Source organism: Cibotium barometz, chromosome 18 (genome assembly GCF_041138505.1).
Source record: "Cibotium barometz isolate CiBa-2024 chromosome 18, ASM4113850v1, whole genome shotgun sequence".
NCBI lineage: Eukaryota > Viridiplantae > Streptophyta > Polypodiopsida > Cyatheales > Cibotiaceae > Cibotium > Cibotium barometz.
In genome coordinates, this window is record NC_141063.1 from 33,018,827 (window position 1) to 33,090,915 (window position 72,089).

Consider the following 72,089-nt stretch of genomic DNA (forward strand, 5'->3'; position numbering starts at 1 on the left):
TTTAGAAACACTAGTGACTCCATTGTAACACAACTACCCCTGCCTACATATTAAATAGAATGTGGGGGAAAGGGAGAGCTTAAGATCCTTGTTGCAAGAAAACACACACACAAGAGAGAGATGAATGGATCAATTTTCCTCTATCTTCTTCTCTTCTTTACAACCATAACTAAAGAGATAAGAATACATAGTGTAAGGGAAAGTACTCTCCTACTAAAACATAGAAGGTCGATCCATAGTGTGAACTCGAGTATATGAGTTGGCACTATAACTATGCCATACTCTAGTAATCCAAATCTAGTTGTCAAATAGCTTGTCATCAGTGGTGGCATAAGTGTGGAAGCTATCACCACCAAGGTGAGTCATCAATGTCCATAGTAGGATTAGTTAAGTTTGATACCTCGAGCTCAACTCCATGCACTACACTCCAAGTAAGCTCCTAAACTTGTGGAGTTTCTCTATACCCAATGCCTTCATGAAGATGTCAACCACCACTTGATCCTCTGTGCTGACAAATACAAGATCTACATTACCTACTAGAACCTTCTCCCTCATAAAGTGATAATGTGCCTCAATGTGCTTTGCCCTAGCATGATAGACTAGGTTATTTGGCCAATTGTATGCTACGTATATTGTCACAATAAGTGAAAATAGCCCTATCCATAGGCTCACCCATATCATCGCCTCGCCAAGTAGCTTTGGAAACTAACCTACCTCATAAGTTACCATAGTAACACCCCTATACTCTTCCTCTATACTCAACAAGGTAGCTTGTTTCTTGCTACTCTAACTCACACATCAACACTCCCAAAAGAAAACATAAAGCGACTGATAGACCTCGTTTCTAATCTTGTGTCTACGACACTACCAATCCAATCAACATCTGTGTACCCATGTAGCTATATCTTTATGCTAGCTTCATTGAAAAACCTAATTATCACTTATTTACCCTGAAAAGATGTAGGGGAGAAGAGATTTTGAGCTCTTGCAAGCACACACACACACACACACTCACATAAACCCTAGAAGAAGAGAACACACAAGGTAAGAGGTTGGAAATTCTTCTTCTTCTTCACACAACAAAAGAGGTATACAAAAGAAGCTAAAGTGACTAACACACATAATAGAGTATATACAAGCGGTCCGTAATGTGAACACGCTAAGTGGAGTGGCTAGGTGTGGACTAGTCAGTGTAGTCAGTTGTAGAGTCTCTGGTGAAGATATGTCAGTGCCAGCTACCAAACCCACCAGTGATGTAAATGTTGAACGGTCATGTAGGCACCTCGTGAGTGTCAACTCATGTTGAGTTGACATCTCAACACTCCCACTCAAGCTCAACTCTAGCTCATGAACTCTAAGCATATCTCAAAGTCTATGGAGCTTCTCAGCTCTCCCAAGGCCTTCGTGAAAATGCCAGTGACCTGATCCTGTGTGGTGACATAGGCCAAGTCGATGTCACCTGCTGCAAAGACTCTCTCCCTGATAAAGTGGTAATGTACCTCAATGTGTTTCATCGGTGCATGGAAAATTGGGTTTCTGGCCAATTGTATATTGCTAAGATTGTCATAATATTTGACAACCTTTTTCTCCACATGCACCCAAATTAGCAAGTAGCTTGCATAACCAAGCTACCTCACACACTACACTGTAGCTCCTCTGTACTCGACAAGGCAACTGTTGCCATATATATAGGCAGTGATGTGTGTGAACACACTTAGGACCGCCGGGGCACTTTTTCCCTCTTTAGGAGGTTTTTTCCCCCGGCTTGTATATACGCCCATCCTTCTAGGGCTAACTGATCTTTTGTACATTGACACAATCTAACACTTTGTGTTGTGTGCATTCTTGCTTCTTCTTCTCCAAGCTTTGTGTGCTTTCCTGCAACCCTAATTCCAACAATTGGTATCAGAGCAGGCATCGGCTCCCAGGGCTACGTCGCCAGCACCCTCCGACTCACGTTCTCCGATTGAGGTGAGCTTTCACGATAGCTTCCAGGTCCCTATACTCCGCAAATTAGCCCATAGGGCATTGCGTTCTCAGAATTCGCATCTGAGGTCGTTTCGGGCTCCGTTTTTGCATTTCAAGTTCTGCACAGGTGTTTTCGTCATTTTCTGCAGAAATTTCGACAGTGCAGTTTTCTGCAAAACAGGCATACGTATTCTATTGTGGACCGTGCTACATAGCACGAGTTGTTTTTTGTTCAATCTTTGCTTCATTACAGGCAGCTTTTGCATCAATTTCAGTCAGTGGCCATGGCTGATAACAGCAATGATGTATTTCGCATGTTGTCTGCTGAAGACAAACTGGATGGAGATAGCAACTACCCACTTTGGGCATACATGATGCAGCATGTTTTGGTTGCAAAAGGAGTGTGGAACATTGTGCAGGGTACGGATGTACGTCCAGGTTCTGTGGATGTAGGATCTGTTGAGGATGTTGCAGGTTCTAGCAGCTCTACTGTTGCTGCTGTTTTACCCACTGCTGAACAAGCTCGTTGGGATGGTAAAGATGCGCAGGCTCATGCCTTGATTGCACTTTCTGTCAAACATAACATCACCCCACATATTCGTTCAGCTAAAACAGCAAAACAGGCTTGGGATATTCTAGCTGGTTTGTATGCAGGTCGTAATGAGGCAAAAATCGCTTACCTGCGTAAAGAGCTAGAATTGAAGATTATGCAGGAAGATGATGACATGAATGTTTTTCTTGCTGAGATTAAAGATCTCAAAGAACAGTTGATTTCTGCAGGTGAGATTATTCCTGATCATTCTCTTGTGCAGACTGTTCTTGATGCTTTACCTGAGACATATCAGACTTTTGCTTCCACGTGGAGACTTCTTAATGAGGACAGACCTGATGCTGTCAAGTATGATACTTTAGTCAACAAGCTCTTGCAAGAAGCGCAGTCCAGGCAAAACAGGGCCAGGCAGCGTGCAGTTGATCAAGCATTTATTGCTGCCCAGCAGCAGAGAAGAAGTGGTAAGGCAGCCCCTTCCACTATTTCTTCTCCTATTAGTAGGTCTGCAACTTCTTCTCCTTCCACAGGTAGCAACAATAAGAATGAGAAGGCTCTTGATAAAGGCAAGAAAAAGACCAGGTGCAACTATTGTAAGGCAAATGATCATGTCATTAAGAATTGCCCTAAGCTAAAGGCTAAAGAGGCAAAGAAGAAAGAGTCAAATGCAGCCACAATAGCGGATGCTTCTACAAATGCAGATTCTGCAAATGTTGTGCAAGATACAGAATGGGCGTTTAGCGTGTATTGCCAGTATGACCCATCTGTACATGATGCATGTTTGGCAATTTCTGTTGACTCTCATGTTTGGTATTTTGACAGTGGTGCTACAAAGCACATTACCTCGCATCGTGATATGTTCACTTCTCTTGAGGCTGTCCCTAATGGGAATACTGTCACATGTGCCAACAATGCTTCTTACCCAGTGAAGGGCATTGGTAAAATTATGCTTACTGCTGCAAATGGCAGCGCTTTCACACTTTCAGATGCTTTGTATGTGCCAGGGATAAAGAAGAATCTATTGTCTGTCTCTGCACTTGCTAGACTTGGACTTGTAGTCAAATTTGTGGATGACAGATGTACTGTTCATGATTTGACTTTTGGTGATACGATTATTGTATCTGGCACCTTGTTTCGTGGGCTGTATAGGCTCAATTCTTATGACAAGTGTGTGAAAGATTCAGCAAATGCAGTTTCTGATGAAAAGGCAGTTTCAGATGCAAAACTATGGCATGCTCGTTTTGGTCATCTGAACTTTGCTAGTTTGCTGCGTTTGCAGAAATTTGATATGGTTGCTTCATTGCCCCCTCTTGAGGCACCATTGAAACATGTTTGTGAAGGCTATATTTTGGGCAAAATGCAGCGTTCTGCATTTCCAAAGGATGGTTCTGTGCAGGCCACTCGCAAATTGCAGCTTGTACATAGTGATGTATGTGGGCCTATGCAAACTCCGTCATTTGGTAAACACTTGTACTTCGTGACTTTCATTGATGATTACTCAAGGCATGCATGGGTATATCCACTGAAGGCAAAGTCCGAAGTGTTTTTGTGCTTCAAACAGTTTTTTCTTATGGTTGATGTATCCAATTGTACTGTGGGCACCCTCCGTACTGATCGAGGGGGGGGGAGTACATGTCTAAAGAGTTTGATGCATTTCTGGCTAGTCGTGGGATAAAACACCAATGTACAGTGCCGTATACCCCTCAGCAAAATGGTGTTGCTGAGAGGAAGAACAGGTCACTTATGGAGATGGCACGATGTATGGTCAAGAGCCAAGCTTTGCCACATGCGTTTTGGCTTGAGGCTGTCATGTGTGCTGCATATGTACTCAACAGGTGTCCCACTAAGGCCTTGCAGTCTATTACTCCATACGAAGCTTGGCATGGCAAGAAGCCTTCTATTGGTCACTTGCGTGTCTTTGGTTGCTTGGCCTATGCTTTAGTGCCTGTGCAACAACGCAGAAAATTGGATGATAAGGCTGTCAAATGCATTTTTGTTGGTTACAGTGCTGAGAGCAAGGGTTACAGATTGTATCATCCGCAATCAAAGCGCATCTTGATTAGTCGAGATGTTGTTTTTGTGGAAGATGCTGTGCAGCCCTTGTTATCATGTACCAAAGAGACAGGTGTAAGCTCACGGGATGTATTTGATACGTTGTTGCCTCTCTTTACAGGTGGGAATTCAAATGTAAGTCCTAATGAGGCAAATATTCAGCCTATGCAGATTTCAAACGACATCATAGATCAGCCTATTTCTGATGCAGATTTACAGGATGTAATTCATGAGGATAGGGATGAAAATGAGCAGGCTAGAGGTATGCCTAAATGGTTGGTGCAAACCTTGCATGATAGTAAGATTGATGCACCTATGACTAGTCGTACTCGTTCAGGTTTTCAGCATACAAGTCAATTTTAGGTAATTTGGGAAAAATCTCACATTTTGGGAATCAATTACTCCATATAGTTTTGGACATATCTTAAACATACTAACTCCAAATTTGTCGGAGATCATAGATTTAGATTCTACACTTCAAGATCTTTCCGATGATATGTCACATGAGGGGGTTTTGACAAACTTTTGGACAAGTTCACCATGCTCCCATTTTTCAAATGGGAATGGGATTTTTCCCAAATTATCTAATATGGTGTTATGCCTCTTATGCATCAGATTGTTATGCTTTGGCTATGTCTAGTATGTGTGAAGAGGAAGAACCTCTTTCATTTGATGAGGCACAAAATTCAGAAAATTGGTTGGCTGCAATGCAAAGTGAATATGATGCTATAATGAAGAATGGTACATGGTCTTTGTGTGATTTGCCTATTGGTAAAAAGGCCATTGGATGTAAGTGGGTTTTTAAATTGAAACGAAAGCCAGATGGTAGTGTTGATCGCTATAAGGCTAGACTTGTTGCAAAGGGTTATGCTCAAGAAAAGGGCATTGATTTTGATGAGACCTTTGCTCCCACTTGTCGTATGACTACCATTCGTAGCATTTGTGCATTGGCAGCTCATAATGGTTGGAATGTACATCAGTTGGACATAAAGACTGCGTTCTTGAATGGAGATTTGCATGAGGAGGTGTATGTATCGCAGCCTCGTGGTTTTGTTCAAAGAGGGCAGGAAAACAAAGTGTGCAGGTTGAAAAAGGCTTTATATGGTTTAAAGCAAGCTCCACGAGCTTGGTATGAAAAGATACATGCATATTTGACTACACATGGGTTTCAAAATAGTCCAACAGAAAGCACTTTGTATGTTAAACGTGTGGATGGTGTACATCTAATCATTGCTCTCTATGTCGATGACATGCTGCTCACAGGACCAAATGAAAGTCATATTGCTGATTTTAAGGCTGATTTGAATGCCTCTTTTGAGATGTCAGATTTGGGGCATTTGCATCATTATTTAGGGATACAATTTAAGCAGTGTGATGGAGGTATTGCTTTGTGTCAGACAAAGTATATTGAGACATTGTTGCGGAGATTTGGCCTTGAAGACTGCAAGCCTATTGCTACTCCAATGGAGACAGGTTTGAAGTTGAGTCTTCATGATGCTGGAGATCACTTTGATGTCACACTCTATCAGACAGCTGTTGGTTGCCTCATTTATGTATGCATTACGAGGCCGGACATTCAGTTTGCAGTCTCACAGGTGAGTAGGTTTATGCATAGCCCAGGGTCTCAGCATTGGAAGGCAGTTAAACGCATCTTTCGCTACTTGAGTGGCACCATACATCTTGGGTTGTTTTATCCCAAGGAGGGATCGTTGCCGCCAGATTTACATGCTTTTTCGGACTCAGATTGGGCTGGTTGCTATGACACAAGAGTGTCCACAAGTGGTTTTTGTTTCATGCTCGGTAGCTCATGCATATCTTGGTTGAGCAAGAAGCAACCTACTGTGGCCACTTCTAGTTGTGAAGCTGAGTACAGGGCAGCTTTCACAGCTACGGTTGAGTGTGTGTGGCTCAGACGGCTTATGGCTGACTTGGGTGTTGGACAGGAGTCTGCCACCTCTATCTTCACTGATAGTTAGAGCGCACTGGCAGTTGCGAGAAACCCAGTTTTTCATGCTCGCACAAAGCACATTGAGGTGCATTATCACTATGTCAGGGAGAGACTCTCAGCAGGAGAGATCAGCTTGGCCTATGTGCCAACACCACAGGACAACCTCGCCGATCTTTTCACAAAGGCACTTCCTCGTGAGAAGTTCGAAGCTTTCCGCAAAGCTTTGGGCTTGCTCCCCTTTGTGGATTGATCTACTTCGGGCATGGCACTCCCCTATACATGAGTGCCAGCTCTCGTTCACACCATCACTCCCAGGGGGGATTTGTTGCCATATATATAGGCAGTGATGTGTGTGAACACACTTAGGACCGTCGGGGCACTTTTTCCCTCTTTAGGAGGTTTTTTCCCCGGCTTGTATATATGCCCATCCTTCTAGGGCTAACTGATCTTTTGTACATTGACACAATCTAACACTTTGTGTTGTGTGCATTCTTGCTTCTTCTTCTCCAAGCTTTGTGTGCTTTCCTGCAACCCTAATTCCAACAGCAACTATGGGTTTCTTCTTGATGCTCCATGTCACAGCAGCACTTCCTAATGAAAACATAAATCCACTGGTAGATCTCCTGTTTGAGATGCTACCTACCCAATCTGCATTTGTGTACCCATATAGCTCCAATGATACACCTACTGCATAAAAAAATGCATAATCAACAGTGGCCCTCAAATAACAAAGTGTGCATCGCACACTGTCAAGATGTGGTTTGTGCGGAGCTTGCAGAAACTGGCTCTCTAAGCCAAGAGTGTAACTCAAATTTGGCCTACTAATCGTGACATAGATAAAACTCTCCAAATCTTTCTGTACATAGTGGGATCCTCCAACACATAACCTGCATCTGCACTAAGCTTGCCATTTTGATCTAATGGCACCGATATTGACTTACAATCAACCATCCCATACTTGGACAACATGTCCAATACATACTATCTCTGTGATAGCCAAATACCATCAGGTGTGCGAATGACCTTAATTCCCAAAAAGTGACCGAGACACCCCCAACAATAATATCATCTACATAGATGGTGATGATCACAATACCTTTATAAATCTTGCACACGTACAAAGAGTGATCTGCATCTACCATATGAAAACCAATAGTGATGACAAGATACTCAGCAATCTTGTTATACCATGCTTGTGGAGTTTGCTTCAGCCCATACAAAGCCTTATGAAGCTTACATACATACTCCGGGTGACCTGTATCCTCAAAACCAGGTGGCTGATCCATATACACTTCTTCTTCTTGCAAGTCACTATGCAAGAATGCATTTTTTACATTATCTGATGTAAAAACTAGCCTTTAGTTGCAGCCACTGCAATCACAACTCTCTCAGTTGCCATCTTTGCAACAAGGGCAAATGTCTTCTCATAATCAATCCCATGTGTCTATGCATATCCTTTGGCTACCAATCTAGCCTTGTACATGCTACCATCACTGTTATGTTTCACCTTATATATACCCACTTACGGCCAATAGCTTTCTTGCCTTCAGGCAATGGCACCAAATCCCAAGCATCATTTACATACAATGCATCCATCTCCTCATCCATATCTTTCTCCCAACACACATTTCCAATAGCCTCATGAAAACATGTGGGTTCTATAACTTGCACATATTTTGCCATATAAGCATAGTAATGTGCCACATAACCATCATAAGTCAACCTTTGCATAGGGTTTTTGACTCTTCCAAATCTTTGTAACTTTGCATTCATGGCTTCCATAGCCTTCTTCACACCAGGTGTCCTCATTCCTGGAATCCCAAGCATCAAGGCTCATCTCCAAGCCACTAGACTCTCCACCAACAAGAGAATGCCCTGCAGAAATATCATGCATACCAAGGGGCTCAACCACTTTCTCTTTGCCTTTATGTGATGTACCAACAACATTTTCAGGATTGGTATTATGATGTAGCCTACCACTCCATGGTCTATCAATAGAACCGCTGGATGAGGACTCACTCAATGACTATGATTTCTGACCTGGATTCTGTGTAACCATGTTTCCACTTACATCAGCCCCAACATCTTTTTTAGCAGCATACCAGATACTCATCTCATCAAATATAACATCCCTGCTTACTCTCAATTCACGTGTAGTAGGATTATAGCATCTATATCCCTTTTGCTCAAGGGAATACCCAATAAACACACATTTTTCTACCTTTGGATCCAGCTTAGTACACAACTCATCTGGCACATGCACATATTTAATACATCCAAAAACTTTCAAGTGAGACAAATCACGTTTCTTGCCAGTAAACTTCTCCTCTAGCATTACATCATGTATGGCTATGGTATGAGTCATGTTCATGATATAAATTGTTGTAGTCCCAATAGCTATGTGGCATATTCTTCTCTGCCATCAATGCTCATGCTATCTCTGCAATGTGCTTGTTTTTCAGCTTAGTAACTCCATTTTGCTGCAGAGAGTATATCTACATGTAAATTTTCTCTGAATGTCATTCTTTCGTAAAAATTCAAAGAACTCATTAGAGAAGTATTCTCCCCCTCCATCTAACCTTAGGCACTTCACATGCTTTCCTGTCTGCTTTTTAGCCATCACTCTGAAATTCTAAAAATAAGTGAACAATTCACACTTATCCTTCATGAAATACACCCACTTTCCTCATGTGGTCACATCAATGAATGTTACATATAGTACCTACAGCCACCCATAGACATAGTCTTCATAGGACTTCATACATCTGAATGCACAACATCTAGTACATTCTTGCTCACATTTTTGTCATGTGGAAATACATGCTTTGTTTGCTTTCCAAATTGACATACTTCACATACTTTCTGCATACCTTCAACCTTAAACTTAGGCAGTCTTGTCACAATTTCTTTGGCCTGCATAGACTTCATTCTTTACACATTTACATGCCCAATTCTCTTATGCCAAATGTATATATCTGCAACAACTCCTGAACCATTTGTAAACATTGTAGCACTCACTTCAGGCATATTGACATTCAATGTAAACATTTTGCCCACTTTGTTGTCTTTTGTAAACCAACCTGCACTTATCTTTAAAGTCTTCTATATAACAACCATTAGAGTTAAACCAGACTTGCAAACCTTGTTCAATCATCTGGCCAACAAAAACTAGATCCTTTGTAATGTTCGTAATATGAAGTACATCTGCAAGGTACTTTGCCTTACCATCTTGCATAGACAATGGCACATATCCAACATGGGTAATCGGATGAGCAGTGTCATCGCTTGTTTTAACAAAACCTAGTCTTTCAAGACTCTTCATTTCCTTGAACCACTCACCATGACTTGTCATGTGGTTCAATTCACCTGAATCAACATACCATACATCATTCTTACATGCCGCTACATCGTTTCTAGACACAACATTAACCACATGTTGCATAATAAACAACCTCTCATTATCTCTGTTAGAGGGGACGCATAGTTGTTTTGCTGCACCTTTCCATTTTGCATGTCATTGTGTTTCTTATAGCAATCTGCCTACACATGTCCAGGCTTACCATAGTAAAAATAGCCTCATGTGTCATTATTCTACTTTTGCCAATTACCAGGACCTCTTTGACTCCCCTTGTCTCTAAACTGGCCTCTTTCACCTATGTGTTGTTGTTGCCCTTGAGGTCTCCAAGCTCTATAACTCCTTAAGAAGAAATTCCACCGCATCTCCTATATGAGCGTTGTCACACCGCCGCATTGAACCAAGTGTACTCGTCCCTCCTCTCACCTCATCTCACTCACACACACTCACTAGCATGCATTAGAGAGACATATTATCAAGAGCAAGACTCTATTGCACAATGGGAGAGTATCCCTGTATTTTGAGAGATATTCACTTATATACATGGCCATAAGTGTTCACAATCACTTAAATTATGGCCGGCTGGGAACATTAGGGTCATAAGAGGCCTAATGTTATTACAATGACTCCTCTCATCATATATGCATGAAGTACATCACTTGGGACCTTATCCTAACTTGCTACCACACCCTCTTGAAGCGGGAATCGCAGTAAGTATTCCATTGGATCATTACGATCGCCCATCCAAGTTGTAGATTTGGACACCATTGCTTCATATCTCGAATGTATGACCTTTTGGTGTATCTACCTTGAATCCTTGATGTAAGATAATGGTGGTAGCTCTTGTTAACCCTAGGAAATGGTTAACAAAAATTTAGACATTCCAGAGAGCATTTCTGAGAGCTTAAAGTATCCCCATATCACAAAAAGAAGTAAAAAATGTAATCCCAATATCACAAAAGAAGAAGCACCAAATGTATTGTAATACAATCAAATATGGATTAAATCAAGACTGACAAATTGATAAATTTTTTAATGAATTAGGGTGAGCTTGGCCTAACATCTGTTACATCTTTCATAAATTCCATACTGCTAATTGGTCTATCTCAAGATCCATGTGTCCCATTACAAGATCAACAAAAAGATTTATCCCACTAGCAGTGGACTCAACATCATCAGCATCATCATCATTATGCTCAAAATTTTCAATTCCTTCCTCATTACCTTGGATAGGGACACCTTCATCTTAGTTGGTGGTATCTCACGTTGTTCATCTTGTACTTGACTCTCCGCATGTTCATTTTTAATTGCCACTCCTCCCATGATCTCTTTAAGATCCCTATCACTACAAGACAATGTTGCCATACACGCGTTTCATACACGCGATAAATTACGGGCGCGTGTATGGTCGCACATGTATTTGAATAGTATCGGGCGCGTGTATTTTGGCATTTAAATTCGCGTGTATATTGGCATCTGTCAACGCGTGTATAAGCGCGTGTATATACACGCATCAATACACGCATTAATACACGCATCAATATATGCTTTATTAAGAAAAACTGAATTTCTTTACAAAATTAAAAACTATTTTCTTTAAACCATCTCATAGTACATTACAGTATATATCATTACACAATCCCACTACATGCATTTACAACAATGAAATATATTCAAAAATAAATCATGAGATGATAATTAAAAGACAACACATACAATAGAAATGTCATCAATTTAGAATGATACAGTGACGGATTGGTTAGGGTTCGATCTCATCTTCAATAAGATCCATCCTTGCCAAACGATCAACATCAATATCCATTTGATCAATTTGTAAGGCTACGATTAAATTTATTCCACTATCGATATTCTGTCCATTGATAATGGTATCGATGTCCTGATCATCCTCATCAACATCACCATCATCCTCAATGGTAGGGTCATTCTCATGATCATGAGAAATGGCACGCTCATCCTCATTATCATGATCATCTCTTATTTCTTGATCATCGATCACAACATCTTCATTGGCATGTTTGACATCATCTTCATTGCGGCTTGTTACATCCTCCATATGCTCCATATCAGTGAATGTATTATACATCACTTTGGAACGTGGTGCAATAGGGATGACGTACCACCATTTAATGTCATGCACCATTGGTAGATAGATAACCTACTCAAATACACATACTACAGTAATTAATTAGCATATCAAAAGTCAAGGGGTACGCGAGCTTAGATATATATGTACATGAAACACATTAGTAAAAAAATGCATACCTGCTCACATTGTTGTGGCAATACGAGCCTATCTTTCTTTGTTTGCCAAAACTTTGTAGAGTCAATAGTTACATAGCCACTTGCATGGCATTTTATCGTTGCATTAGGCCCTTTTTCCACCACGTTCATTTGCCATTTGAAATCTAAAACATACACAAAGAAGCGACGAAAGTCAAGCCTAAATATGTCTTGGATTGTGACACAATAATCATCCATTTTTCCATTAGCTCCCTCAAAGCTACTAATGACACTGCAATCTTGTGTATTCCTCTTTTCATCAATTCTTTGTGTTCGAAAATGCTTGCCTTCACACCATATAGCATTGAGCATAGTGCACTGGACCAAAATAGAAGCAATATTTGTGTAAGCAATGTGAATAAATATTAAAAGCAAATCACTTACAACTAATGCAAAACATTAGTTCTATGTACCTTTAACATGCATCCTCGTGCATACTCCCATTCTTCCGCCGTGATATGTAGCCCCTCGTCGCTCTCTACTCTCTCCATTTCCTCATGCAACCAATCAACATGGATATCATTCGGAAGTGTTGCTAGATGCTTAGGGTACGCCTTACGAGAGCCATGTTGCCTCCGAAAGAGAGCTCTTTTTGCTTGCCTTTTTGTCTTTGCATCCTCATATCTTGTAACCCATCTGCTCATCACATCACTATTAAGGATGCAAGTGAAATTGAGATCATCAATCAATGTTCTGTCAATTACTTTACTCTGTCCTTTTCCTTGAGGCACAATAGAGGTCATCCTCAAGTCCTCTTCATTGCTCCATAGTCGTGGCAAAGAGCTATCCACCTGACTATGAAATTCTGAAATATATACAAGAGACTCTTGTATCAACCAACCCTCGGCCATGCTTTCTTCAGGCCTTGCACTTTGCCTCACAAAGTCTTTTAAGGTCTTCATGAAGCGCTCTAGGAAGAACATCCAACGTGCATGCACAGTGCCACATAAAGCGATTTCGTCCACTAAATGCACAATGAGATGTAGTTGACTTGTGAGAATGGTTCGCGAAAAAGTCTCCTCTACCAAACAAACCACCTCCACTGCCATAACATGCGCATCATCCAACGTGGCTGGATCAATTGCTTTGGAACTAACATATCTGAAAAATAAATAAATAGTACGTTATATCTCATGCACGTTCATTTTGCAAGGTATAATGAAGGATGATCTGACATGGGTTTTACATACCTCACAAGCTCGCCCATCTTATAAATACATTTTTTCAAACTCTTATTTGCACAATGGTAGTAGGTAGTATGAACTACGCACATAAGAACACATGTATGTATGGTTTATGGCATTACAAAATTTAATTTCAACGTACAAGACTTGGAAAACACTTACTTGGAGCATCTTGTGCCAATCGTGGGACTTCAACCTATATAGTTGCTCAACGTCTCTTTTCTTAGTGGTTGTAAAGGCTCCCTTCAATGATCTCATGCATCCAGTGGGAGTACGCAAAGTGGTGATGGCCTGCTTTACCTGCTTCTCCTCTTTCTTTGATATAATCCATGGTGCAGCAAAAGACGAACGTGCCCACCCTCCTCTCGTGGCCAAGCTTGATGCATACGTCCTGCGACCCGCAAGTCCTCACGTATGCTAACATTGTCTGTGCAGGGCTATTGTCATCCCTTTCCCACTCATCTCTGACAATAGATCCCGAAGCTCCAGCATCATCTCGTCGACGCTTTGCGTGCTCTCGCTGCATGTAGGGCACCATGTTAGGGTGTGGTACTACATCCTGCTTCAATTAGAGTTTATATATTACAACTCCATTAATTTAATTTGGATACCATGAGTTATTTGAATACCATCAATTTACATCTACTCACCTCTAAACCTGTTTGATTCCATTCTCCATACATGGAGATGTGATTCAAGGTAATTCGACGTGCTCGTACAATGCATCCTTGACATCGATTACACATATACTTGATCCTTTGTCCCAACCACACATTGCGATTATGATGACACATTGTCTCATCTTCACCAGAACTGCTTGAGGAGGTTGATGACATCCTATGTACAAACCAGAAAACACAAAATCATAATCTGTTTTTAATGAAAGTATAAAAATCGCGTGTATTAACGCGGCTACATCCTAAAAATTGCGTGTATTAACGTGGCTATATCCTAAAAATCGCGTGTATTAACGTGGCTACTTCCTGAAAATCGTGTGTATAAACGCGGCTAGATCCTTAAAATCGCGTGTATAAACGCAGCTAATTTATCATACACGCAAAAATACAAGCGTTTCTACACGCGACGACCTGTTTAAACTAAAAATAACCCGCTTTTCCAAATAAACATTTTGAACTAATATATCTGCTCTCTTTCGTTTTCGCCTCTTCCAACAGACACTAAACCTAAGTGCAAGGAGCAGACAAGGAGCACACATGGGTGAAAGAAACCGACCAAAAAAGAAGACTCACTTTTTCAGAGGTGAGTCAGTTTGTCCTTTGCCTTGTCTCTTTCCTCAGATTTGTTTATGCTATTTTCTCTTTGCTTTTTGGGTTTGTCTCCGTCCTTCTCCTTCACTGGTTGCCATCTGGTGAACGATTCTGACAGGGGCGACAGTGGGCCTTTTATAAGGACACATTGTCGGAGGTCGGTCGCTTTCAAAATTTTTTTTGCGCAGGTCGCGTGTAAAAACGCGTGTATGTCTGCGTGTATCCTGTCTGCACAGACTATTCACGTGCATATACACGCATTTCTGGATGGGTGTATACACGAGACTGTGTTTCCTATTTCTATGGTTTGTAGGCTGATAGGTGGCTTAGATGATGATATTTGTGTGAGTCAAGTGACAGCCCATGATATACATGAGGATTATTTTTGCAGATTCTTTATGGATATTCCAGGTTCTTCATCCAATATATTTGCGTACAGCAATTGGCTAATGGAGATGCTAAATCATTTTGGGCGCCATCCTGGTCCAGTTGAGCTTACAGAGTACATGTAAGCCCATCCCCCTCCTTCCATGCCTGGTGTTTATACCCCTACCGCGAGTATCCAGGGCACTCCACTGCCGTCTATGCCTACGAGTCCGACGAGACGGCATGCAGCTTCTCCTCTTCCTCCACGCCCACCGAGGAGACATACCTCGTCCCAAACACACTCACACACACCCTCCCAAGCACCGTCACGTCAGGGCTCACAGCCACCATCACGTACTCCCTCAGAGCCACCGTCACATCAGGGCTCACATGCACCGTCACGTAGACAATCCCCCAGTCATGACTCCACCCGCAGCAGTAGGAAGAGTGGGAGTGGAGGATGCGGCGGGTGCTTTGGTGGGGGAGGTAGTAGGGCACGCGGTGAGAGAGGAGATAGAGGGAGAAGAGTTAGAGGAGACAGTTCGGAAGAGGAGGAGATGAGAGAGGTGGAGGGAGTGATCTGCTATGATGTGACGGATAGGAGCGGGATAGTGATGGATGCGAGGGGGAAAGAGGTAATGGAGTACATGCGTGGGATAGTATCAAACTTGTATAGAAATTGTTTTATTAAATTTAAAGATCAAAATAGCCGATTAGTTGGGGAGGTGATAGAGGCTATACATAGTCGGTACCCCAATCCCCCACATGCTACATTCTCGGATGTATGGGGAAGGACGCGAATAAGGGAGATCTTAAGTAATAAAAGATCTCACCTTAAAAAACTCGCGTACGATGATGGGCTAAATGTAGCTGCGGGTGGCTATCCTGCCGAGAAACTTGCCACTACGCACAAACGCGAGTGGAAGGAGGCAAAGAAACGAGCAGAGGGTGGCGTGAAGAGCAGGCAGCATGTGGAGGCATGACGGATCCAGATGGAGACCATTGGATCTTTGCATTTCGGATCTGGCGGCGTCGAGTCATGGGAGGCAGAGTTCGTAAGTATCTTGCCACTTTATTTGATTGTTTACTTAATTCATTGATTCTATGATTGTTTTAATCTTACAAATTGTGTTGATTATGGGGAGGAAGCCCACAGCCCACGATACTGGGTATGCTCGCCCCGGCATAGCAGACGTGACACGTGGGCCATCTTCAGAGCCAAGGGACGTATTACGGACGTGCAGTTTGAGATGGCCATGAGACCATACGGTCGACAGGTACTTGAAAACTCTAAACGAATGATTTTGGTTTATTGAATTACATATATATATACTTATATACTATATATTACTTGAACAGGCACAAGCTGCTGATGATCCACCCGCCGCCACTGCAAAGGGTGGACGTGAGCACTACTCATCGGACATTCCGACCGATGTGAGCTCATCTGAGCATGGAGGGAGCACCAAGTCATCATCTGGGTCTGAGTAGTACTCAGACTTATAGTATCACATTCCATATTGAGGATGTGGTTGTATATATTTTTTTGTAAACTGAAGCCATGGGCTACTTCGACATATGGACTCCCTTGTATATATGTGTGAAATTTTGATAGTAATATTGAATCGTGAATCGATAGTATTGCATTCATGTCTGTCTTGAATTGTGTATTGACAATGTATGCATTCATGTCGTTCTTGTCTTAATCTTCCTCGTGGATATCTTCTTCGTGGATGGTCCAATGCACCAAAAAAAAAATCCAGAGAGTGTTATTGGGTGCTGGAATGCTGGAACAGCATTCAGGTACCAAATAGCACTCTCTGGATTTTTTTTTTTGCTCTCTGTTCGCGTGTATAAATGCGTCAGAACTGTAAATTTTATGGAATCAATTGCCAATAAATCCATTTAGATGCCTTTTCACATGGTTGCTTGAGTGCCTGCACACACATCCTTAAACCACTTCACATCTAATATAAAAATTCGGAATGTCCTAAATCCAACCTTTAGGATGTTTTGCATCATGCCACAATAATCAAGCATTGATCCACTTTCTTGCTCAAAGTTTGCCATAAGCCCACAATCTTGAGTATTTCTCTTTGTATCTATACATTGATTGTGAAAATGCCTTCCTTGGGCCACATGGCATTGTATACCTTATACTACAACCAACACCAAAAAAAAAATATCAATGATACTAAATAACCATATCATGAGGTTATACTTGAATAAAAAAAGATAAAGTAGAGACACACTTACATGAGGCTTGCATACTCCCACTCTTCTTCTGTCACCCTCTCCATGTTCTTCAACCTTTTCCATTTCTTCATAAAGCCAATCAATAGTACAATCTTTTGGTAGTGATGCAAGCTTTGGAGGAAATGGCAAGCCTCTCGAATGCATCTTAAATGATCTTCTCTCCTCATATCAGTTCACCTCTTCATACCTTATCATCCACCTCTTTATAACTTTACTATTGAGAGAATACAAAATGTATTCACCTTCTTCAATATTGATGTGTCCATTCTCCTTGCTCTTCCTTTGCCTTGTGGTACATGGGACACTATGTTCTCATCTTCCTCATTACTCCACAATTGTGGCATTATGGGATCCACTTGAGAGAGATACTCTAAAATGTTGACACATGCTTCTTGCACAACCAACCCTCTATCATGATTTCTTCCTGCCTAGATCTTTACCTAACAAAACACTTCAAGGTTCTCATGAAACACTCAAGGAAGAACATCCACTGAGCATGCCCAATACTGCACACCGACACTTCATCTATCAAGTGTACCACAAGATGTAATTAATTAGTGAGGATAGTTCTTGGGAGGTTTTCCTCTATCATGCACACTGCCTCCACTACCATTACTCGGGCTGCATCAATAGTGGATGAATGGATCTCCTTGGAAATTATGTACCTAAGATGGAATTGAGTCCATTAAATTAGAATGACGTGTCTTACAAACTAGCACAACAATAAAATAAAGCCATGTTAGAATTTTAGTTTTTCATATCTCACCACCACCCCCATTTTGTAGATGGCCTTGCGCACTTTTTGATCTCCACACCCGCTAATTCATATGGGAAGAAAGAACTATTTAACACAAAACATTGCAATCAATGTTATGTAATTACAATGAAAGAACATCATGAAGCTTATATGAGTAAATTGAACATACCTGAAACATCTTGTGCCAATCATACATTTTTAGACCATACAAATGAGTTTCTCATTTCTTCTTTATTTTTGTGAACGCCCCCTTTAAATAACGCATGACACCTATAGTAGGGGTACAAAAGGAGACAATTTGATCCTTCACTCTCTTCTCCTCGTTCTTTGTCCAGATCCAAGGTGTTTTAGGTAAAATCACCCTCCCATTCTCTTAAACTATTGGGCAATTGGTGGGGAGACATTCAATCAATATCAAGTCCTCCCAAACCATTAAAGAATCTCTCTTTCCAATTATGTGGTCCTAATTATTTGATGCTAGATTTTTTATGATAAGCATCAGATCTAGAAGATGATTGATTCTTAGCTTTGTCCAATATGGGAGATGAAAGAATATTGAGTACCTTGTCATTCTTGGCCGTGGCATATGGGATGATCCTCTCCACTACTTCCCAATGTCCTACTCTTAGAGGATGTGGGGGGACTCCTTTTGTAGATGGAAAAAACTTCTCATGATCAAATGGGTGATGGTCTTCAAACATGACCTTATTGAGATGCATAGGACATGATGTAACAAGCAACAGTCCACAAATTAGACAAGCATTGTGACTGGATGTTGTGAGTCTTAATTATGCATAATGCACAAATAAAATATATTTAGGGCAAACGCATATTTGATAATTCAAATCATAGGAAGGTGATTGAGAATAGAAAATGTGGAAAGTCATGCATTGTCCACATTAGAATTTCTTTCACCTCCGTGCTACGTTATATGTAAGCAGTCGGGACACATCATGCACTTGGATGCCATGCCACAGTGTCTCAAGCTCCTCGATCAAAGGTTCAAGGTACACATCCATGTTCTTGACGTTGTGCTTGCTAGGCACGAGAAGGGCTAGCATCACATGACTCTTCTTTATTGACTTCCAAGGAGGGAGATTGTAGTTCAGTAATACCACTGGCCATGTGGTCCATGATGTCTATTTGAGACCAAATGGATTGAATCCATCCATACCCAATCCAAGTCATTTAAGTGACGTGGCTCGTCCTTGAATTCTGGCCACTCCTCTTCTAGGTGTTGCCATGCTTGTAAATCCGCCGCAAGGACCCTCATCATGCCATCGATGGAACAATTGTGTGCATACCATGTCATGAGTTTGAAAATAGAGGAACATGTGTTGAATGTGGGGTATGATAGGAAAATACCTCAATGAATCATCATACCTTGAAAATCACTTCAGTAATGAGACTCTCCACATTTTAGACATTGAGTTACAACTTTATGAGTACCCTAAAATAGCACACAATCATTGACACATGCATATATATGCTTGTAATCCATGCCAAGTGCCATCACCACTCTCCTAGCATATGCCCTTGTGCACTTGGCATCTTGTTGGTCAGAAGGAACTATCTTCGTCTCATGAGCCTACAAAGGGTTTGAGAGAATCTTAAATATTATTTATAAAGGGTATGGTATGTCAAATTTGTAAATTGCTAACCCAAAATGCTAAGGACTCACCAAAAGAAGCTTGCAAAACTCACATTGCTCTAACCATACATGGTTTGCAAGTTTAGTAACTCCAAGGTTGCACAAAGGGTGGAGTATGCACACCCCTCATATAGTGGAGTGCAAGCGGCTTGCTCGCAATTGATCCCCATCAAGTGTGGTTTCAGGTTCCTCCTCTCCTTAATTCTCAAAGAAGTCATCCACCATCATCTCGTCTATGCCCAAATCTTTATTGACTTCATGTGCCATTGATAGTGTAACATAACCATCTTCACTAATAAAGAAATGTCCATGTAATAGATAAATTTATGAGTTTTTATGGTATAAAAATCAATGATTTTATTAAATGAGTCATTTTTACTTAGAATCTTTAATTTTGAGCCCAAATTTGAAATCTGCGCACGATTTTACCCTAATATAGGATTTTATAGTATCCAAAACGGACACCGGATCAAGCTTAGACGCAAATTTCAATCATTTTTAGTTAAAAAGCAACGACCTTTAAACCTTAATAAATGCACGATCGGGCATCCGATTGACAAACAGTCTGCACCCCAATGACCAGGAGAACATCCCGGATAAAAAAAAAAATCGCCCCTCGCGCCGGCGGCATGCAAATTGAGGCGGTCGATGCCCCAAGTTTAGGGACCCCGTCCCAAATTTTGGACTGTACACACTTACCAGGGTGCCCATACAATGCCGCACAAGAACCAAAGGACAGTTGCTCACTGTGTGGTCCACACGTACCGCTACGTGGACACCCATGCTGCCCCTGACCAGATAATGTACATGCGTACCACTCCTTTCCTTGTTAACCGACATCGTACCTTTCCCCCTGAGCCGTGCAAGCCATTGATCTATAGCCTTTACTGGTACACCGTCCTTTTGTCCTTGCTTTGCGCATCGCCCATACCCATACCCCATAGTTATAAAAACCCCCCGGGGTGCTCCATGGGCAACACGCATTTCTGCGTAGCTTATGCTCTGCTGTGCCACAGTCCGTACCGCTGTCTGTCCCAATGCAGTGTGCTTGCTGTAGTACAGCTACCCCTCTCCACACCCCCTCATTTGCCACTTTTTAGATAAGGCAATTTTCCTCTATCCCCCTCTTGCTCTAGGGGGCAGTGTCCTTAACTCTTCTCCCCTCCCTGTGTGAAGAGACTTACAGCAGTCTCCCCTTTAGCAAAACGTTTTTGTGTTAAGGACATCTCATAATTCCTCCTCCCCCCCATTTGTGTGGACTTTAGTAAGAGGTTTTAGCCTTAGAGAGGGTTCATGTGCTGTGGTCTTTTACTCATACGGTGAGCAAGCAATCTCAGAATTGAGATCTGCTGACTGGAGCGTTTCGACCGCGACAATGAGCACTACAAGATGACGTCCAAGATGGCCCCTTCCCAAAAACGTCAAAATATTACCTCATGAGGAGGAGCGCACAACGAGATTAAAGAAGATTCTCCCGATGCGGCTCCAACCCTCCCTTTACAAGCTCCTCAAGGAAATGGTGGCCAAGTTAGCTTGATTATCTTTTAAAGAAGATTTTAAAAAAAAATATTAGTGTTAATAAATGTGTATCTTTTTCTTTTAAAATAATGATATAAAATTGTATGAAGTTACGATTTGAGTGATGCTGTATAAAATTGTTATCTTTAAAGAGTGCAAGTTTTTCCTGGCTTCGACGCTAACTCCGTTTCGTGCTTGTTTAGCCGGGCGGCATTGTTAAGCAAAGCCCGGGAATGGCCCAAGGTATCTCTCATACCATTGGGAGAATAAGGTTTGCCGATTGAGGCGAGAGATTATGATGCTGTCTAGTTCTGAGGGCTTAGGCTAGTGTGGTGAATAAGCCCACCCTAGTGTGCAGACATCCCTCTGAGGGGCGGGAGGATCAAGCGATGGAGCCTGAGAGGGTGACAGGACGGCTTGAGTCCTCGCCCCAGCGGCGGCCGACGATGAGGTATATGGTCCCGTAGGGTTTTGCCCAGCATGTCGAGGCTGGAAGGCCAAATTCTAGATCATGGTAGTATAAAGGAAAAGAATAGAGCCGGTTTGGCTTGTATATGGAATTGATTCATGTATAAACTTTTTTTATAAATATTGTCTTTGGCATTATTGTATTGTGGAAAAAGACTGTTTTAACAACCCTTGTGAAAAGGGCCTTAATTAAGGAACATGTTTATTGTGAAAAAATAATGTTTTAACAAACCTTGTGAAAAGGGACTTAATTAAGGAACATGTTTATTTATGTCAAACAGTGTGGTAGGATTAATTAGAAAACAAATTGACGTGTGAGTAGGGTGGAAAGTGGGAGGATGGAATGCCCCGACGGCACTATCCTATGGACAGGTGGGCCCGATTAGTCGGGTAGCTTTCCAACAGATTAAGTGAAAGCCCTACGCTAGATAAATAGGTTCTTGGGCAACTCTATTCTAGAAGACTAGGCCAGCGGACGGCTATGCCTTGCATATGGATGAGGGAAAAAGCATTGCCTCTAGAAATCAAGTCTAGTAGTTGCCCAATTTATGATCAATTACCCTATGGGTGATTTGATTTTTAGAAGATCACGCTTCCCCTGCGGGATAGGACTAGGTCTTACCACCTATGAATTGTATCCTTGAATCTCTACATGGTCAAGGTGTCGATAAATAGGAAATTTTCTCTAAGTTAAGACTTAGTGGACTATCTTAAGTGTTTCCCCTATTTTAGAAAGGGGGAACCTTACAATTGGTATCAGAGCCGATCTTAGCTCCTAGGATTTGCCATTTAAGGACTGTTTTGCAAATGGATGTTTTACCTAACATAATGCTAATTAATAAAAACATCCTACTAAAAAAACAAGTTGAAATGATGTTTGAATGATTGTAGTAGGAAGAGGAAGATGCCTACTACTCGAAGTTTCTAGTTTTGCATCTTCGAGACTGTTAGTCACTCCTCAAATTTCGAGTTCCATGACACCATGGTGCAGATACTAGAGAAGATGTCCCTCCCTCATTTCTTTTGTATTAAAAGAGGATGGGGTAGAGATTTCTGGAGTCGTGGGCCGAGATATTTCTTCATCTGAGTAGATTGAATTGGGAACCTTACCACACCGACCTAAAGCGGATTCGTTGGATTGAAAAGTTGAAGATGATCCGTTTATTTTGGTTCGTCGCGGTACCCCCAGGGCCGACACCTCTGTGACTATAGATGGGATTCGCATACCTCTGGATCACTGGGTGTATGACCAAGTGATGTAGGTCTTACCTGCTGACAGAGTAGTTGTGTTGGGACCTACCCCAATCCAGAGTCTACTGTTGAGATTCAAGCTCGATGTCAGTGTGAGCCAGGTATGCTATGTGCTGGCATGTTAGGTAGGAACATGTGTGAGACATAAATGACCGCGTGTGAGACATAAATGACCGCGTGTCCAGCTGGTCATAGTGTGTGGACATTAGCTAGGGTTAGATGTGTGTGGACACAACTCATAGTGTGTTGTGTGTATTATGGATTATGGCATTATGCAGTGTGTGAGAGTGGACATGGCTTCCCTCTATGGTTAGGGTTTGCAATATACATTAGGGTTTGCTCCTATGTGTGTGTCTCCTCCCCCTCTACCGTTCTTTCAACATGGTATCAGAGCCTTGTGCTGTTTATTAGGGTTTATGAGTGAGTGAGAGAAGAGGGAGAAGAAGCTGTGAAGAGAAGCTGTGAAGCTTGCCATTGAAGCTGTGAAGCTTGCTATCAAATCTAAGAGCTTGGCCTACCAGGTAAGGTCTTCTAAACATCCTTGAGCGGATTGCAGGTGATACAGGCAAACACAAAGCAAATTAGAGCAAATCAAAGCAAAGAAAAATTCTGGTTTTTTGGAAGCTTTCCATTAAAGCTTGAAAGCATTGATGTATGGTGGAAATACATGTAAATCTGGCAAAAGACATATATATCTGACAAGGAGAGATGTCTTGGCAACTCTTATGCAAGCCTTAAACTCATTTTGGAGCAATTTGGATGCATTTGAATGTGTGAAAAACTCTGGTTTTTGAGCTCTCACAAAACAGAGAAAAAGGAGTCAAGATTTGATGCATTTGGAGCGTGTTTTTGGTAAAAATTCAAGCATTGACTGGTTGCACACATACCCAAGTGTGTTGGGGACTTGAATACATCATCAATTAGTATTATAATCATCCACAAATCCCTGTAGAGCAGGCGGCACAGCTCCAACAGAGAAACAAGGCAGAAAATTGATCATTTTGAAGCGAGGAGGTCGATTAATACTTGGTTGGTTGATAACTTTCACAATTTCTTTAGCAATTGGTTTCTACACACATTGGCGAAGAGGGCTACATGGTTGGTTTGATCAATTATGCTTAATTGAGCTGGGAATGAGCTGATTAAACAGGCTGTCCACTGGTTGCAGAGAAACAAAGCATTTTTAATTGAGCAATTAATCTTTGGTCTTAAACAAATGGACAAATTCCTCTTACATGGAGTTAGTGGACATTATTGCTAAGCTAATGAATGCCTGGTTGCTCAATTTGGACAAATATTGAAGAAATTAGAGCCATTTTACTATTGGTTTTTTTGGTTTTTCTAGTTTTTCCCAAAACAGAGAAAGGGGTTTTCAAAAAATTGATATGTACACATGTGAGATGGTGTTGATATTCAACATTGAGGTTGTTTGGGTGTCAAAGCAAGTTTCCCATACTTGATTGCACCACTACATTGTGATTTGGAGCCTTGGAAGGTGCATCAAAGCAGGGTATCCCACACTGCGTGAGCTAGTTCATTTTTGGATGCATATAGGTTGATTTTCTACATCAAATTTGAAGATTGTTGGCTACCTTGGAGTATCTGGAACACTCATTGGAGTGTGGTTGAGTTGAGGAAGGCTTGGTTACAGATTTGGACGAGTGCGGAAGGTGCACATTAAGCAAACATGTCGGATAATCCAATATAGATTGTTGGTGAAAAGCTGGATAGGAAGAACTTTCAGGCATGGAAGTACAGGATCAAGAGTTTCTTGAAAGGAAAAGGATTTTGGAATCTCATTACAGGTGCTGAGTCAGAGCCTGAGCTACCCCGACAACCTACACAACAACAGGTTATTGCTCATAAGCAATGGTCAGAAAGAGCATTCAAAGTGCTGCATTATTTGTCTATATGTATTTCTGATGCTATGCTCATACACATACAGGATGCTGAGAATCCCAAAGATGTATGGGATACTTTGGTAAAGATGTTTGATACAGACACAAGTGCTCGCAAGTCTCAGTTGCGGCATCAGATACATAATGTGAAGCGGAATAAAAGGAGCATCCATGATTATGTGCAAGAAATAAAGAAGTTTGCAGATGCATTGGCAACAATAAATGCCCCCATGCCTGATGATGATTTGGTGGATATTACCTTGCGTGGTCTTGGCAAAGTCTAGTAGAGGATTAAGCCAAGAAACACAAGATTTGACCAAATATTGAAAGCTTAATCTCTGTTTTACCAAAGTCACCTGCAGATTTGATGAAGAGCTTGGATCTCAATGTAGACTTGATGAAACTCAATTTTGTCTTCACCAGCTTGTAGAGCATGCTTGATTACACCTTGGGCTAGGAGGAATTGAAGCAATTTAATTTGAGCAAGGAGAAATCTGCAGTTTACTCAGAAAAAAATGCGCCGGTCAAAACATCGATTTCTCCTGAGTTTCTTCGCGGTTTGCTGCACTGTCTAGATGAGCATGAAGCCAAGGATGTTAGCTACTCTATGCTAGAAGCTTGTGTCCTAATTCTATGTGTGCAAGGTGCTAGAGATCCTCCACTGGCTGGGGGTGAAGGGGAGAAGTGAAAACTCACTAAAATTTTGATTATTTGCTAATTTTCTACTAATCCTAATTAATTAACTAATGGGCTCATAAACCTAATTGATTCTAGGCATGGCTCTGATACCATGTTGAAATTTGAGCATAATGATGAGCTATGGTGGTGGATCAAACACTAGAATCAACATCATTAACAAAGTGATTAGTAAATGATTAAGATGTAATTAGTGGATAATTAACAAATAGATTAATGTAGGCATGGATACTCAAAAACTAGCAAATTCTCATTAGGGCTATGCCTCAATTTATAGAGTTTACATCAAGCATCAAATCCCATTGATTTCTCCATGATTCACTCCCAGAATATCTCCACCTTTTGCCTGATTCTCGCCACCTCTTCTCTTTTCCCTGAATATCTCCCAGAATAACTCCACACTCCTAAATTCCCTCATGCTACCCATTATTCTCTCCCAGTAGATTCTTCTCACCTTTTCACAGGTTCTTTCACAATTACATCTTCTCTTTTACAGCCTCTATCCAAGAGCTTGTTCCCACACACACCCTATTCACTTGTATATTTCAACATGCTATACAGAGGCTATTGGAGAGCATGTATGGGAGAAAGCAATGGATGTTGAGATGGACGCATTGGTTCATAATGATACATGGGATTTGGTTGCATTACCAAAGGACAAGAATGTTATTGGCTGTAAATGGGTTTACAAAGTGAAGTACAAATCTGATGGTTCTATTGAGAGACATAAAGCAAGATTGGTAGCAAAGGGTTATGCACAAACCCAAGGTTTGGACTATGATGAAACCTTTAGTCCAGTGGCTAAGATGGGCACAGTGAGAGCAGTCATTGCTATGGCTGCAGCTAATGGCTGGGAAATGCATCAAATGGATGTCAGAAATGCATTTCTAAATGGAGATCTACAAGAGGAAGTGTATATGGTTCAGCCAGAAGGGTATGTACACCCAAGATATCCCATTCATGTATGCAAATTGAAAAAGGCATTATATGGTTTGAAGCAAGCACCTCGTGCTTGGAGTGATAAGATGAGCAAATATCTTATCTCACTTGGATTTCAAATTTCTACAGTAGATTCTTCACTCTATGTGAAGAAGACAGAGCATGGGATTGTTTTACTCATCATCTATGTGGATGACTTGATTATCACAGGTGATCATGGTGCAGATGTGATGCATGTCAAGAAAGCTTTGAGTGGGCAATTTGACATGAAAGATCTTGGTGAGTTGAGATACTTTCTTGGAATTGAAGTGATCAAAGACCATGCAGGTACATGGTTAGTACAGCGCCAATATGCATTGGATATGTTGGCAAAGTATGGCATGACAGGGTGTAAGCCTATGAGTACACCTTTGGAGCAGAATGTGAAGTTGCGGGCTGATTATGTGGTGAGGAGTTGGATGATCCATCTATGTACAGGAAGATGGTTTGGTAGTCTCATTTACATGACTATCACACGCCCGGATTTGAGTTATGCTGTGGGGCTAGTAAGCAAGTTTATGCAGAGACCCAGAAAACCACATTTGGATGCAGTGAGACGCATTATGAGATATGTTAAGACCACTGCACATTATGGTCTACTTTATGAGAGTGGTAAAAGCTTGGACATACATGGCTACACAGATGCTGATTGGGTAGGTAGCTCATATGACAGGAGGTCTACTAGTGGATATGCTTTTACACTTGGAAGTGCCGTGGTGAGTTGGAGTAGCAAGAAGCAACCTACAGTTGCTTTATCTAGTACAAAGGCTGAATACAGGGGTGTAGCCATTGCTACTTGTGAGGCAGTATGGTTAAAGGGTCTCTTGGCAGATTTGGGTGAGCCTATTGATGGCAAAGTTGTCATTCATTGTGACAACATGAGCAGTATACAGTTGGCCAAGAATCCAGTATTTCATGCGAGGACTAAACACATAGAGGTCCATTATCACTTTGTCAGAGAGAAGGTGCTGGATGGTACAGTTGATCTACAGTATGTGAGGACTGAAGAGCAGGTGGCAGACATGTTTACAAAGCCACTTAGCAGGGAGAAGTTTGAGTACTTCCGTACTATGTTGGGAGTACATGGGATGAGCTTGAGGGGGAGTGTTGAGAGTCTTGATATCCCAAGCTCATCTACATCTTCATCGGCAGTACATCATGAGCTTGAGAGGGGCTATTGAGATTCAAGCTCGATGTCAGTGTGAGCCAGCTATGCTATGTGCTGGCATGTTAGGTAGAAACATGTGTGAGACATAAATGACCGTGTGTCCAGCTGGTCATAGTGTGTGGACATTAGCTAGGGTTCGATGTGTGTGGACACAACTCATAGTGTGTTTTGTGTATTATGGATTATGGCATTATGCAGTGTGTGAGAGTGGAGATGGCTTCCCTCTATGGTTAGGGTTTGCAATATACATTAGGGTTTGCTCCTGTGTGTGTGTCTCCTCCCCCTCTACCGTTCTTTCAACATCTACCACCCTTACCAGAGTTAGAAACTACAGCCGAACCCCATATTTCACCTATGTGGACCGCTCTACCCTTATGTCATAGTCAATCTTAGGAATTTCCCTTGATGGCAAATAAGACTAATTATATTAGTCTCAGATCTTTGTAATAAAACTCATCCTTGTAAATATTTGAAAATAAAATGATTTCAATGTTTTACTCTCCAAAATAAGCGTTGTGCAAGTATGAATCTTGTAATCTTAAAATTGTTTTTACAATGATGGCCAGGACGATCACCCTCCACTTCCCCCAATGCGCTTTACACTGATATCTAGGAGAAGAAGCTCCTGCTCAAGCAAATGAAACCTCCCTCCTTTAAAGGAGAAGGTTCAAAGATTGAGAAGGATGCTAAAGTCTAGATTGAAGCGATGGATGAGTATTTCTCTGCCACTGGTACTGGAGTAGCAAATCAGTCTATGCTTGCATGGTTTCGCCTCATTGGAGATGCTAAACTTTGGTGGAAACAGTGGTGCCGTGTGACAAGGGAGTCACCGAGCATTCTCAAACATGGGAAGACATCAAGTAGGCTGTGAAGGAAAGATATCTTCCCCCATCCCATGAATCCATAAAGATGAATGAGTTTTTTAGTCTTAGGCAGTGCAGCTTAACTCTTGAGGACTACTATTCCAAATTTATCACTCTTCGGAAGTATGTCCGAGCTATGACTACTTCCCAGCAAGTGGCCTGTTTTTGCCAAGGGTTAAATGAACCCTTAGATTCCCACCTTGAAGCAATGAGGCCAAGCACATTACAGGATGCTCTCATACGATCAAAGTCCCCTGTGAAAGAAATGAGGACTGATAAACCTAAGCCTCAAAAGAGATCTTACCCTGAGGCAAATCCTAAAGATCAACCCTACAAGAAACCGTAATAGAATTTCCCCTACTACAACAGAGGGCGACAAAGCAACTCTTGTCCCCCGCTCGTATGTTGCTTCTTCCAGAGAAGGCTCTCTGTGTTTTGAGTGCAATGAGCTGGGACACTTTAGGGCCAACTGTCCCAAGATGGCAACATCATTTCTGCAAGGTGGTAGAGGAAATCAAGGCCGTGGAACCCCTATATCCATCACCAAGGTGCAAGAGGCGATGGGCGTGGCAGAGGCCACGGAGGAGCAGTTGATAGGACCGCCTGTATTATAAGTGAAGAACCGACCTTCGAAATGGCTGAAGAAGAGCACGCCACCGTCCATGCGGCAGTAGAACACCAAGGTTTGAATAAATAATTTGGTGTAATCCAAACCCCAGCCACTCATCACGGTAAGACATTTCAGCTTTTGATTGATTGTGGCAGTACCCATTCATTTCTTTCTCCTAGGTGTTTGCAAAAATTAAACTTGGGACAAAAAATAGTTAGAAGAATGACTGTAGAGTTAGCGAGTGGGAAAGAAGTAGTATCTCGCCACTCTATAGGAAACCTTAATTTTGAGCTGGCTAATGAGCAAACTCATGGCCACTTTAGAGTCTTGCCATTAGGAATTTATGATGGAATCCTTGGGATGGATTGGTTACTTGCAACAAATCTAGCATTCATTGTAACCAGGGGAGTATCACTTTTGAAAATGAGCATGGCCAAGTAATATCCATTGAGGGGATAACACGAAAACCTAAATCTAGGGTAGTCAAGGCAAAACATCTTCTCAAGGGAACACGTAAGGGTCAACAAGTTTTCTTAGTCAACCTCAACAAAGCCATTGAACCTAGTAAGGAGACAGAACCCTCTTGGCTCCAGAAATTCTCTGACATCTTCCCTAACGAGCTTACAGGGCTACCGCCTCCTCCAGAAGTTGATCATGAAATCGAGGTGATCCCTGGAGCTCAACTCGTCTCAAAAACGCCCTATAAAATGTCCCTTCCTGAAGCCATTGAACTTAAAGAGAAACTTACCCAACTCATTGAGCAAGGATTCATACGCCCCAGTAGCTCTCCTTGGGGGGCACCTGTTCTTTTCCAAAAAAAGAAGGACGGAACTCTCCGTCTCTACATAGATTATCAAGGGCTAAATCAAGTCACTGTCAAGAATAAGTATCCTATCCCTCGTATATCGAAGAACTTCTTGACAGGCTTCATGGGACTAAAGTCTTCTCAAAAATAGATTTGAGGTCTGGTTTACTATCAGATCAAAGTCAAGGAAGCAGATATACCCAAGACAGCCTTCAATACCCGTTATGGCCACTGAGTTTACTGTAATGTCATTCGGGTTAACCAATGCTCCTGCAACCTTGAACCGCCTAATGCAAGATATATTCCGTTCTTACTTGGATGAATTTGTGCTTGTTTTTTTTATGACATCTTAATCTACTCCAAATCAATGGAAGAGCATGAGAAGCATGTGCGTAGAGTTCTACAATTGTTGTGCAGACACAAATTGCCAGTCGTCTAGCAGTTGGTGGTGTCTTAGGCCAAGAAGGAAGACCAGTCACTTATACTTCCCACACAAGCTGAAGCAAATTATGCCACCCATGATTTGGAGCTCTTAGAAGTTGTTCATCGCCTCAAATTATGGAGACATTATCTCTTGGGGGGAAAATTCCAGCTTGTAACTAACCACAAGAGTCTGAAGTAGATATTTACCCAGCCTAACCTCAACATGCGGCAAAGGAGATGGATTGAAATTCTACAAGAATATGACTTCGACATCAAATTTCACCCTGGGAAAGATAATGTGGTAGCACATGCACTTAGCCGCCGCAAATCTTTCTTGAGTGCAATTTCAATGCCAAATAATCCCATACTGGTCAAGGTGGAAGAAGTCTCATCTCATGATCCAGATTATCAGAGGATGATGAAGTTAGTAGAAGAAGGGGGAAATTCAAAGAAAGAGAAGAATCTAATCAAGGGATACTCCACTCATGAAGGAAGCCTCTACTTCAACCACAGGCTATGTATCTCTAAGGATCCTGCTTTAAAGAAACTAATCCTCCATGAAGCTCATGATAGTCCTGCTGTGCAGGACACCCAGGCTATGCAAAAACATTAAATGCCGTAAGAAGGAGCTTTCATTGGGCAAGCTTGAAAAATGATGTCCTTCAGTACTTGAAGCAATGTCTCTCATGCCAAAGGATGAAAGCTAAAAGGGTCAAGATGCTTGGGAAACTTTAACCCTTGGATATTCCCCAAATGAAGTGGGAGTGCATTAGTATGGATTTTGTCACAAGTCTCCCCACTGTTCAAGGAGGATATGACTCCATTTTGGTAGTAGTGGACTTACTTTACCAAAGTAGCTCACCTTATACCAGCAAAGAAGACCTTCAAAGCTTCTGATGTTGCTTGAATATTCATCAAGGAAGTCCTCAAACTTCATGGTCTCCCAAAAAGGATGGAAGTGACCGGGATTTTGACTTCACTTCAAAGTTCTGGCAGTCCTTATTTCAAACCCTGGGAACTCAACTTTGCTTTAGCACAGCTTATCATCCAGAGAGACCGATGGCCAGACTGAGAGAGTCAATCAAGTAATTGAAGACATTCTTAGAGCATATTGTGAACGGGAACCAAGAAGGTGGATTCAATACCTTCCTCTGGTAGAATTTGCCTACAATGCATCTTATCATCAAAGCATAGGAATGTCACCATTCAAAGCACTCTATGGGCAAGAATGCTTGTCTCCTCTAAAATTCTCTGATCTGACCAGCATCTAGGAAAATGCTTGAAGAGATGGAGGAACAAACCAAGGCAATCCAAAAGGATATTAAAGCTGCCCAAGATCAACAAAAGCATTATGCTGACACCAAGAGGTCTGAAAGGATCTTCAAGGAAGGAGACAAAGTTCTTCTACGAGTGCGACCCAAAGGAAGTTCTCTATCACTTGGAAAATATAAGGAGCTCAGCCCTAGGTATTATGGTCCCTATATAGTTATCAAGTGTCTAGGTAAAAGTGCCTATAAACTCCCAACTCCTAGCCCATATCAAAGTGCCTATAAACTCCAACTCCTAGCCCATATCAAAGTCCACAATGTATTTCATGTAAGTTTGTTAAAACCTTATGTACCCAGTCTCGATCATATTCTTGATGATGACCAAGTTGTAATCCCTACTCAAGTCCCTACTCAAGGAGTCCTTGAATTACAGCTTGGTAGCATCATAGATTCTAGGGAAAGGCAACTCCGAAATAGAACTCTTGTAGAACATGTAGTACAATGGAAAGATTACCCTGAAGAGGATGCAACTTGGGAAGATGAAGCTACACTCTTAAAGGATTATCCCCAACTCATGAGACGAGATGAGGACATCTTGATTTCTTTAAGGGGAGAAGGATGTAAGATACCCATCTTCACTAATAAAAAATGTCCATGTAATAGATAGATTTATGAGTTTTTATGGTATAAAAATCAATGATTTTATTAAATGAGTCATTTCTACTTGGAATCTTCAAAATTTGAGCCCAAATTTAGAATTTGCGCACGATTTTACCCTAATATAGGATTTTATAGCATCCAAAACGGACACCGGATCAAGCTTAGACGTAAATTTCAGTCATTTTTAGTTAAAAAGTGACGACCTTTAAACCTTAATAAATGCACGACCGGGTGTCCGATTGACGAACGGTCTGCACCCCAATGACCAAGAGAACATATCGGACAAAAAAAAAAGTCGCCCCCCGGGGCGGTCCGACACGCAAATCGAGGTCGACATCCCAAAATTTGGACCGTACACACTTACCAGTGTGCCCGTACGATGACCACACAAGAACCAAATGATGGCCACCCACTGTGTGGTCCACACATACCGCTACGTGGACACCCATGCTGCCCCTGACTAGATAAGGTACATGCGTACCACTCCTTTCCCTGTTAATCGACACCGTACCTTTCCCCTTGAGCCATGCAAGTCAATGATCTACAGCCTTTACTGGTACACTGTCCTTTCCTCCTTGCTGTGCGCAGTGCCCATACCCGTACCCCACAGCTATAAAAACCCCCGCGGGGTGCTTCATGGGCAACACACATTTTTACGTAGCTTATGCTCTGCTGTGCCGCCATCCATACTGCGGTCTGTCCCAGTGCACTGTACTTGCTGTAGTATAGCCACCCCTCTCCACACCCCCTCATTTGCCACTTTTCAGATAAGGCCATTTTCCTCTATTGCCCTCTTGCTAGGAGGCAGTGTCCTTAACTCTTCTCCCCCCCTGTGTGAAGAGACTTGCAGCAACCCTTCTCCCCTTCAGCAAAATGTTTTTGTGTTAAGGACATCTCACAATTCCCCCCCCCCCATTTTGCGTGGACTTTAGTAAGAGGTTTTAGCCTTAGAGAGGGTTCATGCGTGTGGTCTTTTGCTCGTACGGTGAGCAAACGATCTCAAAATTGAGATCTGACTGGAGCGATTCGACCGCGACAGAGCGAGCCCTACAAGATGACGTCCAAGATGGCCCCTTCCCGAAAACGTCAAAATATTGCCTCAGGAAGAGCGCGCAACAACGAGATTAGAGAAGATGCTCCCGATGCGGGTCCAACCCTCCCTTTACAAGCTCCTCAAGGAAATGGTGGCCAAGTTAGCTTGGTTATCTTTTAAAGAAGAGTTTTTTTTTTAAAAAATATTAGTGTTAATAAATGTGTATCTTTTCCTTTTAAAATAATGACATAAAATTGTATGAAGTTACGAATTGAGTGATGTATTCAATGAATTGCATTGAAATTGTTATCTTTAAAGAGTGTAAGTTTTTCCTGGCTTCGATGCTAACTCCATTCCGTGCTTGTGTAGCCGGGCGGCGTCGTTCATAGCAAAGCCCGAGAATGGCCCAAGGTATCTCCCTCATACCATTGGGAGAATAAGGTTCGCCGATTGAGGCGAGAGATTATGATGTTGTCTAGTACTGAGGGCCCAGGCTAGTGTGGTGAATAAGCCCACCCTAGTGTGCAGACATCCCTCTGAGGGGCGGAAGGATCAAGCGATGGAGCCTGAGAGGGTGACAGGCCAGCTTGAGTCCTCGCCAGTGGGCCGACGATGAGGTGTATGGTCCCGTAGGGTTTTGCCCAGCATGTAGAGACTAGAAGGCCGAATTCTAGATCATCGACAGTATAAAGGAAAAGAATAAGAGAGCCGGTTTAGCTTGTATGGAATTGATTCATGTATAAACTTGTTTTATAAATCTTGTCTTTGGCATTATTGTGTTGTGAAAAAAGACTATTTTAACAAACCTTGTGAAAAAGGGTCTTAATTAAGGGAACATGTTTATTTATATTAAACAGTGTGGTAGGATTAATTAGAAAACAAATTGACGCGTGAGTAGGGTGGAAAGTGGGAGGATGGAATGCCCCGACTGCACCATCCTATGGACGGGTGGACCTGATTAGTCGGGTAGCTTTCCAGCAGATTAAGTGAAATCCCTACGCTAGATAAATAGGTTCTTGGGCAACTCTATTCTAGAAGACTAGGCCAGCCGGCTGTGCCTTGCATGGATGAGGAAAAAAGCGTTACCTCTAGAAATTAAGTCTAGTAGGGACCAATATGATCAATTACCCTATGGGTGATTTGATTTTTGAAAGATCACGCTCCCCCTGCGGGGGATAGGACTGGGTCTTACCTATGAATCGTATCCTTGAATCATAATGCTTTTGTCTGTCATGGGCTGCCTTTATATCTTTACCAATTGATTGCATCTGCTGGTCCATGTCATCAAGCATTTGTCTATACATTTTGACTCTGATCAATTGGTCAGACCAAGTCAACGGTGTAAGGCAATCTTGTCCATACAAAGCTTTGAAAGGACTCATCCCAATGCTTCGATGATAAGAAGCATTGTAAGCAAATTCGACGAGATGTAGATGACTTAACTACTTCTTGGGTTCCCTACCACCACAGCATGATCGAAGGATATCTTCTATTACCTGATTCACCCTTTTCGTCTGGCCATCAGTTTTGGGGTGATAGGCTGTGCTAAGATCCAAGAAAGTTCCTATTGCTTCAAAGAACGCAGTCTAGAATTTTGATGTGAATTTGGAATCTCTGTCACTTAATATCCTCCTGGATAAACCATGCAATCTGAAGATCTCCTTAAGGAAAACTCTGGCAACATCCACTGCAGAGTATGTTTCTTTCACTGGAATCAGATGGGAAACTTTGGTTAGCCTTTCAACTACCACAAAAGTGGAGTTGTAACCTGATTGCACTGAAGGTAATCCAGTGACAAAGTCCATATTGATGCATTTCCACTTCATCTGTGGAATGTCTAGAGACTGCAGTTTCCCTGGCATCTTGACTCTCTCTGCCTTGACTCTTTGGCACATCAAGCATTTATGTACATGATCAAGTACATCCTTTTTGAGTCCTGGCCAGAAGAAGATTTTTTTCATAGACATATAGGTTTTTATAAACCCTAGATTTCCAGCTATATCAGGCTATCATGGGCTTCTCTCAGAATTCTTTCCTTTATTCCCACATCATTGGAGATACATAGCCAATTATTATAATACATGCATCCTTCATCCAATTTGTATCCAAGAACTCGACTCGTTTCCTGAGGAGTCTTGCTTTCCTGCATTAGAAGGGTAGCAATAGGGGTAAAGAATTTGTCCTGCAAGATTTTCTCCTTTGCTTCATTAATCAATGGATTTGACACCATTGTTATTGTTGCAAGCAAGGAGGCTTTTCTGCTGAGCGCATCTACACCCACATTGTCTTTCCCTGGCCGATACTTTATTTCAAAATCAAATTCCTGCAGGGTTTGCATCCATCTCCTTTGATGTATGTTGAGATCCCTTTGGGTGAAGATCCACTTCAGACTTTGATGATCTATCATCATCAAGGTGAACCTTTGTCCCAAAAGATAATGTCTCCACAACTTCAGAGCATACACGACTGAGAGTAACTCCAAGTCATGGATAGCATAATTTCTCTCATGTGCTCTGAGTTTTCTGGATTCATGGGCCACTGCATGACCTTCCTACATGAGAGCACCACCTAAGGCAAACCCACTGGCATGAGTAACTACCTCAAAGGCTTTGGTAAAATCTGGTAATTTAAGGACAGGGTTGGTTACTAAGGCTGTCTTTAGCTTGTCAAAGGCACTCTGACACATTGCAGTCCACTGAAAAAGTGTACTCTTCTTGAGAAGGTTAGTTAAGATCCTATACCATCCGATTAACCCTAGGAATCCTCTAACTTCCTTTACTGACTTGGGTTCTGGCCATTCTATAACTGCTTGGATCTTTGCGGGGTCAGGAGAAATCCCATCCTTTGACACTATGAATCCAAAGTATTCCACCTGGTCATTAGTGAAAGAACATTTGCTCTTCTTTTGCAAAGAGTTGGTGTTTCCTTAGGATTTCCAGGACCTTGCGCACATGATCTTCATGGTCTGTAGCATTCTTTGAGTATACCAAGATATCATCAAAGAAGAAAAGAACAAAATCATCCAAGTATTCTCTGAGAATATCTTGCATAAGACGATTGAATGTCGCCGGGGCATTAGTCAATCCAAACGGCATGACTCTGAACTCATAATGCCCATAGCGAGTATTGAATGCTATCTTTGGGATGTCGTCCTGCTCCTTGATTTTGATCTGGTAGTACCCAGATTTGAGATCTATCTTTGTGAACATTTGGAAATTGGGTCCCACTTAACCGATCCAGAAGTTCATCAATCTTAGGAATAGGATACTTATTCTTAATTGTTAATTGATTCAGTCCTCTCTAGTCAATACAGAGTCTTAATGTTCCATCTTTCTTTTTTTGAAAGAGAACGGGTGCACCCCAAGGTGAGACACTGGGTCTGACGAATCCCTGTTCTAACAGTTGTCTTAACTATTCCTTAATTTCTATGGCTTCAGGGATTGGCATTTTGTATGCACGCTGGGCTACTCCTAAGCTCCGGGGGTTAATTCGATCTCATGATCTACTTCACGAGATGGAGGCATCTCAGTCAGCTCTTCAGGAAACACATCTGCATCCTCACTTAACAACTCTAGTTCTTTAGCCTTGCATTTCATGTCTACTGGATTCATTTTAACGACATACACAGCTTGCCTCTTTCTAAGGACTTTTAATAATTTGGAAGCCTTGACTAATTGTAGCACGAGGATCCGGAAATTCCAATTCCTTGAACTTTACTCCCGTGAAGGTCAAGGAAAGAGATGGTTCCTTTGTGACAATGAATGTCAGCCTGATTCTTTTGGAGCCAATCCAGTCTAAGGATTCCATCATATATTCCCAGGGGTAGGACTCTGAACTAGCACTTTGTTACATTCCCATCTAGACTAAACTGAATAAGGTTGCAAGGTGAGTGAAAAGAATCTTCCCACTGGCTAATTCCACTTGCATAGGTTTCCCTGATTTTTTATTTAGGACTAATTTACGCAAACATCCTGGGGAAATAAAAGAATGAGTACTGCCTGAATCAATCAAAAGCTTGAATTGCTTACCTTGGTACTCTGCTGGAGTCTGGACTCTCCTTTCTCTTACTCTACTTCTTCCTCAGCTGTGGTGACTGCTCTAGCTGTTGTAGTCTAAAGGTGGAATTCTCTCTCTTTGGTTATTCCAATTCTGGGAGGGAGTTTGGAGACTCTTTGCATGGAGGCTGAGCTGGCACTCTTCTTGGGTTACGCTGATTCTGGCGTGGGGGACCCTGATTGGGGACTGAAATCAAGGAGTCGTTCTCTGAACTCTAGGACCCTGGCTTTCTTGGCCACCGAAGGAGATGGGCAATCCTTGAGCTGGTGCCCAAATCCCTGACATCCAAAGTATTTGTTCTCGCTTCGAAGTTCTTCCCTTTGCATTCTGGAGAGAGCCGGAGTTCGTGAGAATGTACTTTGGTGGGGGAAAGGTCTTCCTTCATTTTTGAAGCTTCCCGTCTCCACATTCTGGCTAGGACCTTGGTGTCTCTTTGGAGGTGGAAAGTTGGAAGAACTTCCCAAGGTCTGAAATCTTTTAATATGATGAGGGAGCTACTTTGGTAGGACTTTCACGATGAAGGCTTTGGCAAAGTCCTTTGCCATTCTGACAGCTCCTGCCATGGACACTGCCTTGGCATTCTTGACCAGTGTGTCCAAGGGTTCATTCATTCCCCAAATGAACCTGGCCAAAGTTGCTCTTTATCTAGAGGTGGTGAATATTTGAGTAGAAGAGCAAAGGCCTGGTGATATTCCTCGATGGTTTTGCTCCCCTGCTTTAGCTTTAAGAATTCGTTCATTTTGGTTTTCAAAAACCCAAGGGGACAAAATCTCTTCCTCAAATAGGTTTTAAGGACTGAGTATTCCTGTCTAGATGATTGGTGTCACAATGGCTCCTCCATGCTACCCTGGCTATTTCCACTATTTTTAGCCTAGCAAGAGCCATTTTGCTTCGCTCATTCTAGCCTGTGATGTCAAAATATTTGTAAGATTCCTCTCCCAACCCCTTTTTGATGTCTAGTATCTTCCCCTGTAATCAACCCCTCTTCAGAAATATAAAGACCTTGTTTCTAACTATTTTAGCCTAGAGAGAGAAAATATTCTAGAGAGAGAATATTCAGATTTTGAATATTTTTAGATAGAAAAATATCTCTTATAATTCAGATGAGTTCCCCTGAAACAGGAATTCAAAAAGAATTTTCCAATGTGCAATTGGAATTAATTGGAAATAGGTATAAAGAACCTTAGTCTAAGGGTCTAGATTTTCAGAAATCTTTAGACTATGGTCCAATTAAGGTTCCTATGGGCCAATAGCATCAATCCATGTGTAGGGAGTAGATAAATCCAATTTGTAAAAGAAGATACCCAAAAATGAGTAAATGCTCACATAAGATGAAGAGTTGAAAATGTACAAGGTTTATTAGTAAAAAATTATGAGCAATATTAAAAGTATGACATATGTAAGGAAGGGGAGTTCTTTAAAGGAGGTGCATATTTCACATAAGATGAAGAGTTGAAAATGTACAAGGTTTATTAGTAAAAAACTATGAGCAATATTAAAATGATTCCATTATGACACATATGTAAGGAAGGGGAATTCTTTAAAGGAGGTGCATATTTCACATAAGATGAAGAGTTGAAAATGTACAAGGTTTATTAGTAAAAAAAAACTATGAGCAATATTAAAATGATTCCATTATGACACATATGTAAGGAAGGGGAGTTCTTTAAAGGAGGTGCATATTTCACATGCTTGAATGAGTTTTAAACTCATAAAAATTGAGATATTTCATCTCTCCTCTCTCCTCATTCAAGTCTAGTTCCAAAAAGTTAGCTTAACTGACCTAAAAATGGTCAAATATTGACCAAACTGATTTAGAAAATTCTAGAATCAGTTTGTTTGGTTAGGAGCTCAATTTTTCTTATAAATAGAAGCCTCCCCCTTGTTGAAAAATATATAGTGTTTATGCATCGTTACTCTACTCCACCTAAGCCAGAAACTGTGAATTCATTTAATAATTCACTAGTTTTTGGAGCTTCCCTCTTTCTTCAATCCCATTAGTGACTCCATCAACATACTTAACCAATTGATTGGTTGGGGGCCTCTACCGTGAACAAAGAATCAAGCAATTTGTAAGGTAATTAGTGAATATTGATCTTTCTATAATTTCTCAATGTTTCTCTCTTCTCAACCCCTCTCAAGCTTGAGAAGTTTAATTGGTATGGTTTTTTTTAAATGCTAATGAAGTTTGAATAGTAGTGAAGAGTTACATAATGCTATTGAAGTTAATTTTCATTTATGTTTAAATTCTAATAATTTTTATGTAAATTCCCTCTCTCACTCAAGAAATGGTCATACTCATGACCCATTCTCAATCCAAATCAAGCTTTTCATAAAGCTTTTCCTTAACCCAAGATTAAGCTATACTTGAGGCCAAATTATTGGCTTTTTTCTATGCTTTTAGTTTATGTATATTAATGATTCAATCCATTATGGATTAATAATCCAATTAGAGATTATTTTAATTATTCCTTAATGATAAGCATTATCCCTTAGAAAAATTGAGATTTATCAGTCATAGTAGCGGAGCTATGGCAAAATTTTTATAAAAATTATGCATAAAATAATCTCATTCAAAGCATAAAAAGAGGACTTCCTACCATATTCTAGGAATTATCATCCTAGATTAATTGAAAGAATTTCATTACAATCATGGAGAAATTGAATTTTAATATCATGCATAAAGGATAAGTTTTTATATCAAAAGTGTTATTTTTACCATTTTTATTTCATGCATAGAAGTATGCATAATGGATAAATTTTTATATCAAAAGTGTTATTTTTATCATTTTTAATTTTCATGCATAGAAGTATGCATAAAAGAAATTTTTTTTTTATCAAAAGTGTTACTTTTATCATTTTTAATTTTCATGCATAGAAGTATGCATAAAGGAAAAAATTTTATATCAAAAGTGTTACTTTTATCATATTGGATTTCATGCATATAGGTATGCATAAAAGATATTCTTTTTATACTAAAAGTGTGATTTTCCTCATAAATGGATTTTATGCTTAACTTAGATGCATAAGAGAAATTCTTTTATTCTAAAAGTGTAATTTCCTACCAAACTGAATTTATGCATAAGAAGATGCATAAAAGATTGATTTTAATTTCGAAAGTGTTAGTCTCCTTAAATGGAATTTATGTATAAATAAATGTGTAGAGAAATCTTATATTAAATATAAGAATTCTCTTTTTTTTTTTTTTAAGATATAAAATGTGATAAGATGTGATAAGAGGTGTATGAGATGTGATAAGAATTGATAAGATGCGTATGGAAAGTGATAGGATGTGATAAGATGTGTATGGGATGAGGTAAGAAGTGTATGTGATAGAATAGGATGTATATGGGTTGTGATAGGGCGAGAATGGATGTGATGTAAAAGATTAGATGTGAAGACATATGGGGTTATATGAATGGGAATGTGGATGTAGATGTAGATGTGGATGTATAGATGTGAATGGGAATGTGGATGTGGATGTATGTATGTATGTGGATGTGTGGATGTGGAGATGGGAGTATGGATGTATGAATGTGAAAGTGGATGTATGAATGTGAAAATGGATGTATGCATGAAGATGTATATGCATAGATGTGAATGTGGATGTAGATGTGGATGTATAGATGTGAATGGGAATGTGGATGTGGATGTATGAATGTATGTGGATATAGATGTGAATGGGAATGTGGATGTGGATGTATATGAATGTGGATGTAGATGTGGATGTATAGATGTGAATGGGAATGTGGATGTGGATGTATGTATGTATGTGGATGTAGATGTGGATGTATAGATGTGAATGGGAATGTGGATGTGGATGTATGTATGTATGTGGATGTGGATGTATGAATGAGGACGTGATAATGGATGTATGCATGTAGATGTGGATATATGGATGTGAATATGAATGTGGATGTGGATGTGGATGTATGGATGTGGATATGGATGTGTATGTATGAATGTGGATATGGGATGTGGATGTATAAATGAGGATGTGAAAATGGATGTATCCATGTAAATGTGGATGTATGAATGTGAATGTGAATTAATGTGTCGTCGATATGAGGAAATGGATGAGAATGAGTACACATTGAATGGAATGTGGAATAAGTAATGTGGACTAAGGAGGGATAATGTGGAAAGACGAGAGTTTGATTTAGAAACTGTATTTTGTGACTGTTTGTAAATGACTGTTTTATGTCAAGAATGCTGGGGAAGCATTTTGACCATCTTGTGGATTAAGGTCATGAAGACCTAACTGTTAAAGTTGCAACTGTTGACGGAGAGTCAATGGAGGACGTCTCGCGTAGCAAGGTCGACCGAGGTCTTGACCAGCCTCGGTTCGATTTAAATGGTGAGCTTCCGGTACGGTGGATGAGGGACCAAGGAAGCGGCCTATGAGTGAAGCGCTAGGTCACCTGCGAAGGATCCTAGAGGGTGCTGACCATACGGTGCTCGGGCTCTGGGTCGCCCAGGATACCCACGCGTGCGTCGAGGAAGATATTGGAACAAGGAGTAAGAGTTGTTTTGTGAAATCGGGCATGGATCTGGTTGATTGACCTTGCTGGTCTTCAATGGATGAGTCCATGGCTCTTTATATGGATCTGTTGGTTGATCTTGCTGATCTTCAACGAGAGTCCATCTTGATTTTTATAAGTGATTATATTGCCGAGTATTATGGGCTAGGAACTATTGAAAAGGCCCCATGTGTAGACAGGTGGTGAGCGTTCTAGTTGCCAATGATGCCATAGATACTCTGATGAAGGAATGATGGGAAATTATGAATCAACCGGATAAATTGGAAGATTATGATCAGTGGTACTATGGTTTCATTAAAGGATTGTTTTAAAGTTAGTTGATACTAAGAAAAAGGCAATTTCATATTGGGTGTGTAAGTGGTGTGGCTAGTTCTATGTTTGCATGAACTTCCGGCTAGGGGGCCTTGGAACTCTTTTCCTTGGCACCCGGGACAAAACCTAACCAAATTCCAAAATGGGATCCCATCACTACAGTGGTTGGGCGGTTGGCTAACCCATGGGATCGGATGGGGTTAGGCTGGACTGATGGATCCGTAAATCGAGATTTAATTTCTATTATTACGATAGATGAAGTAAATCCCGGATAGAAATTGTTCTATGGATAGGAATCAACGGCTGTGCCTCTTGATGGGGAAAAAAGCGTTGATCCCAATGATCCAAGTGCAAGTTCTTCCTTGATTTGACCAAGTACCGTTAAAGGTGCAGTCAGATCAGTTTGATCAGTAATGATCTTGACTACGTTAGAGTAAAGAGTTATCCTGGTGGAATCGCCCGTGCTTTCCGGGTAAAGGAAGTTTTTCCGGTTTCGGTTTTGGACAAACCGACGGATTAGTCTCTTGTCCGGATATCCGTGGGCGAGGCCCCGAGTGTTGGACCCCTGTCCCGCGCGAGAAGTGCTACTTCCACTACTAGAACCCCGAATCCGTTGCTCGGTGGGAATAGGGATCTTACAGTTGGTATCAGAGCGAAATTGAAAGCTAATAAAGATAATTAAATTCTTATCTGAAATTGGTAAAAAGAATTCAGAAATTGCATTTTCATAATGTATTTTCATTCCGTAAGTTTCTTTAATGAAGAAATTTTAATCAAAAAAAAATTATTTTTATAGATGGAAGTTCCCCATTTATCTGGTATTCCCGACCTCACCCAGTCTCAAGATATGATTGCGTTTGCCTTCGAGCATCTCATCTCTTCCGCTTCAACTCAAATAAGCCGAAGAAGACTTGCACGCCATTTCGAGGATTTATATTTTCCTAACCCAGCGGAGAGAATTTAGCATAAGTGGTTTGCAGGGCAATATGTCCACGCCTCTTGCGACCGCCGTGCAATGCTGTGGGAGAACCTCTCATTGGCTATGATTTTGTTAAAGCTGAAAATCGTACGTGGCGTCATTTTATATCATTCAACGCCTCGAAATTTCAGGCTTGCATGCCAAGTCTACAGACTTCTTAGGTGTTTTATTCCTAAATGGAATATAATAGCTCCCTTGTCAGTAAGTGGACGTTTGTATCAGGGCATGGCTATGGCCCAATACCGTCGTCATATGCGTTTCCCAAGGAGATTTTGAATTTTGGAGCCGAGCTGCTCTATGTACATAATGCAACTTTTATATAAATAAAAATATGTTTTCCGGAGAAAAAAAAAATTCTTGTTGTATAAATGATTGTTTACGGCGGACGATCTGTGGATAAAGAAAAATCTATTTATCAGACTTAAGTCATAGATCTCCAATAAGATCAACTGAGGAGCAAATTATGTCAAAAGTTTATCAAGACGCACAAAAAGGTTGTAATTGTTGATATAATTCATACAAATTGTTAATTCAAATTGAAATTCGTAAATTAGTAATTGGGTCTTCAATTGAAGTACCGCAATTGTATGGAACCCTGACTTGCTTGAGACCTAGACATGATGGTATTTACCTTATAGTTTCGAGTATCATGACTATCCGTATATACCGAGGGTATAACTGCAGCTCTTTACCGATAGTATATACGAGTAAATCTAAGACTTGAAATTATAAGCGTTAATGCTATCCAGATGATGATTTCGAATGTGGTTGATATGATTTTTAATTCTGTTTGAGAATTGATGAATTGGATTGGATTCTGATTGAAAAATGACGATTTTCAAAATTTAGTTGAAATGTAATAAGCTGAGCGAAACCACAATGAGGATGAATGGGACGAGCCCCAGTGATGATATTCATAACTGGAATGATGATAATGATTTCAGCAAATCACTATGAGATTAGTGGATTGTGCTGTCAGATTGCTACTGTTAACACTTGAGATGGTAGATTAAGTTAAGGGATGACAAATTGAGAACTTGCTTAACAAAAATTCCTGTGGAGGAATGTTCAGAAGGAAAATTTTCAGACTAATGGACCATTATCGTGTTAAAGATATGAATGATATGATCTGAATGAATTGTTATTTAATGATGAGTTCTATATAAGGGATAATTATCCCCGTATTCTATTGGGTTGACCAGAATATAAGGAACCCCAGAATAAATTGGATCTTAAGAAAAAGAGTTGTCCTCTACCTTGCGAGATGAGGACATCTCGCACTTTTCAAGTGGGGTAGAATGTAAGATTCTCCCCCAGCCTTCGAGGTATACAGGAGTAAGAATCTCCCTTTTTGATCTTATAATTAGTCCCTCTCTAAAATAAAAGAAAGATTCTGTTTAAAAAAAAAGGAAGACCCTTTTCCTAGAATACTTCTCAGGAGTCACGCTGTTTTAAGGATTCAGAACAATGAGTTCAGAAGTGAAAATCGGTGTTTTGGACACCAAGGTTTTGGTTTTCATTCGAGTACGGCCCAAAAGAAGTTCTTTATCTCTTGGGGAGTATAAGAACTTATCCCCCAGATATTGTGAGCCTTATATCTAAATTCAATGAAAGTAGGTGACTTAGCCTACAAGCTTCTTTTACCTCCTCATCTCAAAGTTCTTAATGTATTTCATAGAAATATGTGCCAAACCCAAATCAAGGAAAGACAATAAAACTTCAGTGACAAGATACCGTTGGCTTCTAGGTTACGCTAACTCCTTCCTTTATATAAGTCATAACTTTTTACCTGTCGCTCACAGCAGTAATCTTACTTCCATCGATCTCCTCTCTTTCTTAATCTCCTTCATGGCTTGGCAACAAGAACTAGTTTTATCCATAATGATTCCTCACCTTCAAGACGCAAGTGAGTCTGTGAAGAAGGATTTTATAGAACAGTATGAGCGCTCACTTTTTCCTCACCTAGGAACTTCTGTAGCGCAGACCAAATGGCGGACCTATCAAGACATAACTAGGGTAACACCCTGGGGTCAGCAGCACTTTCGTAACAATGTCCGCTTGGCCATGGTTATCGAAGCTTTGGGTTTGGGTCCCCGATACTACTGCATCATGAAATCAAGGCATCCTGGGTTTTCTGAGCGGGTCTTCTTACTGGCGTGTTTTCTTCCTCATGAGAAGATATGCCTTTACCCCGTTTTTGGCTTGCCTCTCAGAGGTCCTTTTGTTAGAACACCTCATACCACTGAGATAGGCGCAGCAATAACCCACAGAATCATTCCCATAGATGAGTTACCTTATACTTGTGCAGCTTGTGAGGACTGCTTTTGTGATCATATGATGGACGGACTTATGGAAGTGTAAAGAGTTCTTCTATCTTTACTGTATAAGTTCCGAGAATGAATAAAGTTTAAATCTTGTTCTTATCTTGAATCTTGCTCTCTTGAGACTTTTTTTTAATTGGTGGTTAATCTTAATTTAAAAAAAAAATTTTTTCTCTCAGTCTCATACTTGTGCATCTTGCGAAATTACCCCCAGTTTGCGAGATGAGGGCATCTCGCGTTTTTTTAAGTGGGGTAGAATGTAAGATTCCTCTCCCAACCCCTTTTTGATGTCTAGTATCTTCCCCTGTAATCAACCCCTCTTCAGAAATATAAAGACCTTGTTTCTAACTATTTTAGCCTAGAGAGAGAAAATATTCTAGAGAGAGAATATTCAGATTTTGAATATTTTTGGATAGAAAAATATCTCTTATAATTCAGATGAGTTCCCCTGAAACAGGAATTCAAAAAGAATTTTCCAATGTGCAATTGGAATTAATTGGAAATAGGTATAAAGAACCTTAGTCTAAGGGTCTAGATTTTCAGAAATCTTTAGACTATGGTCCAATTAAGGTTCCTATGGGCCAATAGCATCAATCCATGTGTAGGGAGTAGATAAATCCAATTTGTAAAAGAAGATACCCAAAAATGAGTAAATGCTCACATAAGATGAAGAGTTGAAAATGTACAAGGTTTATTAGTAAAAAATTATGAGCAATATTAAAAGTATGACATATGTAAGGAAGGGGAGTTCTTTAAAGGAGGTGCATATTTCACATAAGATGAAGAGTTGAAAATGTACAAGGTTTATTAGTAAAAAACTATGAGCAATATTAAAATGATTCCATTATGACACATATGTAAGGAAGGGGAATTCTTTAAAGGAGGTGCATATTTCACATAAGATGAAGAGTTGAAAATGTACAAGGTTTATTAGTAAAAAAAAACTATGAGCAATATTAAAATGATTCCATTATGACACATATGTAAGGAAGGGGAGTTCTTTAAAGGAGGTGCATATTTCACATGCTTGAATGAGTTTTAAACTCATAAAAATTGAGATATTTCATCTCTCCTCTCTCCTCATTCAAGTCTAGTTCCAAAAAGTTAGCTTAACTGACCTAAAAATGGTCAAATATTGACCAAACTGATTTAGAAAATTCTAGAATCAGTTTGTTTGGTTAGGAGCTCAATTTTTCCTATAAATAGAAGCCTCCCCCTTGTTGAAAAATATATAGTGTTTATGCATCGTTACTCTACTCCACCTAAGCCAGAAACTGTGAATTCATTTAATAATTCACTAGTTTTTGGAGCTTCCCTCTTTCTTCAATCCCATTAGTGACTCCATCAACATACTTAACCAATTGATTGGTTGGGGGCCTCTACCGTGAACAAAGAATCAAGCAATTTGTAAGGTAATTAGTGAATATTGATCTTTCTATAATTTCTCAATGTTTCTCTCTTCTCAACCCCTCTCAAGCTTGAGAAGTTTAATTGGTATGGTTTTTTTTAAATGCTAATGAAGTTTGAATAGTAGTGAAGAGTTACATAATGCTATTGAAGTTAATTTTCATTTATGTTTAAATTCTAATAATTTTTATGTAAATTCCCTCTCTCACTCAAGAAATGGTCATACTCATGACCCATTCTCAATCCAAATCAAGCTTTTCATAAAGCTTTTCCTTAACCCAAGATTAAGCTATACTTGAGGCCAAATTATTGGCTTTTTTCTATGCTTTTAGTTTATGTATATTAATGATTCAATCCATTATGGATTAATAATCCAATTAGAGATTATTTTAATTATTCCTTAATGATAAGCATTATCCCTTAGAAAAATTGAGATTTATCAGTCATAGTAGCGGAGCTATGGCAAAATTTTTATAAAAATTATGCATAAAATAATCTCATTCAAAGCATAAAAAGAGGACTTCCTACCATATTCTAGGAATTATCATCCTAGATTAATTGAAAGAATTTCATTACAATCATGGAGAAATTGAATTTTAATATCATGCATAAAGGATAAGTTTTTATATCAAAAGTGTTATTTTTACCATTTTTATTTCATGCATAGAAGTATGCATAATGGATAAATTTTTATATCAAAAGTGTTATTTTTATCATTTTTAATTTTCATGCATAGAAGTATGCATAAAAGAAATTTTTTTTTATATCAAAAGTGTTACTTTTATCATTTTTAATTTTCATGCATAGAAGTATGCATAAAGGAAAAATTTTTATATCAAAAGTGTTACTTTTATCATATTGGATTTCATGCATATAGGTATGCATAAAAGATATTCTTTTTATACTAAAAGTGTGATTTTCCTCATAAATGGATTTTATGCTTAACTTAGATGCATAAGAGAAATTCTTTTATTCTAAAAGTGTAATTTCCTACCAAACTGAATTTATGCATAAGAAGATGCATAAAAGATTGATTTTAATTTCGAAAGTGTTAGTCTCCTTAAATGGAATTTATGTATAAATAAATGTGTAGAGAAATCTTATATTAAATATAAGAATTCTCTTTTTTTTTTTTTAAAAGATATGAAATGTGATAAGATGTGATAAGAGGTGTATGAGATGTGATAAGAATTGATAAGATGCGTATGGAAAGTGATAGGATGTGATAAGATGTGTATGGGATGAGGTAAGAAGTGTATGTGATAGAATAGGATGTATATGGGTTGTGATAGGGCGAGAATGGATGTGATGTAAAAGATTAGATGTGAAGACATATGGGGTTATATGAATGGGAATGTGGATGTAGATGTAGATGTGGATGTATAGATGTGAATGGGAATGTGGATGTGGATGTATGTATGTATGTGGATGTGTGGATGTGGAGATGGGAGTATGGATGTATGAATGTGAAAGTGGATGTATGAATGTGAAAATGGATGTATGCATGAAGATGTATATGCATAGATGTGAATGTGGATGTAGATGTGGATGTATAGATGTGAATGGGAATGTGGATGTGGATGTATGAATGTATGTGGATATAGATGTGAATGGGAATGTGGATGTGGATGTATATGAATGTGGATGTAGATGTGGATGTATAGATGTGAATGGGAATGTGGATGTGGATGTATGTATGTATGTGGATGTAGATGTGGATGTATAGATGTGAATGGGAATGTGGATGTGGATGTATGTATGTATGTGGATGTGGATGTATGTATGTATGTGGATGTGGATGTATGAATGAGGACGTGATAATGGATGTATGCATGTAGATGTGGATATATGGATGTGAATATGAATGTGGATGTGGATGTGGATGTATGGATGTGGATATGGATGTGTATGTATGAATGTGGATATGGGATGTGGATGTATAAATGAGGATGTGAAAATGGATGTATCCATGTAAATGTGGATGTATGAATGTGAATGTGAATTAATGTGTCGTCGATATGAGGAAATGGATGAGAATGAGTACACATTGAATGGAATGTGGAATAAGTAATGTGGACTAAGGAGGGATAATGTGGAAAGACGAGAGTTTGATTTAGAAACTGTATTTTGTGACTGTTTGTAAATGACTGTTTTATGTCAAGAATGCTGGGGAAGCATTTTGACCATTTTGTGGATTAAGGTCATGAAGACCTAACTGTTAAAGTTGCAACTGTTGACGGAGAGTCAATGGAGGACGTCTCGCGTAGCAAGGTCGACCGAGGTCTTGACCAGCCTCGGTTCGATTTAAATGGTGAGCTTCCGGTACGGTGGATGAGGGACCAAGGAAGCGGCCTATGAGTGAAGCGCTAGGTCACCTGCGAAGGATCCTAGAGGGTGCTGACCATACGGTGCTCGGGCTCTGGGTCGCCCAGGATACCCACGCGTGCGTCGAGGAAGATATTGGAACAAGGAGTAAGAGTTGTTTTGTGAAATCGGGCATGGATCTGGTTGATTGACCTTGCTGGTCTTCAATGGATGAGTCCATGGCTCTTTATATGGATCTGTTGGTTGATCTTGCTGATCTTCAACGAGAGTCCATCTTGATTTTTATAAGTGATTATATTGCCGAGTATTATGGGCTAGGAACTATTGAAAAGGCCCCATGTGTAGACAGGTGGTGAGCGTTCTAGTTGCCAATGATGCCATAGATACTCTGATGAAGGAATGATGGGAAATTATGAATCAACCGGATAAATTGGAAGATTATGATCAGTGGTACTATGGTTTCATTAAAGGATTGTTTTAAAGTTAGTTGATGCTAAGAAAAAGGCAATTTCATATTGGGTGTGTAAGTGGTGTGGCTAGTTCTATGTTTGCATGAACTTCCGGCTAGGGGGCCTTGGAACTCTTTTCCTTGGCACCCGGGACAAAACCTAACCAAATTCCAAAATGGGATCCCATCACTACAGTGGTTGGGCGGTTGGCTAACCCATGGGATCGGATGGGGTTAGGCTGGACTGATGGATCCGTAAATCGAGATTTAATTTCTATTATTACGATAGATGAAGTAAATCCCGGATAGAAATTGTTCTATGGATAGGAATCAACGGCTGTGCCTCTTGATGGGGAAAAAAGCGTTGATCCCAATGATCCAAGTGCAAGTTCTTCCTTGATTTGACCAAGTACCGTTAAAGGTGCAGTCAGATCATTTTGATCAGTAATGATCTTGACTACGTTAGAGTAAAGAGTTATCCTGGTGGAATCGCCCGTGCTTTCCGGGTAAAGGAAGTTTTTCCGGTTTCGGTTTTGGACAAACCGACGGATTAGTCTCTTGTCCGGATATCCGTGGGCGAGGCCCCGAGTGTTGGACCCCTGTCCCGCGCGAGAAGTGCTACTTCCACTACTAGAACCCCGAATCCGTTGCTCGGTGGGAATAGGGATCTTACAGTTGGTATCAGAGCGAAATTGAAAGCTAATAAAGATAATTAAATTCTTATCTGAAATTGGTAAAAAGAATTCAGAAATTGCATTTTCATAATGTATTTTCATTCCGTAAGTTTCTTTAATGAAGAAATTTTAATCAAAAAAAAATTATTTTTATAGATGGAAGTTCCCCATTTATCTGGTATTCCCGACCTCACCCAGTCTCAAGATATGATTGCGTTTGCCTTCGAGCATCTCATCTCTTCCGCTTCAACTCGAATAAGCCGAAGAAGACTTGCACGCCATTTCGAGGATTTATATTTTCCTAACCCAGCGGAGAGAATTTAGCATAAGTGGTTTGCAGGGCAATATGTCCACGCCTCTTGCGACCGCCGTGCAATGCTGTGGGAGAACCTCTCATTGGCTATGATTTTGTTAAAGCTGAAAATCGTACGTGGCGTCATTTTATATCATTCAACGCCTCGAAATTTCAGGCTTGCATGCCAAGTCTACAGACTTCTTAGTTGTTTTATTCCTAAATGGAATATAATAGCTCCCTTGTCAGTAAGTGGACGTTTGTATCAGGGCATGGCTATGGCCCAATACCGTCGTCATATGCGTTTCCCAAGGAGATTTTGAATTTTGGAGCCGAGCTGCTCTATGTACATAATGCAACTTTTATATAAATAAAAAAATGTTTTCCGGAGAAAAAAAAAATTCTTGTTGTATAAATGATTGTTTACGGCGGACGATCTGTGGATAAAGAAAAATCTATTTATCAGACTTAAGTCATAGATCTCCAATAAGATCAACTGAGGAGCAAATTATGTCAAAAGTTTATCAAGACGCACAAAAAGGTTGTAATTGTTGATATAATTCATACAAATTGTTAATTCAAATTGAAATTCGTAAATTAGTAATTGGGTCTTCAATTGAAGTACCGCAATTGTATGGAACCCTGACTTGCTTGAGACCTAGACATGATGGTATTTACCTTATAGTTTCGAGTATCATGACTATCCGTATATACCGAGGGTATAACTGCAGCTCTTTACCGATAGTATATACGAGTAAATCTAAGACTTGAAATTATAAGCGTTAATGCTATCCAGATGATGATTTCGAATGTGGTTGATATGATTTTTAATTCTGTTTGAGAATTGATGAATTGGATTGGATTCTGATTGAAAAATGACGATTTTCAAAATTTAGTTGAAATGTAATAAGCTGAGCGAAACCACAATGAGGATGAATGGGACGAGCCCCAGTGATGATATTCATAACTGGAATGATGATAATGATTTCAGCAAATCACTATGAGATTAGTGGATTGTGCTGTCAGATTGCTACTGTTAACACTTGAGATGGTAGATTAAGTTAAGGGATGACAAATTGAGAACTTGCTTAACAAAAATTCCTGTGGAGGAATGTTCAGAAGGAAAATTTTCAGACTAATGGACCATTATCGTGTTAAAGATATGAATGATATGATCTGAATGAATTGTTATTTAATGATGAGTTCTATATAAGGGATAATTATCCCCGTATTCTGTTGGGTTGACCAGAATATAAGGAACCCCAGAATAAATTGGATCTTAAGAAAAAGAGTTGTCCTCTACCTTGCGAGATGAGGACATCTCGCACTTTTCAAGTGGGGTAGAATGTAAGATTCTCCCCCAGCCTTCGAGGTATACAGGAGTAAGAATCTCCCTTTTTGATCTTATAATTAGTCCCTCTCTAAAATAAAAGAAAGATTCTGTTTAAAAAAAAAGGAAGACCCTTTTCCTAGAATACTTCTCAGGAGTCACGCTGTTTTAAGGATTCAGAACAATGAGTTCAGAAGTGAAAATCGGTGTTTTGGACACCAAGGTTTTGGTTTTCATTCGAGTACGGCCCAAAAGAAGTTCTTTATCTCTTGGGGAGTATAAGAACTTATCCCCCAGATATTGTGAGCCTTATATCTAAATTCAATGAAAGTAGGTGACTTAGCCTACAAGCTTCTTTTACCTCCTCATCTCAAAGTTCTTAATGTATTTCATAGAAATATGTGCCAAACCCAAATCAAGGAAAGACAATAAAACTTCAGTGACAAGATACCGTTGGCTTCTAGGTTACGCTAACTCCTTCCTTTATATAAGTCATAACTTTTTACCTGTCGCTCACAGCAGTAATCTTACTTCCATCGATCTCCTCTCTTTCTTAATCTCCTTCATGGCTTGGCAACAAGAACTAGTTTTATCCATAATGATTCCTCACCTTCAAGACGCAAGTGAGTCTGTGAAGAAGGATTTTATAGAACAGTATGAGCGCTCACTTTTTCCTCACCTAGGAACTTCTGTAGCGCAGACCAAATGGCGGACCTATCAAGACATAACTAGGGTAACACCCTGGGGTCAGCAGCACTTTCGTAACAATGTCTGCTTGGCCATGGTTATCGAAGCTTTGGGTTTGGGTCCCCGATACTACTGCATCATGAAATCAAGGCATCCTGGGTTTTCTGAGCGGGTCTTCTTACTGGCGTGTTTTCTTCCTCATGAGAAGATATGCCTTTACCCCGTTTTTGGCTTGCCTCTCAGAGGTCCTTTTGTTAGAACACCTCATACCACTGAGATAGGCGCAGCAATAACCCACAGAATCATTCCCATAGATGAGTTACCTTATACTTGTGCAGCTTGTGAGGACTGCTTTTGTGATCATATGATGGACGGACTTATGGAAGTGTAAAGAGTTCTTCTATCTTTACTGTATAAGTTCCGAGAATGAATAAAGTTTAAATCTTGTTCTTATCTTGAATCTTGCTCTCTTGAGACTTTTTTTTAATTGGTGGTTAATCTTAATTTAAAAAAAAAAATTTTCTCTCAGTCTCATACTTGTGCATCTTGCGAAATTACCCCCAGTTTGCGAGATGAGGGCATCTCGCGTTTTTTTAAGTGGGGTAGAATGTAAGATTCCTCTCCCAACCCCTTTTTGATGTCTAGTATCTTCCCCTGTAATCAACCCCTCTTCAGAAATATAAAGACCTTGTTTCTAACTATTTTAGCCTAGAGAGAGAAAATATTCTAGAGAGAGAATATTCAGATTTTGAATATTTTTGGATAGAAAAATATCTCTTATAATTCAGATGAGTTCCCCTGAAACAGGAATTCAAAAAGAATTTTCCAATGTGCAATTGGAATTAATTGGAAATAGGTATAAAGAACCTTAGTCTAAGGGTCTAGATTTTCAGAAATCTTTAGACTATGGTCCAATTAAGGTTCCTATGGGCCAATAGCATCAATCCATGTGTAGGGAGTAGATAAATCCAATTTGTAAAAGAAGATACCCAAAAATGAGTAAATGCTCACATAAGATGAAGAGTTGAAAATGTACAAGGTTTATTAGTAAAAAATTATGAGCAATATTAAAAGTATGACATATGTAAGGAAGGGGAGTTCTTTAAAGGAGGTGCATATTTCACATAAGATGAAGAGTTGAAAATGTACAAGGTTTATTAGTAAAAAACTATGAGCAATATTAAAATGATTCCATTATGACACATATGTAAGGAAGGGGAATTCTTTAAAGAAGGTGCATATTTCACATAAGATGAAGAGTTGAAAATGTACAAGGTTTATTAGTTAAAAAAAACTATGAGCAATATTAAAATGATTCCATTATGACACATATGTAAGGAAGGGGAGTTCTTTAAAGGAGGTGCATATTTCACATGCTTGAATGAGTTTTAAACTCATAAAAATTGAGATATTTCATCTCTCCTCTCTCCTCATTCAAGTCTAGTTCCAAAAAGTTAGCTTAACTGACCTAAAAATGGTCAAATATTGACCAAACTGATTTAGAAAATTCTAGAATCAGTTTGTTTGGTTAGGAGCTCAATTTTTCCTATAAATAGAAGCCTCCCCCTTGTTGAAAAATATATAGTGTTTATGCATCGTTACTCTACTCCACCTAAGCCAGAAACTGTGAATTCATTTAATAATTCACTAGTTTTTGGAGCTTCCCTCTTTCTTCAATCCCATTAGTGACTCCATCAACATACTTAACCAATTGATTGGTTGGGGGCCTCTACCGTGAACAAAGAATCAAGCAATTTGTAAGGTAATTAGTGAATATTGATCTTTCTATAATTTCTCAATGTTTCTCTCTTCTCAACCCCTCTCAAGCTTGAGAAGTTTAATTGGTATGGTTTTTTTTAAATGCTAATGAAGTTTGAATAGTAGTGAAGAGTTACATAATGCTATTAAAGTTAATTTTCATTTATGTTTAAATTCTAATAATTTTTATGTAAATTCCCTCTCTCACTCAAGAAATGGTCATACTCATGACCCATTCTCAATCCAAATCAAGCTTTTCATAAAGCTTTTCCTTAACCCAAGATTAAGCTATACTTGAGGCCAAATTATTGGCTTTTTTCTATGCTTTTAGTTTATGTATATTAATGATTCAATCCATTATGGATTAATAATCCAATTAGAGATTATTTTAATTATTCCTTAATGATAAGCATTATCCCTTAGAAAAATTGAGATTTATCAGTCATAGTAGCGGAGCTATGGCAAAATTTTTATAAAAATTATGCATAAAATAATCTCATTCAAAGCATAAAAAGAGGACTTCCTACCATATTCTAGGAATTATCATCCTAGATTAATTGAAAGAATTTCATTACAATCATGGAGAAATTGAATTTTAATATCATGCATAAAGGATAAGTTTTTATATCAAAAGTGTTATTTTTACCATTTTTATTTCATGCATAGAAGTATGCATAATGGATAAATTTTTATATCAAAAGTGTTATTTTTATCATTTTTAATTTTCATGCATAGAAGTATGCATAAAAGAAATTTTTTTTTATATCAAAAGTGTTACTTTTATCATTTTTAATTTTCATGCATAGAAGTATGCATAAAGGAAAAATTTTTATATCAAAAGTGTTACTTTTATCATATTGGATTTCATGCATATAGGTATGCATAAAAGATATTCTTTTTATACTAAAAGTGTGATTTTCCTCATAAATGGATTTTATGCTTAACTTAGATGCATAAGAGAAATTCTTTTATTCTAAAAGTGTAATTTCCTACCAAACTGAATTTATGCATAAGAAGATGCATAAAAGATTGATTTTAATTTCGAAAGTGTTAGTCTCCTTAAATGGAATTTATGTATAAATAAATGTGTAGAGAAATCTTATATTAAATATAAGAATTCTCTTTTTTTTTTAAAAAAAAGATATGAAATGTGATAAGATGTGATAAGAGGTGTATGAGATGTGATAAGAATTGATAAGATGCGTATGGAAAGTGATAGGATGTGATAAGATGTGTATGGGATGAGGTAAGAAGTGTATGTGATAGAATAGGATGTATATGGGTTGTGATAGGGCGAGAATGGATGTGATGTAAAAGATTAGATGTGAAGACATATGGGGTTATATGAATGGGAATGTGGATGTAGATGTAGATGTGGATGTATAGATGTGAATGGGAATGTGGATGTGGATGTATGTATGTATGTGGATGTGTGGATGTGGAGATGGGAGTATGGATGTATGAATGTGAAAGTGGATGTATGAATGTGAAAATGGATGTATGCATGAAGATGTATATGCATAGATGTGAATGTGGATGTAGATGTGGATGTATAGATGTGAATGGGAATGTGGATGTGGATGTATGAATGTATGTGGATATAGATGTGAATGGGAATGTGGATGTGGATGTATATGAATGTGGATGTAGATGTGGATGTATAGATGTGAATGGGAATGTGGATGTGGATGTATGTATGTATGTGGATGTAGATGTGGATGTATAGATGTGAATGGGAATGTGGATGTGGATGTATGTATGTATGTGGATGTGGATGTATGTATGTATGTGGATGTGGATGTATGAATGAGGACGTGATAATGGATGTATGCATGTAGATGTGGATATATGGATGTGAATATGAATGTGGATGTGGATGTGGATGTATGGATGTGGATATGGATGTGTATGTATGAATGTGGATATGGGATGTGGATGTATAAATGAGGATGTGAAAATGGATGTATCCATGTAAATGTGGATGTATGAATGTGAATGTGAATTAATGTGTCGTCGATATGAGGAAATGGATGAGAATGAGTACACATTGAATGGAATGTGGAATAAGTAATGTGGACTAAGGAGGGATAATGTGGAAAGACGAGAGTTTGATTTAGAAACTGTATTTTGTGACTGTTTGTAAATGACTGTTTTATGTCAAGAATGCTGGGGAAGCATTTTGACCATCTTGTGGATTAAGGTCATGAAGACCTAACTGTTAAAGTTGCAACTGCTGACCGAGAGTCAATGGAGGACGTCTCGCGTAGCAAGGTCGACCGAGGTCTTGACCAGCCTCGGTTCGATTTAAATGGTGAGCTTCCGGTACGGTGGATGAGGGACCAAGGAAGCGGCCTATGAGTGAAGCGCTAGGTCACCTGCGAAGGATCCTAGAGGGTGCTGACCATACGGTGCTCGGGCTCTGGGTCGCCCAGGATACCCACGCGTGCGTCGAGGAAGATATTGGAACAAGGAGTAAGAGTTGTTTTGTGAAATCGGGCATGGATCTGGTTGATTGACCTTGCTGGTCTTCAATGGATGAGTCCATGGCTCTTTATATGGATCTGTTGGTTGATCTTGCTGATCTTCAACGAGAGTCCATCTTGATTTTTATAAGTGATTATATTGCCGAGTATTATGGGCTAGGAACTATTGAAAAGGCCCCATGTGTAGACAGGTGGTGAGCGTTCTAGTTGCCAATGATGCCATAGATACTCTGATGAAGGAATGATGGGAAATTATGAATCAACCGGATAAATTGGAAGATTATGATCAGTGGTACTATGGTTTCATTAAAGGATTGTTTTAAAGTTAGTTGATGCTAAGAAAAAGGCAATTTCATATTGGGTGTGTAAGTGGTGTGGCTAGTTCTATGTTTGCATGAACTTCCGGCTAGGGGGCCTTGGAACTCTTTTCCTTGGCACCCGGGACAAAACCTAACCAAATTCCAAAATGGGATCCCATCACTACAGTGGTTGGGCGGTTGGCTAACCCATGGGATCGGATGGGGTTAGGCTGGACTGATGGATCCGTAAATCGAGATTTAATTTCTATTATTACGATAGATGAAGTAAATCCCGGATAGAAATTGTTCTATGGATAGGAATCAACGGCTGTGCCTCTTGATGGGGAAAAAAGCGTTGATCCCAATGATCCAAGTGCAAGTTCTTCCTTGATTTGACCAAGTACCGTTAAAGGTGCAGTCAGATCATTTTGATCAGTAATGATCTTGACTACGTTAGAGTAAAGAGTTATCCTGGTGGAATCGCCCGTGCTTTCCGGGTAAAGGAAGTTTTTCCGGTTTCGGTTTTGGACAAACCGACGGATTAGTCTCTTGTCCGGATATCCGTGGGCGAGGCCCCGAGTGTTGGACCCCTGTCCCGCGCGAGAAGTGCTACTTCCACTACTAGAACCCCGAATCCGTTGCTCGGTGGGAATAGGGATCTTACAATATTCTTCCATAGCTTCCACCCATTTCTCCACAGCCTCGCCCAGGTTCTCCCCTTCACCTTTGAAGGGTCTTGGCTGAGTTATGAAGAGCCTTGCAAATGTCGGGGTCAAGCTCATCATCTTCAGAGAGAGGGTCTGACTGACGGCCACGGTTTCCTCATCTCATGATTCTGTCAAAAATGATATATTATTAAATTTTTATTTTGATATCATCCACGAGATCCTAAGACTTAAGGGATTCGGAAAACAATTTCTTAAACAAGATAAATGATCTTATTGGAGATCTATGACATATGTCCAGTAACAAATTTTTCTTTATCAGTTCGTCCATAAACAATCACTTATACAATAGGGAATTTTTCTTGAGAAAACATTTCTTTATTTATATAAAAGTTGCAATATGTACATAGAGCAGCTCGGCTCCAGAAATCAAAATCTCCTCAGGAGACGGATGGAAGGCGGTACTGGGGCCATAGCCATGCCCTGATACAAACGTTCACTTACTGCCAAGGGAGCTATTATCTTCTCCTTAGGAATAAAGCTACTAAGGAGTCTGTAGATTTGGCATGAAAGTCTGAAATTCCGAGGCGTTGAATGATATAGAATGACACCATGTACCACTTTCAGCTTTATCAGAATCATGGCCAATGAGAGGTTCTGCCTCAACATTGCACACCGGTTGCAAGAGGCGTGGACATAGTGCCCTGCAAACCACTTATGCTATCGTCTCTCCACTGGGTCACGAAAATATAAATCCTCGAAATGGCGTGCGAGTCTGACTTGGCTTGTTCGAGTTGTTTTAGCGGAAGAGATGAGATGTTCGAAGGCGAACGCAGTCATGTCTTGTGACTGGGTGAGGTCGGGAACACCAAATAAGTATGGAACTTCCATCTTTAAAAAAAAAAATCTTTGATTAAAAATTCTTTATTAATGAGACTTGCGAAATGAAAATACATTATGAAAAATGCTTTTTTTGAGTTTTTATTATCAATTTCTGATAAGAATTCGTTTATCCTTATTAGCTTTCAACAAATTGATACCAGCAGTAAGGTCCCTACCCCCTCCGCGGTACCCATGCCAGTGTGGCAGAAGCCGCGTCGGCCTCCCGCGCGGGGCTGGGATCCACACTTGGGGACGAGAGGCTAGCCTGGGCTGTCCCTCTGATACCGAGCCCGGAAGACTCCCCTCGCTCGGAAGACACGGGTGATTCTCCCATGGGAAAATCTTCTAAAACGGGAAAATTTCTCTAACGAGTCAAAGTCTTAACTAGGTAAACTGATCTGACTGACCTGAAATCACATAGTAAGATCAAGAAGAGACTTGCACTTGTTCCATGGAATCATCGCGTTTTTCCTCATTTATGAGGCATAGCCGCTGATCCCCTCCCACAGAACAAGGTCTTCTCAGGATTTAAACTAATTAACGTAACTAATCGTATCTAGTTGTGTCTCAGGAATCCTGCGACGATCCAACCTAACCCCATCCGGCCCATGGGTTAGCCAACCACCCGATCACTGTATTGGTGGGATTTCTTTATAAAGATTTGGTTGTGTTTTTGCCTAGGTACTGAGGAAAAGAGTTCCCAGGCCCCCTAGCCGGCGATTCATGCAAAAATTAAGGTAGGCATACCACGTACACACCCAATATAAATTTACCAGTTATAACATATTCGACTGGCTTTAAAACAATCCTTCAATAGAAATCATAATATTTCTGATCATCATTTTCTAAAATTTCGAGTCCATTGTATTACAATAATATCCTCTGGACTCTCCATTGAAGACTAGCTGGCAAACCAACGAGATCCAATATCAAAATTTGGTTCCCAAAAATCTTTCCTTTTAGTCCATCCGAAATCTTCCTCGACGTACACATGGGTGTCCTAGCAACCGCAACCCCGTGCATCGCCTGGTCAGAACCCTCTAGGATCCTCCTTAGGTGTCCTAGCACTTCACTCAGGGATCGCTTCATCGGTCCTCGCCCATCGTACCGGAAGTGCACCATTTTAACCGTACCGAGGCTGGTCAAGACCTTGGCAGGCTTTGCAGCGAGCGACGTCCCTTGACGACTCCCTGCCAGCTGTACCCAACAACGAACCTCCTCTTAGAAAAACATAAGCCAAATGCTTCCTCTAGCATTCTTTCGTAAAACAGTCCTTTGAATTAAAAAAAACAGAGGTTCTAATGTAAATAAAATTTCAATTTGAGATTGGTTCAAAAAACCCTTTTTCCATAATTCCCACTTTCATAATGGAGGATCCTTGATCTCTCATCAAGGTAACCTACCCATCATTCAGTCTGATTGTCCAACTAGATTCTTGGTGAGTTCGATCAGGAAAAACTAGTTTAGTTCTGGTAGTCTATTCTTTGTGATTAGAAACTGGAATTGGTCTCACAAAGATTTTACTTGATTCAGATCAAGAGATGGACAAGTAGGTTTATTGTCCGTTCTTCTCGTAGTCTAACTAAATTCATTTGGTTTAGTTCTACAAGGATTTCCTTCAGATAAACATCTAGTTTTGGGTAAATATCCATTTAATGATTTTACCAATTAAAATATCCAAAGATATTCCTTCTATCACATAATTTCTCAACCTTAATTCATTAGGTAGAATTATGGTGAAAAATCATCTTTTGACACTAAAATATAATTCAAATCCATCTTTTCTTAATTATCTTAAAAATTCTTCTTTTTAACTAAATACCATACCTATTTTTTTAATAAACTTGAAATCTCCCTTTTTCTCATTTTAATGAGTGCAATCCAATTATCATGGGAATTCCTCTTTTACCATAAATTACATCTATTTAAAATTCTTCTTAAAAATTACATAAAAATATCCATTAATTCCATTAAGCTAAAAATTCCCACTTTTCTCATTTAAATATTTGAATTCCAATATGGTGGGAATTCCTCTTTCATCATTTAAACTTATCTATGCAAAAAGATAAATTTAACTGAATTTTTTCTTAAAATTTAAATAAAAATCTCCATTACTTCCTTTACACTAGGAATTACACTTTCCTCATTTAAATATTTGAATTCCAATATGGTGGGAATTCCTCTTTCATCATTTAAACTTATCTATACAAAAAGATAAATTTAACTAGAATCCTTCTTTAATTTTTAAATAAAATATACATTATTTTAGCATCACAATTTTTCTCTTACTTCATTGGAATACATGGATTTCCATTGTCATGGGGATTACTCTTTTAACATAAAAATGAATTACTAGAAATTTCTCTTTTTCCTAATTAACTATTTATGTATAAACATAAAAATCAAATTTTCCATGATTATAATGAGAATCATTCAATTAATCTAGGATGATGAATCCTAGAATATGGTAGGAAGTCCTCTTTTCATATTATGAATGAAAATGATTTGTGTGTTAATTTTTCAGAAATTTTACCATAGCTCCGCTGATAAATCTCAATAATTTGAAAGCATAAAGTTTAGTAATATCCCTATGATTAGAATAACCATTAATTGGATCAATATCCAATTATGGACTTGATTCTTAATTTTTCCATAAATTAAATAGCATAAAAGCATTAAAAAGCCACTTATTTGACCTCTAATTTGACAAGCATAGAAATTACTTTTAGATTAGAGAATTGCTTCATGAGAAGATTCATTTGAATATAGAATAGGTCATAGGAATGACCATTCTTTGGGGGGGGAGAGAGAGAGACAGAGAGAGAGAGAGAGAGAGAGATGCTTTAAAAAAACATTATAGTTTAAGCATAAATGGAAATTTATGTGTTTTATCCCTACAATTCATTAAAGAACTTCAATTGTATTCAAAAGCCATTCAATTGAATGCTTTTCAAGCTTTTGAGGGGTTGAGAAGAGAGAACCATTTGGAGATTAAGGAAAAAAGACCATAAACCACATTTTACTTCCTAGATTGCTTGATTCTTTGATCAAAGTAGAGCCCCCCAACCAATCAATTGGTTTGTTATGTTGATGAAGTCTCCAAGGAAGATTGAAGAGAGAGAGAAGCTCAAATCTCTTCAATTTGTAGAGGTTTTTTAGAGGATAATAGAAAATAAGCTTATCTTAGAGTAATACCGGCATAGTTTTGTTCACAGATGAGAATACAAAAGAATGAGGGTCTATTTATAGGTGAAGGAGGCCACTAACTGAGTCCAACTGAGTTCTAGAATTTTTCAGCTTCAGTTTGGCTGAATTTGGACAAGTTTTGGACCAGTTTGGCTCCCTTTTTGATTTGGTTTGATCTAGGAGAGAGGAGAGATAAAAATATCCTATTATTTTTGAGTTTAAAACTCATCCACACATGTGAAATAGGCGCCTTCTTGAAGGGACCCCTTCTCCTTACCAATGTGTCAAAAATTGTAAGATCCCTTACCCCATCTTGCAACGAATTCCAGGGTGCTAGCAGTAGAAGTAGCACTTCTTGCGCGGGGCAGGGTCCCACACTCGGGGCCTCGCCTCCACGGATATATGGACAAGAGACTAATCCATCAGTTCTTCCAAAACTGAACCCGAAAAAACTTCCCTTGCCTTGAAAGCACGGGCGATTCCTCCAGGATAACTTTTCTCTAACGTAGTCAAAAGCCTTAACTAACAGAACTGATCTAACCAAACCCATAAGTCCCATAGTCAAATCAGGGAAAAGATTGTACTTGGATAATAGAGACCAACGCTTTTTTCCTCATCGAGAGGCACAACCATTGATTCTTTTCCATAGAACAATTTTTGTCTGGGATTTACTTCATCTATCATACTATACACAGAAATTGAGTCTCGATTTAGGGATCCATCAGTCCAGCCTAACCCCATCCAGTCCCATGGGTTAGCCAACTGCCCAACCACTATAGTGATGGGATCCAATTAGGAATTTTGGTTAGGTTTTGTCCCGGGTACCAGGGAAAAGAGTTCCCAGGGCCCCTAGCCGGATATTCATGCAAACATAAAACTAGTCACACCACTTACACACCCAATATGAACTTGCCTTTTTCACAGATTCAACAATCTTTAAAACAATCATTTAATGAAACCATAATGTTACTCATCATAATTCTCTAATTATCCAGTTGAATCCTAATCCTCTAATTATCCAGTTGAATCCTAATTTCCAATTCCTTCCTTCATCGATGTACCTATGGCATCATTGGCAAAACCAGAACGCTCACCACCTGTTTACTCAGGGGCCTTTTCAATAGTTCCTAGCTCATAGTACCCGGCAATATAATCACATAAAAATATCCATATGGAATCTCTATTGAAGATCAGCAAGATCAACCAACAGATCCATATAAAAGAGCCATGGACGCATCCGTTTTGAGGACCAGCAAGGTCAATCAACCAGATCCATGCCCGAATTCAGAAAACAACTCTTACTCCTTGTTCCAATATCTTCCCCAATGTACTTGTGGGTATCTTCAGCGAACCAAAGCCCGAGAACCGTATAGGATCCTTCGCAGGTCACCTAGCGCTTCACTCATAGGCCGCTTCCTTGGTCCCTCATCCACTGTACCGGAAGCTCACCATTTAAATCAAACCGAGGCTGGTCAAGACCTCGGCCGACCTTGCTACGCGAGACATCCTCCGTTGACTCTCCGTCAGCAGTTACAACTTTAATAGATAGGTCTCCACGACCTCATTCACAAGATGGTCAAAATGCTTCCCCAACATTCTTGACATAAAACAGTCACTTAAAAATAGGTTTCACATATAAATACAGTTCCAACAATATTTCCATCTTTTCTCATTACTCTGCATCCTTTCACATTAGTCCCCATCTTTTCTCATTACTCCGCATCCTTTCACATTAGTCCCCATCTTTTCTCATTACTCCGCATCCTTTCACATTAGTCCCCATCTTTTCTCATCTTACCACAATTTTATTTTCTTCATCGATTCCTATCACATCACATCATTCCCACATCAAATCACATCCAATCGCATCATCCACACATCAATCCACATCAATCCATACATCCATCCACATCAATCCACATTATCCACACATCCATTCACATCAATCCACATTATCCACACATCAATCCACATCATCCATACATCCATTCACATCATCCACATCATCCATACGTCCATTCACTCATCATACACACACCAATCCACATCAATTTATATCATCCACTCATCAATCCACATCATCCATACATCCATCCATACATCCATACATCAATCCACATCATCCATACATCCATCCACATCATCCATACATCCATCCACATCATCCACATCATCAATACGTCCATCCACATCAATCCACATCATTCACTCATCATGCACACACCAATCCACATCATCCACATCAATTTATATCATCCACTCATCAATCCACATCATTCACATCAATCCACATCATTCATACATCCATCCACATTATCCACACAATTTTATAAGTATTCCCATTCTCATCTAATTACATCTTTTTCTACCTCAACACTTAATTCCTCATTTATCCTCATCAGATCTCATCCACTTGCATCTACCCATCACTTCACATACATTAACATCTATCCAGTTTACAACGTATCTTATCACATCCATTTCACATCATATCACATTCATTCACATCCTATATCATTCATTCACATCCTGATTCATAGGTTATCACATTCATTCACATCCCTTATCATTCATTCACATCCCATATCATTCATTCACATCCCATATCATTCATTCACATCCTGATTCACATGCTAACACATTCATTCACATCCCATATCGTTCATTCACATCCTTTATCATTCATATCTATCCAATTTGCTTCCATCTCATCGCCTCTATCCTCGTTCATATCCCTCACATTCACATCCACATATATTCTTCCACATACATCCACATCCATACTTATCACATACACATCCACATCTATCCTTTCACATACATCCACATCCATCTTTTCACATACATACATCCACATCCATTCTTTGTCATACATCCACTTCCATCCTTCACATACATCCACTTCTATTCTTCACATACATCCACATCCATCCATCCATTCATTCCCATCTCTGATTCACATTACTTCTCATCACATCTATTCACCTCACATTCTGGTCACTCCTATTCTTATCGCATCCATCCATTCATTCCCATCTATCTAATTCGCATCCCATCTCATCACATCTATCCATCCATTCATTCTCATCTATTTGATTCACATCACATCTATTTACCTCTCATTCTCATCACTTCTATTCTCATCACATCTATCCATCCATTCATCCCCATCTATCTGATTCGCATCCCATCTCATCACATCTATTTACCTCTCATTCTCATCACTTCTATTCTCATCACATCTATCCATCCATTCATTCCCATCTATCTGATTCTCGCATCCCATCTCATCACATTCTCATCACATCTATTCTCATCACATCTATCCATCCATTCATTCTCATCTATTTGATTCGCATCACATCTCATCATATCTATTCTTAGAATGTAAGAGAATCCTTATTTTTGATATAAATATTCTTTACACATCTATTTATGCATAATTTCAATTTTAAGGAGAATAACACTCTCAAAATAAAAATCAATCTTTTATGCATCTTTCTATGCATAAATTCAATTTTAATGAGAATAACTCTTTTGAATTAAAAATAAATTTCTTTATGCATCTTTCTATGCATAAAATCAAAATTGATGAGAATAACTCTTTTGGAATAAAAATAAATTCTTTATGCATCTTTCTATGCATAAAATCAAAATTGAGAGAATAACTCTTTTGGAATAAAAATAAATTCTTTATGCATCTATTTATGCATGAAATCAAAATTGATGAGAATAACTCTTTTGGAATAAAAATAAATTCTTTATGCATCTATTTATGCATGAAATCAAAATTGATGAGAATAACTCTTTTGGAATAAAAATAAATTCTTTATGCATCTATTTATGCATGAAATTAAAATTGATGAGAATAACTCTTTTGGAATAAAAATAAATTCTTTATGCATCTATTTATGCATAAAATTAAAATCGATGAGAATAACTCTTTTGGAATAAAAATAAATTCTTTATGCATAAAATCAAAATCTAATGAAAATCACTCTTTTATAATAAAAAAATAACCAATATGCATCTTTCTATGCATAGAATTTAATTTTAATAGAAATAACACTTTTATAATAAAATTATTTCTACTATGCATAGAATGAAAATAACACTTTTAGAATACACAAACGATGGGGATTACTCTTTTTGAATAATAAAAGATAAAACTTATTTCATAAAATTTAAGAAAATTTTGCCATAACCTCCTTTGTATGGCTGACCATTTTTGAAATTTTCTATCTTAAAATTACTTAAAAATTATCCCCAATTGGTCTAAAGCATTCCAAACTAATCAAATTCTACTTTTAAAAGAGAAACAATATGAAAAGTTTAATTCCAACAATTAGATTACTTAACTAGGATAAATAAGGGCCAAATTCAAGAAGAAGAGAGGGGGAAAGCCTTTCCAACAAGGCATAGCATCTGCTTATCATTTTAAATATAACAAAATATCAGAAAACCATTAAAAGAATAAAGAAAAAGTAAGATTTCTTACTTACATGAATTTTTGGGAGCTTTCCTTTGGCTTGATGGTTTGAGGGATCTACTCTTGTTTGCAACAAGAGTGGCCACCAATTGTTTAGAAGAGGGAATGGTCAAAAAACTATTCAATTATTAACAAATTCATAGTTTTTGGCTCTAGGGAGGAGCAGAGTAACAGTGCATAAAACACTATTAAGATTTAATAAAGGGGGAGGCTTCTATTTATAGGAAAAAGTGAGCCTCTAACCAAGCAAACTGATTCTAGAATTTTCTAGATCAGTTTGGTCAATTTTTAGGTCAGTTTAGCTTACTTTTTGGATCTAGTTGAAGCAGGAGAGAGGAGAGATGAAAATATATTATTATTTGTGAGTTTAAAACTCACCCACACATGTGAAATAGGCGCCTCCTTCATGAGGGGAATTCCCCCACACTAAGGTGTCAAAAATGCATCATTTCATTAAATATCTCTTCTTTTTTAACTAATATCCTTGTCCTTAAATCAACTCTTCATCTTATGTGAGTATTTACTCATTTTTGGGGGTATTCTCTTTCTTCATTTATCTCCTCCATACATTTGGATGAATCTAATTGGCCCCTCATAACCTTAATTTAAAATTTTTCTAAAATCTGGACCCCCAGGATAAGGCCTTTTGAACATATTATAATTGATTTCTAATGCACCTTCTGAAAATCTTTTTGAACTTCTATTTCGGGGGAATTTATTTTAATAAGAAGAGATATTTTCCATCCAAAAATATCTAAAATCTTAATAACCTCTCTCTAAAACATTTTCTCTCCCTAAGCCAAAACAGGTAGAAATAAGATCTTTCTTTTCTGAAGAGGGATTTGATTACAGGGGAAGATACTGAACATCCTGAGAGACTGGGGAGGAATCTTATAAAAATGAATGATTACTCTAAAATATCTCATTTTTTATTAATACTTCATAATTTTTAACTAATAAATCTAGTACTTAGTCAACTCTTTATCTTATGTGGGCATTTACTCATTTTTGGGTATTTTCTTTTATTCTTTGGATTTATCTTATCCCAACACTTGGATTAATCTTATTGGTCCATAGAAACCTTAATCTAAAATTTTTAGAAAATCTTGACCCTTAGGCTAAGGTCTTCTAAATCATTTTTAATTAATTTCAATTGCACCTTGGAAAATCTATTTTGATTTTCTGTTTCAGGGAAATATTTTTTTGATATTTGTAGAATTTATTTATCCAAAAATATGCCAATATTGATTTACCACTCTCTAGAAATTTTTATCTCATTAGGCCAAACAAGGAAAAATATTATTTTCTTGCATTCAGAAACATAGAATGATTACAAGGGATTGAAGTAGAGGCTTATTTGTTATTCAGGCTGAGGAGGAATCTTACATGTTGAAACCAATGAAAGTGCAAGCTTTTCTTGAGTATATGGTGTCTACTCAAGTAAGTATTTCATGGTTCAAAAGAGGAGATCCCTTTGCACAAACATTGTTTGCATTTGATGGTGAAGGAGTCAGTTGCATGGGACTCAAGGGGAACGAGCATTTTTCGAGCAAAAACATACGAGCAATCCGAGTGACAAAGTGATAAAATAGTATTTTTCATATAAATTATGAGAACAATGTATATAAAACCATTATTTGACATTATCCAAATCATGCACATTAAATCACTAAACTTCATTAAATCAAAGATACATATCTGAATATTACCTTGATCAAAACATTGTTGGAATTTCTCTAATACTCATAATTTCAATATGCACAAAATATATTTCTTTAATAAATATAGATGTAAATTCGTTTACATTTCTCTCTCTCCTCCATACATAAGGCCATCAAGAGAAAGGAGCTCACAAGCCTTGCATATGAGAAGAAAGAGGTTAACCTCTGAGCTATGCCACTCTACTCTAAACTACAAAATAACACGAGCACGATATTGAGATTTATGTAAAAAGTTGAGAAGGCAATCATGGTTGCATTGCTTTTGTGGCCTTACTCTCCACACAAAGAACCATTTGCACCTATCTCACTGGTCCAAGAGAAATAGGTGCAAATGGAGGCTAGCGGGTGTCCAAGACCTATTTTGCGAGTGAAATAGGTGCAAATGGAGGTTAATGAAATGAGGGCAAAGGCATTGTCGATGGAGGGCAAAGGAGGACTAGCCGATGGAGTCACGTTGACAGAGATGGGTAGTGGGCGGTGAGGTCTGCGTTGTCGGGGGTTATGATGAAGGCGAGCACGCCAACATTGTATGTTGAGTTGGAGGAGAAGATGAAAAAAGTCGTAAAAGAGAGGTCTGTAGATGAATTAGAGCTGGTGATGGGTGGAGTGAAGAGTGCATTTGCAAAGGAGGAAGCCGCGTTGCTATCTAGTGGCAATACATCAACCTCAGACACAAATGCATTGTTGGTAGTGAGATTTAGAGCCTCTGCAGAGGCACTTGTTGATGCCCACAAGATCCCCACCATAACAATACTAATCACAACCACCACTATGCTTACATACCCCATAGTTTGATGGTAATAACAGATCTTCCCAAAAAATCATGAAGTAATCTACTTTGTTGTCCTTACTAATCAATGTTTCTAGCACTAATCAAAGGAGATTAGCTCTTGTGTATACCCTATTGCTTCACTAATAAAAAGCGAGTTTTAACTATTTATTATATGACAACTCTACTTGCCTTAAGAGAATGACTTCCCTTTGCGATCCCCAAGGCAAACTCTCTCTTTCTCTCTCTCTCTCTCTCTCTCTCTCTCTCTCTCTCTCTCTTCCACACACACATAACACACGTTAGAAACCTTATAATTTCAATATGCACAAAATATATTTCTCTAATACCTTAATATATATATTTCTTTAAGGAATATTCTTTGTTGAAATGCTAAAAATATTCACTTGAAAAAATTTGCTCGGATGTTTTTTCTCATAAAATGTACGCATACAGACTCAAGGATTGGATTGGTAATTATTGGGATGCCTATTTTCATGGCTTTCCTTGTGGCAAGCTTGACATAGTGAAGAAAGAGATTTCTTATTTCAAGGAATATCTCGATCCTTGTGGATGAAGGAAATGCACAAATATAATTGGGATTGGTCGAATTTGGCATATGATGTTGTGCAACACTTTGTGACCACCCAAGAGAAGAAATGCTTTAGAGATTGATGCATGGTATTCTCACATGAGGACTCTCTATCTAGCTATATTATGGAGAGATATACCAATCTTTCATTTTTTTTCCCCAACAACAAAGAGAAGTAAAGTGTAGAGGGTTTTTTTTGCAAAGATTAGACAAAGAGAAGTAAAGTATAGAGATGATTTTTGTCCCCACCAACAACAAAGAGAAGTAAAGTATAGAGGGTTTTGTGCAAAGATAAGAAAAAGACTTCATGCAAGTATCTCAAAGTATTGTGAAAATTGATGAGGATATTAGTCTTAGTGAGATCATGGTGTTGGTGGGACTTGTCCACATGTATACCCAAAGGGTCAATCACAAGGTCAAGTTTGTTGAGATAAGAAAGATAGAAATGACTGAGTTGTTAGTACCCATTCTTGGCTACACTTCACGGGTGAGAAGGGATGGAATGCTTCAACTCATGTTAAACTCATGTTAAAAGATTTAAAAGAGGTTACTCGCTCACTCAACCTTTTGTTCATTGCATGTACTATGATTATGTGGGCCTTTGTGAGTTCATTGAGGGTATCCTTAGGGACAACACACTTGCTGAAATTTCTAAAAAGCAAGTGATTATGAAGCCATACACTCAAGTGCAAGAAGTTTTGGACACTATATCATGTGCCAATTGTGTTCCGGCATGTATAGATTTTTTTCCCATGTTGGAAACATCCATATGTGTGAGCCATTAATGATGAGCTTAACGATGGCTGGAAAATTTTAGCCCATTGATACTTGCGTGGACAAGCCTCCTTCACATTTACCAAGGACTCTTCACACTTGGATTTATGATGCATTGATTGATGATTGTTGTGGGCAACAAGCACATGTGGATTGACATTGAGCTTCTTGGGATGACTCATCTTTTCTTGGGATTGACGGAGTCATATTCAATGGGTCTTTAAGAGATATTAATGTGCATGAGATAATGGAGTCCATATGTGTTATGGAGGTGGATGGTTTTGCTTTGGGTACTACACCTTCTATTGATACATGTATCCATGGGTCTTTAAGAGATATTAATGTGCATGAGATAATGGAGTCCATATGTGTTATGGAGGTGGATGGTTTTGCTTTGGGTACTACACCTTCTATTGATACATGTATCCATGGGTATCCATGGGTATGATGACTTCGCGAAAGAGATGGATGCCTAGGTTCATGAGAGATTGGACAGCTATGCATCTACTTTGTGTGACGCTCATGGTGTGGACATATGTGATGCTCATGCATTGATTAGTGTTACTCATGCATTATTTGAGGGTAGATAGTCATGCCTTGGATTCACCTATAGATAGTGTTGGTCATGCATTGATAGGTGGTCCGTGGACTACATTTGTGAATCCAACTGATGATGATTTTACAAGTTCGGATTGGAAGGTATATGATTGTGAGCTCTATGAGTTACTATGTGGATTGTGAATAAGAAGCTAGGTCCTCCACACTCCACCAAGAGCATCCCACTATTACCTCCAGACCGGTTCAACCGCCATCACCATCGGTGCTCTCCCACCACTCCGACCATCGTCAATGCCCTCCTACACCTCCGACCGCTCTAATCGTCGTCACCACCTGCTGATGCCCTCCAACTGCCTCGTCACTGCCAAACTACTCTCCGACTGTCATCACCACTGATGCCCTCCAATAACTCCGACCGTCCGACTGCCTTGTCACACTGCCACACTACTCTCCGACTATCATCACCACTGATGCCCTCCAATACCTTCGACTGTAGTCACCGCCCCGGTACCCTCTGACATCTTTGATTACCATCACACCGCCGGTGCCCTCCGACATCTTCAATTGTCATCACCATCAGTGCCCTCTGACATCTCCAACCCATCAGGTCCTCAGACTACCAGTGGCACTTACGACGTGCATGGCCAACTCCAAGGGTGCTCATGGAGGCAACTCCCCTCTCCCTTTCCCAAGGTAGGGCGAGATCTTCTTTGAGATCCTCTTGAGCACCATCTCCATTTTCCCGATGGAAGACCTTTCCTCTACACAACACAGGATGAGGGTTGGGACCTTGAGGAGGAGGACACCCAAGGAGGATTTAAGGAGAGCACTCTCTCCACCGTGTAGCACATTCTGGCTGGTAGCACATTCTTTGGTGTATGACATTCTCTGTGTTGGAGCACACTCTCTCTTGTATCATGCTTTTTGGCATTTTGATATAACCCATAATGATGATTGGGTCAGCATCTCGCTTGGTATTTTGTTTATTAATGGTTAAATCTTCTAAACCTATATCTTCAGCTAAGTTAATGTCATATTGAAGTAATGAGAGTCTTAATGAAGAAAAAAACAAGGTAAGAGTTTGTGAAGGGGCCCAAGGAGTTACTGGCAATTGTCTCAATTCTGAGCGCTCAAGGAGGGTATGTAAGCCATCTGTGGGCTTTTGCCTTTGACTCTTTTCCTATGTGGCTAGTTGGCGGGCCAGTTCTTGCATGCGGATATCAGCGTTGCGCTGAGCTCTGTAGAAATG